At 43.8% G+C, this 72,089-nt stretch overlaps 1 protein-coding gene across 1 annotated transcript; it reads left to right on the top strand.

Moving 5' to 3' along the window:
* Window positions 1–24,015: 24,015 nt before the first annotated feature.
* LOC146801931 (matrix metalloproteinase-18-like) lies at window positions 24,016–49,792 on the top strand. Its single transcript, XM_085621453.1, has 10 exons — window positions 24,016–24,223; window positions 25,348–25,592; window positions 33,263–33,411; window positions 33,502–33,627; window positions 38,506–38,667; window positions 39,710–39,830; window positions 44,166–44,299; window positions 45,276–45,435; window positions 46,691–46,794; window positions 49,585–49,792. The coding sequence occupies exons 1-10, from the start codon at window positions 24,119–24,121 to the stop codon at window positions 49,695–49,697; spliced, it is 1,419 nt and encodes a 472-aa protein (XP_085477579.1). The 5' UTR covers window positions 24,016–24,118; the 3' UTR covers window positions 49,698–49,792.
* The last annotated feature ends 22,297 nt before the right edge of the window (window positions 49,793–72,089 follow it).

Genomic DNA, 72,089 nt, shown 5'->3' with positions numbered 1-72,089 from the left:
AATTGAAGTGCCGTCTGATTCACAAAGTGTACTGTATACTTCTAATTATTTATTGGGGATACTGTATTTATTAAGTTCTTATCTATTTATTGCTGCACTGAATTTATAGGTCCACAGGACTTGTTGGTGTACAGTATTTATTGGGACAGTATTTATTAGTACAGTATTTATTACCTCAAAGTATTTAATTGACTGTATATATTGCACTTGTATTTATGCCCTGTTATTTATGATCACCCCTATTTATTTCAGCAAACAGCCAGTATTTATTTGACCTGCTCTATTTAAAATGTATATACTGTGATTGTTATTTATTTTCCCAATCAGCAACTAAGAGAAGAAAGATAAAGAAAGCATATTTTCATAATTTTTACGGTGTAGAGTCGTTTTTGGAACGGATGCACGCATGGTTATTGTATGGGTATATTGTATGCTTAGCACTGCGCCTGTTTCCTGACCACTCGAGCCAAGCTACCACAGTGTGTTCGGGGAGTCCACCACCACCCTGCGGAGTGGGAGTGGGCTGTTTCCAACATAAATTGGTGTTCAGTGGTGGGATAGAGCTGTGCCTACATATACTCAACAATAACTGTGGGTAGTCCATAGGCCTACACCGGGAGTTTTCTCACAGCGGCCTTCCTAATTGTGGGTTTTTGTTTTTTCCAAATTTACTCTGGTGGTGGGAGGAGGTATTACTAAAGGTACCCCCCTGCATTGTTACTGCACAAAACCTGTCCTCTAACCTGAGTGGGCAAGATGGAGTTTGTTCTTGAAAATCTAGACACGTACACTGTGGCCCAACTCAGGGAGTTTTGCCAGCGAGAGGGGGTGTACTGTCCCCCAGGAGCAAAGAAGGGTGCACTTCAAACCAGCTTAAGGGCTTGGGGGGAGGCACGCAGGGAAAGCAAGGCTGAGGAAGAAGACAGGGATGGAGAGCCTGACCCCGAGGGGGCTGAGATGTACCAACCTGAGGTGGGGAACCTGTCCGCAGGGCCCAGGACACTTTCTAGGGGGGGCAGCCGTGCCTCTAGCGGGGGCTTGTCTGAAGTGGAGTTAGCAGACCGGAGGGAGAAAAGACAGCTCACATGGGACTTAGCAAAGCTGGAGAAGGAAAAGGAGGAGCAGAGGATGGCCCATGAATTGCGCCTGAAAGAAATAGATCTTCAGATTTTGCGAATCGGGGCACAACCTGTTCCCAATGGTGGCAGCCAAAACCAAGAGTCCACCAGGGAATCCAAACCTTACCTGCCAAAGGACATTGTAGCGAGCTATGGGGCAGGTGACGACATCGCCAAGTGGCTAGCAGCCTATGAGGTCTCATTGAGGGCCCATGGGGTTCCAGCGAAGTATTGGGGAGGGGGACTGTATAAATACATGCCTCCAGCTGGTAGGGATGCTTTATTGGCCCTCGAAGAGGATGAGCAAACCCACTACCCCACCATGAAACTAGCGCTCATCAGGAAGTTTGGACTTACTCCGGAAAAGTACAGACAGAAGTTCAGGGGTAGTCACAAACTGGGCACACAGAATTGGGTGGACTTCCTGGACTATGCAAAGAAGGCACTGGAAGGTTGGATTCAGGGCAGTGAAGTAAGGAACTACGAGGAGCTGTTTGACCTAGTGTTGAAGGAACACCTACTCGAGAAATGTTTCCCTGAACTGCGGCAACACCTGGTGGATAGCAAGCTGACCAGTCCCCGGAAGCTTGCTGAGGAGGCGGACATTTGGGCTAGTACCCGGGTGTCCACAAGGGGGACTGGAGGGGATACTCAAAAGACCGGACAGGGCGCCCCCCAGAAGAAAGAAGGAGGGGAAAAGAAAAAGGAGTTCTCCAAAGGCCCCCAAAATAACTTCCAAGGGAAGGGAACAGGATTCACCTCTAAGGCTAACCCTCCCAGAAACCCTAATCCTGGCCAGAGTCAGCAGCCAAGGGTTGTCCATTGCTACGAGTGCGGTGGCGTTGGACACTATAAAGGAGATCCGAAGTGTCAGAAACGCTCACCCCCTCCCACTGGAGGAAAGCCCCCCGGAGTAGCTAGTGTAGTGCTCGGGGAGGAGATGCCCTTAACTAAGGGAAGGGAGTGGGCGGGTGTCACTTTAGTGTCCCTGGGAGAACGGGAGATGGTTCCTAAGATCCAGGTGCCCGCAAATACTGCAAAGTATGGGCAGTGGATCACCATCAATGGCCAAAGAGGGGAGGCTCTGAGAGACACAGGAGCCAGTATGACTATGGTACGTAGCCAACTGGTGTCTCCAGAGCAAGTCATTCCCGATGTACTCCACCCAGCCGCGATGGCTGACGGCAGAACCGGCCACTATCCCGTGGCTGAGGTTCCCTTTGAATGGGGGGGGGTTGCAGGTTCACTTCGAGTTGCCGTAAGCCCTGCCGTGCCAGTCGATTGTCTGCTGGGCAATGACATGGAGCACAACGCTTGGAAGGAGGTGGAATACCGGACTCACACCGAGATGCTGGGTACACCTGACTGGGCCTGTGTTAGCACAAGGTCCGGGACTACCCGAAGAGGGAGTTCATTCCGGCTGGAGCCTGGAACAAAGGCCCAGCCAGCTGCCAGTCAAGGGAAGAACCGAGGACAGGAGGAGCCTGCCTCGGCGTCTCCACCCCGTAGGACGGATAGGCCACCGGAGGTGGTGGACCAGGAGTCTGCGGAGGGGGACGTTACCAACCTGGAGGACCTACCCATCCCGGCCGAGTGGCACGTGGAGGGAGGCCCGTCCAGGGAGGAATTCTGCCAGGGCCAGAGGGAGTGCCCTACCCTTGAGGGGCTGAGGCGACAGGCCGAAGCCCAGGCAGCAGGGAACGTTGAAGGGAACTACAGTGTTTACTGGGAGGATGGCCTCCTCTACAGTGAACCCAAGGCACCCCTACATGGATCGTCACGAGCCTTGGTAGTCCCTCAACGTTATCGAGCCTTCCTTTTAGAGTTGGCTCACGAGATACCCTTGGCAGGACACCTGGGGCAAGACAAGACCTTCGCCCGTCTTGTCCCACACTTTTATTGGCCTCAGATGAAAGTGTCGTCCGATACCTACTGCCGGACATGTGTGTCTTGCCAAGCCAGTGGGAAAACAGGGGTGAAGCTGAAAGCTCCCCTGGAACCACTTCCTGTCGTTAGCACCCCCTTTGAAAGGGTGGGCATCGACATTGTGGGTCCATTAGATCCACCAACTACGGCTGGTCACAGGTTTATCCTGGTTCTGGTGGATCATGCCACACGGTACCCAGAGGCAATACCTCTGAGGACCATAACAGCACCTGTTGTGGCTAGGGCCCTGATGGGAATCTTTACCCGAGTGGGTTTTCCCAAGGAAGTTGTGTCCGACAGGGGGACCAACTTCATGTCAGCATATATGCGGGCAATGTGGAAGGAGTGTGGAGTGACCTACCGGTTCACAACTCCTTACCACCCCCAGACCAATGGTCTGGTGGAGAGGTTTAACAAAACCTTGAAGGGCATGATCAGAAGTCTGCCTGAAAGCCTGCGGAGGAAATGGGACGTCCTCCTACCCTGTTTACTCTTTTCTTACAGGGAAGTGCCACAGAAGGGAGTGGGCTTCAGCCCCTTCGAGCTTCTGTATGGGCACCCTGTACGCGGACCTCTTAACCTGGTGAGAGACGGATGGGAAAGAACTCCCAGAAAGCTCCCCCAGGATGTGGTGAGCTACATGCTGGCCTTCCGGAGCCAAATGGCTAAGTTGTGGAAGCAAGCTTCTGACAACTTGGAAGCCAGCCAAGCAGTAATGAAGGCGTGGTATGACCACAACGCTCACCCGGTGGAGTTGGAGCCTGGCCAGAAGGTGTGGGTGATCGAACCAGGAGAGCTTAGTGCCCTCCAGGATCGCTGGTCAGGACCCTTTGAGGTGTTGGAGAAGAAGGGTAAGGCTACCTACTTGGTGGACCTGAAGACCCCTCGTCAGCCCCTGCGGGTGCTGCATGCCAACCGCCTCAAACCCCACCACGAGAGGCCCGAAGTCATCTTGATGATGGTGACTGACGGAGGAGAGGACGTGGAAAGCGAGCCTCTCCCTGATCTGTTTGCGTCTCAAGAAAAGGATGGGTCGGTGGAGGGAGTGATTCTCTCCCCATCTCTAACTCCTGAACAACAGGAGGACTGTCGCCAGGTCCTGGGGCAGTACTCCTCGTTGTTCTCCCTTGTCCCGGGTAGGACTCACCTGTGCGTCCATGACGTGGACACAGGAGACAGCCCACCTGTGAAGTCCAAGATCTACCGGATGTCAGACAAGGTGAAGGCCAGCATTCATAGTGAAGTCACTAAGATGCTGGAGCTAGGAGTGGTTGAACCTTCTAGCAGCCCCTGGTCTAGTCCGGTGGTGTTAGTACCAAAAGCTGCACCACCGGGTGCCCAACCAGAACTGAGGTTCTGTGTGGACTATCGGGGACTGAATTCAGTGACAAAGACTGATGCTCATCCGATCCCTAGGGCGGATGAATTGATTGACCGGCTGGGAGCTGCCCAATATCTAAGTACCTTTGACCTTACTTCAGGGTACTGGCAGATCTCGTTGACTGATGGAGCAAGGGAAAGGTCAGCCTTCTCCACGCCCAATGGCCACTACCAGTTCTGTGTGATGCCCTTTGGGCTCAAGAACGCACCTGCCACGTTTCAGCGCCTGGTAAACCAGATCCTCACCGGGATGGAGAGTTTCTCTGCTGCTTATCTGGATGACATAGCCGTCTTCAGTAACAGCTGGGAGGATCACTTGCGTCACCTGCAAGCTGTTCTCCAGGCCCTGAGACAAGCTGGATTGACGATCAAGGCCAGCAAGTGCCAGATCGGGCAGGGGTCGGTAGTGTACCTTGGACACTTGGTGGGTAGGGGAACGGTGCAACCCCTCCAGGCGAAGATCGAGGCCATCATGGCCTGGGAACCCCCCAAGACACAGACTGAGGTCCGAGCATTTTTGGGCCTCACGGGATACTATCGCCGCTTCGTGAAGGGGTACGGTACCATCGTAGCCCCTCTCACGGAGCTCACGTCCAAGAAACAACCTCGACGGGTAGTCTGGACGGAGGCTTGTCAGCAAGCCTTTGAGAGATTGAAGAAAGCCATGTGCGAGGCCCCGGTCTTAAGGGCCCCAGACTTTTCCAAGAAGTTCATTGTCCAGACAGATGCATCAGAACATGGCATTGGGGCAGTGTTATCGCAACTCAACGAAGAGGGTCTGGATCAACCCGTGGTCTTCCTATCCAGGAGACTACTTCCCAGGGAACAGAAGTGGAGTGCAATAGAGCGTGAAGCCTTTGCAGTGGTATGGGCTCTGAAGAAGTTGCGGCCATACCTGTTTGGCTCGCACTTCCTGGTTCAGACCGACCACCGACCCCTTCGTTGGCTGATGCAAATGAAGGGGGAGAATCCCAAGTTGTTGAGGTGGTCTATTTCCCTACAGGGGATGGACTTTCAGGTGGAACATCGGCCTGGAGTGGACCACGCCAATGCAGACGGTCTCTCAAGGTATTTCCGCCTTAGTGATGAGAACTCCCAAGGGGTTGGGTAGCTCTCCCCACTTTCAGCTGGGGGGGACGCGTGTTAGACCTGTCAGCCCTTTGGGTGGTCCCTCCTCATCATTATTTATTTTGTCCCACTTTTGCCTCAAACCCTGGTTGACTTTTTCCTTTTTATTGGGAACCACCAGACTTTTTCGTGTTGCTACAGATTCAGGGAGCCATTTTAGCTACCCCTGAAACTTCTGTCTGAGGGCCTGGAGCACAAAATGGTGGCCTCCCATGACATCACCAGCATCCACTGGAACCTACCAGCACCTTCCAGAACCTTCCAGGAGATTCCAGAACTGTGTGACAGTTGGAAACCGTTTAGAATGTTGGGAGGATAAGAGAGGCAGTTGGCAGTTGGAGCTGGCAGTGGGCACCTGACTGGTGAAGAGAGAGGAGCACAACAGTGAAGGAGGAAGGAGTGAAGCAGCAGGGGTGGAAACTTGTGCCTGGAGTGGGGTCCATAAACCCACCCTTGATACTTGTCCCTACTGATGGATCCCAGCCTATAGCCCTGTGTGGGAAGAAGTCAGAAGAAAACCATCCTAAGGACCTGGACAGCAGGAACAGGCCTTAGAAACAAGAAGACAGCAAGATTCTGACCTGAGAACTGGTTTCCCTGGAGCCTGGCGTCGAGTAGCCGAAGACCCGGAGCCCGAGGTGGAGAAGCGGCGCTGACTGAGGTAGCAGACGTCGTACCCGGAGCCGCCTGAGGTCGTAAGAGGGCGCCGGCGGAGGTCGAGAGGAATACCAAGGGTCGAGAAGGAGGTGAACCGAGGTCGAGTGAGCGGCGTCATCGGAAGGGTGAAGTCCGCCCTCCCGAGTCGTCGGAGACCGAGGTAGAGGAGCACCGGAGGTCGGGAGTGAGGATCGCACTCCGGAGTCGCCCGGAACCTGTAAGGAGGAACACCGGAGGTCGGGGGTGAGGATCGCACCCCGGAGTCGCCGGAAGTCGACAGCGAGGCCAGGCCGGCCGACGTCATCGGAGCCGAGAGCGCCATCGGACCGGAGCCGCCCGAAGTCGACATCGTGTGAAGAGACTGCCCGACGCCGTCGAATCGGAGGTCGAGTTCGAACCGAGGCCACCGACATCGGACCGGAACCGCCTACCGGCGTCGTCAAAGAACTGACACTGTGCCGAGGCCGCCGAGACCGAACCGGAACCGCCTCACGGCGTCGACACGACTCCAGCGGCGTCGGACATCAGAAAAGGGCAGTAAGTGGAGTAGAGGGCGCCTAAGGCCCTGTGGAGACCTGAGAGACTACTCTAAGGGGCTAGGGAGGTGCTGAAACCCACCTGACTGTGCCTGGGGTGAACTGGGACTAACCTAGAGAGGTTGTGTGGAGAGGGAAGCCAGGGCATTGGAATTTCCCCCCTTTTGATCTACCTCAGTTTAGGCCTCAGCCTTTGCCTCAGCCAGGGAGTAGCCCCCCCCTCAAGCCTTCCACACCCTACAAGCTGTACCTGGGCCAAATCAGCCCTTAAGAATTGAAGTGCCGTCTGATTCACAAAGTGTACTGTATACTTCTAATTATTTATTGGGGATACTGTATTTATTAAGTTCTTATCTATTTATTGCTGCACTGAATTTATAGGTCCACAGGACTTGTTGGTGTACAGTATTTATTGGGACAGTATTTATTAGTACAGTATTTATTACCTCAAAGTATTTAATTGACTGTATATATTGCACTTGTATTTATGCCCTGTTATTTATGATCACCCCTATTTATTTCAGCAAACAGCCAGTATTTATTTGACCTGCTCTATTTAAAATGTATATACTGTGATTGTTATTTATTTTCCCAATCAGCAACTAAGAGAAGAAAGATAAAGAAAGCATATTTTCATAATTTTTACGGTGTAGAGTCGTTTTTGGAACGGATGCACGCATGGTTATTGTATGGGTATATTGTATGCTTAGCACTGCGCCTGTTTCCTGACCACTCGAGCCAAGCTACCACAGTGTGTTCGGGGAGTCCACCACCACCCTGCGGAGTGGGAGTGGGCTGTTTCCAACATGTAGAATGTGATTTTACTTAATCAATACAAAGTTTATGTAATGTATACAATTATATTTCATATATTTGATTTAAATGTAGCTCCTATCCATACTTATACATGATTATTTTGAGACTTACTAAATGTTACATGTAATGTAAATCTTATGCGCTAAAAATTTATATTCATTTGTGTCTAAATGTGCACACGCATATTAAATGTGCGTCATTGAGTTAATGTATCCACTTGTCATCAGGAGGCCTGTATTTCACCATGCTGCATAATTACTCTTTTCCATTTTCTGCAAATGTGACATTTCTTTCAGATATTCACATTCATTGTTAGTTGCAGAATAGATACATTATTGTACTAGAGATAGAGAAAGAGCCTAAGAAAACTTTGACGAAGGAACATGGGGAACCAAAGCGTTAACTGAAAGGCCTAATGAGCAAATGTTGCGAACCAACATGTGAGTGAGAAGGAGATGTCATTCTTTTGTACAGTCTGAGACTTTCCCCCAATGTTGCAGTCTACATGAAAAATAGATGAGAACTATGGACCCCTGATGATGCATACAAAGGGGTTGTTACCTAGAGGACTTTGTGTGTGCACCACCCGTCTGGGATTCAGATTCTCTCTTGGAGCATTCCAGACCCCTCTTTGCCGATCCCTTCTGAACCCCTTTTTCCAGAGACGCTATAGAAGGTCTCTTTCGTATCTTCTCTGCCCCTTTAGGGACAGCCTTGCCTTTGGACTTTGAGAGGTTTAGACCTCAATGCTTAATTTGACCCTTTCCTAAGTGTGGCTTGGGCTAACACTCACTCTCTGACCCTTTTTCAAAGTCATTCTATGTCCCCTGTGCACCCTCATTTTTTGCTGACTGGTACTGTTGGTAACAGTCTGTCCCTGGGCTCTGCCTAATCAGGCCCAGGGCCAGTGCTATGTTGAAAATACAGTTGAAAATACACACATGCATTAGCGTACACTATGTATTAAGGTAGACTTACACTTGGCATGACCTACCCTATATGTCCTTTGTAGATAATAGGGTAGGGTGATTAAAACTACCTATAAGTCCCTAGTATTCAATAGGGCATGGCAGTTTAGAGGCCAGTAGCCTTTGTTGCACCTGCATGTGTACACTGCTGAGTGCCTGAGGTCATTTTAAAAGCAACGCTGCATTGCAGCACTGTTTGTAAAGGTATATTAACTACAAACTCAACTTTGGTGGTAGAGGCACTTAAAAAGTGATAATCTACTTTATTTTTGCATATTAGGTACCCCCCAAGATCTCCCCCAGGTGTCCCAGTGGTGGGGCGGGTCATGTAATTAGAAGCAGGATCTTTATCAAAGATGCTTGATCAATGCCCTGGGGAAAGAGAAATTGCACATTTCACTTCCCCCATTGTAGTAAAGTGCCTCTCAAAATCGACTTTAGTGCTATGAGCACTGTGCAGTGAGGATCCACACCATTCTTGAATATTTAGGACCCCCAAGGTTTCCCCTAGGTGTCTCAGGAGTTGCGGGTCATGTAACTATAAGCAAGGCCCTTCTAAAAGTTGTTTAATATGCCCTGGTGACGGAGAAATAGCACATTTCATTTTACCCATTGTTAGATGCCTGACCACATACGATAACATTGCAATAGTCTATGAATGCATAGATATTTCTGGGAATTGAATACATATCATTCAAAGACTTAGGAGAATGGTATTGATAAATCCAACAATATACCATTGCTGAATTTATCTAAATTTTACAGAAAAGAAGTTAGAAGACTTTCTTGTCTGTAAGCCAAAATTCAGCCTTCCTGCATTCTTCCTTGATTGGTCAGAGTTAACAGGATTAGCCAGGCTGCTTTGACGAAGTGATAAGTGGCTCACCAGTAGAGAGGCTATATGCTGGAGAGGGCTCTTCTACACAGGAATGCCGGAGCAGGGTGGAGGGGTCGTAAAGCATGAGACTTCAAAGGAGGAACAGGAGAAGCAGGGAATGGTAGGTCTGCCTACCCTCATCCCCTTTGACCTAGCCAGATGGGAGGCTTAAGGAAGGAATCTGCAGATGTTAGGGAATGGAGAGCTGTTGGAATGAGCCACGCAAAGAGTTGGTTTAGTTAGCTCTTTATGCTCTACTGAGATTTCAGCCATCATGAATTTTAGAAGTGCAGTGCTTTCAGGGACAAGATTATTCAACACTTTGGAGGAAGTGGTCAGGCTTTATAGTGTTGTCTGGTGCAGAGCCTCCCAGATCTGCTGCTTGAAACTAAGAGAAGAAGAAGGACTGCCATGCTGGAAACTTTATTTGCACTACCATGCCCTGCATTCTGACTGACTGCGCCTGTTGCAATATCTGAAACTACAGCCCTGTGAATGTACATTGCTTCAAAAGGATTAAAGAGTGGACTCTCTGTAAGCTGCAGGCCAACAGAGCTCACCTGCATCAACTCCACCAAGAGTCCCCTGCCTGGAGTGCATCCAGTGAACTTTTAAGGATTTTGGCCCGGTGCATTTTGGCAACTGTGGTCCCTAACTGTCATGGACCATCTTAGAGCTTCCATACCCTTGGGTTGTGATTTAGACCCTCAAAAGGAACTTCTGGAAGAAGTTCCAGAAGTTTTGAGCAACTTTGGGAAAAAGCTCTATAAGGTGACTGACTCAATCACAAGCACCAAGTAGGCCAACTTCATCCGTGACCTGGCCCGGAGTCCAGGGTTCGTCCCACGGAAGAGCTCCAGAGGTCCGACTTCCAGAGTTTGACCAGGAGCTCCCTGAAAATCAAGCCAGCGAACCCTCACTGAATCATGACAGGTAAAGAGCAGCGAGGAACCTCAGCTGAAAAAGCTCCAGAAAAGTTTCTACGTCCAAAGATAACATTTTGACCGGGGCCTCTCGCTCAGTGTTATCGGACATGGCTCCATTGCGGTGGGCCTAAAACTTTTACTTTATCCCGGTCAAGTGTCCCCAGATGTTCCAGAGTGGAGCTATAGATTCCTATGTGCTATAAAATGTTTAGTCTTCAAAAATTCACATCTCTGATTCCCTCCATTGGATTTTTGTCATTTTGGTGTCAGTTTAACCCCTTCAGCGCGGCGCGGATTACCGCGCCGTGCTGAAGGTTCGTTGCGCGGGCGGGGCCGTGACGGAGCGGTTCTGTCATCCGCACAGCGCGACCGATGCGCATGACGGAACCGCTCCGTCATGCGCATCGAAAGGGTTAAAGATAAAAATATTTCCTATTTTATAAATTGATGTGGGATAGTTATTGTGTGTTTTGACTTACTTATTTAAGGAATTGGTGTTTTAAATGCTTTACATACCTGTATCCTAAGTTAAGCCTGCCTGCTCACAGCCAAGCTACCAAAGGTTGAGGATGGGAATATTTTGTTGAGACCTATACTGGACCCTAGACTGGGTTGGTAGCCAATTTTGCCAGTAATTGGTGCCTACTCACCACTACTAACAACCCACCTTTCAACACGCGAGAAGGAGATGCCGTTCCTGTGTCCAGTGTGAGAGTTTTCCCCAATGTTGCAATCTGCAAAATGAAAAATGGACGAGAACAATGGACCCCTGATGATCCAGACAAAGTGGGTATTACCTAGAGGACTTTGTATGTAATTTATTGTTTACCTCGTCTGAGATTTAGATTCTCTCTTGGAGCCTTCCAGACCCCTCTTTGTCCATCCCTTTTTTTCCAGAGACGCTTTAGGAGGTGTCTTTCGAACCTTCTCTGACCCTTTAGGGACGATCTTTCCTTTGGACTTTGAGAGGTTAAAACCTCAATTCTTTCTTTGATTCTTTCCTAAGTGTGGCTTAGGCTAACACTTACTCTCTTACCCCTAAAAGACTCTTGACTGAGCTTCTGATATGTTGAAACCTACCCTACTTATTTATTCTTGCTTTGTTTTAATTTTCATTGTGAAAATTCTTGATTTGAGACTCATCAATGCATACACAACAAAACTTGCTACTCTTTCCTGCGTATCAAATATTACCTCTAAGCTTTTGTATTGCAGTGACTGATTGCTTGTTTCCTTATATTATTTTGCCTTCATTTCTTCCGCAGGCTTGGACTGCCTGTTGCCATTTTGTATTTCTATAGCATGGTTTTAAGAGTTGTGTATCTTAACTTGAATTTGAATTTGTAATAAGTTTTCTTAACCCATAGCTACCAACTCCTAATCCTCATTGTGTAGCCAAATGGGTTGCACTGTAAATTGATTTTGATTGATGTAAATGTTAACTCCCATCTCCTCTCAGTAGGATAGAAAGATCTGTCAGAGAACCAATGGTAAGCAAGTAGGCCCAGAAAACACTGTATCGGCGATACTCTAAAGAACTCATGAAGTTGCACCTGAAAAAAGTTACCTAGGTTACTTAGAAATTTAGATAATACCATTATTATTTATGCCACATTTTATGTACACCATTATTTTTTTAATGGATGCAGTTTATTGTGTTCTGTCCAACTTCTTCTATGCAATCCCCTAGCCAATCAGTGTTCTGCCGCAAACCCATCTCTCCCCTTGCTACCATGGAGCATCAAGTGAATTACGTCAATGAATTTGAGATTTTCAACATTATTAGAATGCATGTATTGTGAATGAGGCTTTCATGATGTACCCAGTCTTCTTTACAAGGGCTTCCACTGGAAGCTCCGTTGAAGATGTGCTGATGCTAAGTTCTATGAACCATTGTTTAAGAAATGTTTATTTGTATTATACAACTCTGGAGTACAGCTTCTAAGGAAGCAGTGGAAGATTTCTCTTACCTTAAGAAATGGGTTAGTGCAAAATAATTGCATAGTTTAAAATTATGCTGTTGATTCTGATTTGACAAATGCAACCTTTCCCTTTTAAAACCTTTAGGATTCTGTGTTCCCCAGGAATTTTTTAGTTGTTGATTTGTGGGGGATTACTGTTGCCATTTTTCCTTGTAAGCAACCTGATATGCTGTTGGTGCTCTTTATGAGTTTGGCACTTGGAATTCTTGCTTATAGTATGCATAACTAGGTTTTTTGATTTTGCATTTATCCGTACTTCTGTATTTGGACCTTCATTGCAAGTTATAAATTTTCCCTCTGTAACGCATTTAAGACATTTAGTAATAAACATCCCCTTTCCTCTATATTTGCGTCTAATATTTTATTAATTTTATCTCAGCTAAATTGTGTTTTTCATGATGAGGAGTGTAGTCTCTAGCCGCTCAAGGGAAATCGGAGCCAAATTATTTTGGTAAGAATTTTGAGGGGACCAAATATTGGGGTTCAGGTGATTATCGGGGTTTGGCTCCCACAACGTTGGCAGCAGAGTATGGTTTGCATTAGAGCACCTCCTCTATATGGAGCCCCAAAAACATAGTTCGAGAACTTTTGGCCAAAAATGCCTAGATCAAAGTAGAAAGATGTTTTGGACTCTTGCCAATGTCATGCTCCTCGATCCTCCTGTGTGGTGACAAGCTGTACTGCTGTGCAGTCCTGACTGAACTTTTGCAAGTATGAATAGGGAGAACTTGAATGCATGAGACTCTGTTTGTGAAAGTTGGATTTTCATTTTTGTGGTGAGCTGTTTGGTTATGTGATGATTGTGGCTTCAATTAGTATGTTGGTTACTGTATTGACGTATTATTTGTATTTTAAACCTATTTGATGTTGTTTTGTCTATAGGAGATAAAGTTGGTTATCAGATTTCATAGAAAATCCAAGATCTTTAGATATTAGCAGTGGCAGCTTCTCCACTAAGGCGGAGGAGCTTCGCCTCACTGCTTTTTGAACTGTTTATAAAGGATTAATATAATGATAGTAATTCAATGTTATTATCATTTTATTTTTTCCTGCTGTGGCAGCTTTGCAGGGTGGGGGGGGGGGTGATCTGTTAACAGAGCAGGGGGAGGAGGGGAGGAGTGGTGGGCACTCTGTAAGTGTGTATGAATTTGGCCGGCCATCTTGGGCCAGTCAAACAGTCATATACACTTTGCATGTTCTGCACCCAGGCTGTACTGCAGAGTATAGGCAAGGCAAGGAGGTAAGGTTATTTTTCTTTTTCTTTACCCCCTCCACCCTGCCACCCTTAATCTGTGAAGCTGCCACGGGATATAAGTACCTTGTCTGCATTGTGGTGCGTAGAGCGAGGCCATGCTTACATATTAATAGGGACCAGTATTAAACAATTTTCCTTTTTCACATTTGAGAGGCTAATTTTGGTCACTGTGCTTACCCTGAGTGCATGGGATGTAGTACAATAACTCAGGAGGTAAAATTCTCTTGGTGAGAAGTTTGTCTAATGTAAGAAATTGGGTTGCTGTTTTAAGAGGGTTAAAGCCCTACTCAAGTAGAAACCACAATCCTTGTCAGGGTGAAGTCACAAGCAAACCCTCTGCAGGAGCAAGTCAGGAGGACACTCCTTTTCCTACCTCGCCGCCAAATTCTGGTTCGACCTTCCACCCCACATCAGGACCTTCCCATCCATTCTCGAATTCCACAAGAAACTGAAGATCTGGTTATTGAACTAGGTGCCCAATCGGCCCATTCACCATTGGGTGATTAGCACACTTTACAAATCCTCATAACATAACCCTAAATCAACCTGTGCTCAACCTCCAGGTAGCTTGGCAAAGAACAGTCAGGCTTAACTCAGAGGCAATGTAAAAAATATTTGTGCAACACTTTGAACAGTAACATAGTAAAAACACACCACAAAAGGAATTCCACACTAGATTTAGAAAACTAGATGGTTCTTTAATAAATAAAGCAAGAACACAACGGCAAAAATACAATCAGTAGAACTGGAGATATGTAGGTTTGAAGATGTCAGTGAAAATACGTGAAAAAAAGCACAAAGTACCAACTGTGGATATTTAGTCGCATCAACCGCGATGTAGTGCAGGCTGACTACAGGTACCCAGTCAGGCCTGCTGTACACAGTGCCTTAGGTCCTGGTTGAGGAGTGTTGTGAGATTTTGCGCAACGGATGCATCACGCAGCCGAGGTGATGGGTCAGTTCTGAGAGGCAGCAGAACTGCGATGCGAAGTCCTGCGTCGAGGATCCTGTGATGGGGCTTAGGGATGCAAAGCTTGGTGTCAAGAATACATCGCACATTCGAGGTAATGCATTGGTTCTGAGGAGCTGTGAGACTGTGATGCAAGAACCAGCATCACCAGCAAGGCTGCCGTAGACGAGAGATGCACGGACCTGTGTCAGGAAAGCTTCACACAGGCAGTGGTTTCACTGTGGGCTGCAAGGTCGGTGTGGAGCCATTTGCCTTGAGAGAACTCTCTCAGCAGAGGCGATGCATCAGTTCTGCTCTGGCTTGCACCACGCAGCAGAGGGGATGCAGTGGTTCTACTGGATCCACAGATGGGATGGAAGGGCACCTTCAAGCCCACTTTCAAGGGCCCAAGACTGGGGTAGCATCACTTGGCAAGGTAGGACTTGAAGATGGCAGAATCCAGATGCTGGGTTCAAGGTTGTTGGAAACCTTTGTCCCTGAGGCTCTAGTCGCCAGCCAGTTAGCCCTTGGAGTCCCTTTGGAGTCTTGGGTTCAATAGGTGCAGGTCCAGTCCATTTCACCCAGGAAGAGGGCAACAGATTAGCGCAGCAGGGCAGCAGTTCCTTCAGAGCAGCTGTCCAGCAAAGTGTAAGTCCTTTCAGCGACATTGAAGTCCTTCTAACTGGCAGTGTATCCACAGGTCCAGAAGTGTACTGAAGAGGTTATGTCTGAGGTCCAATATTGATACCTGGTGCCCTTCCTCTGGAAGGTGGGAGAAGCTTTGAGAAAATCTCTTTGAAGTGCACAGGCTTCCTTCCTTCCTTCCCTGCCCTGACCCCAGACTAACTACAGAGGGTATGCAGCCGTTTGTGTGGGGGGCAGGACACAGCCTATTCAAACGTAAGTAGAGCTGGGCTCAGCCCTTTCCTCTCATCCTGCCACTAATTACCCATCCAGGAACCCCTAAGCTCTTTATTGTGTGGGGCAGTCTAGGAGGAGTGGACAAAGCCCAACTGTCAGCTTCACCCAGTCATGTGACCCAGAGGCAGGTTTCAAAATTATAATTTAAAATCTGACTTTACCATGAGAGTGGATATTTCATTACAATTCCAAAGTTACCAAATACAAACTGGGTACCTACTCCCATTTGGAAATTACAGCTTATTAAGGGTATTAAAGTAACTCCAATTTTAGCATATGGGCAGGGTAGGCCTTCCCATTCAAGGGGTTTTCACTATCAGGACATGGAAAACTTAAAAGTACATTTCCTACTTTTTGAATACAATGTTCACTGTCCTCTGAGCAGTTCAGGGCCTACCTTAAGGTTGTCCTATTTGTATTAAAAAGGTAAGGTTGGGACTTGTAAAAGGTTCATTTTGCCAGGTCGAAAGAGCAGTTTGAAACTTCATACACATGTTTAAAGGGCTACTTAAGTGGGTGGTATAATCAGTATTGCAAGCCCACTAGTAGCATTGCATTTACAGGCCCTGGGAACATGGAGTACCACTGTAGTAGGGAAGTAGAAGTAAATTAAATAGCCAATGTTAGCATGTTTTTAAGGAATAAGCACATGCACTTTAGCACTGGTTAGCAGTGGTAAAGAGTGCGGAGTCCTAAGGCCAGCAAAAATGAGATTAGCAAAACTAAGGGAGGACAGCAAAATGTTTGAGGGAAGACCACTCTAAGACTGACTGGTCTAACAATATGGAGCATACACTGTATGCTACGCCTACTTAAGATGTGTATTTGAGACCAGAAATGTGTACACCAATCTCTGAAACCCATAGAGTTAAATGTGCTGTGAACAAATACATATGTTCTGCATTTAGTAACAGACTATGCTCCTTGTTATTACAAGTAGGTTTAAAATGATATTCACATGCTACTGTGTATGTTGGCTTACCTTAATGTCCATGGATTCCACTTATCTTCATGCTCCAATTGTTGAAGAGGAAGTCGCTGTTTTATGATGATACATTTTCTGGATTTCTAATAACTGAGCTGCAGTTTTTTTTGAAGTGGCATTTACTGTGTCCTGTTTCTATGGTGGATGTGCCTGGGCAATGCACATAAGCATGTTATGTTTCAATCTTTTTTATCGTGACACACAAACTCAAACTACTACAGTCTGGTTTTGTAGCTGACCACAGTAGAGAAAGGGGTTATTGCCTCATTTTGCCTCAATTCACTTCTCAAACTGTTGGCACTGTAAGTACAAATACTTGAGCTTGCTCGCCAGCAGTCACTTTTTTTGTGTCTAAGCTTTTTCACTGTGGTCAGTGTGGGTACAAGGAACTCCTAAATTCTTACAACTGAATAGATACCTAGATAGCACACCCAAGGGGGATGGGACAGAGAAGGAGTTAAACATTAATTTCACCAGGCAATGTGTCCTCAGATCAGGCGCAACTCATTGTATCAAATATAGAGTCAGTTCAAGTAAGAATAGACTCATTAAGTGAGCTTTAGGGCAGATTAGAATTTAAAAATATGTATTACAAAAAATCAAGTAGTTCAATAGAGAAATTGTAAATGCAGATGCATAAAGTCATTGCCATGAAGACTCTCAGTAATAGAGTAGTACAGAATAATAAGTAAAATCACGAAATATTAGATGTCCCATTGATCAGCAAAATCAATATGGAATCAGACAGCATCCCTAGTAGCACCAGAGAGTTATCAGGAAAGTTCTGGCTCATCCCCAAAACCGACCATTTATATAGGATATCTTCTCATAGAACACAACTGTGGGCTCGATTAGGATGGCCGGCGGAAGAAACCCTGTCACAGGCGGGACCTCCCGACAGGCTTTCGGTGGTACCGCAGTAGGCATTAGGATGCAACTGCCACCACGGCGGTTGCAATGCCTATATTTTGCATTGCAGCAGGTGCTGCTGGATGTAGCACCCGGTAATGAAAAAAGGGACACCGTACATATCCCTGCATTAAGTGGCAGGCACCATGCTGTGTCTGCCGCATGGTGCAGGGATGCCCCCCAGTGCCCACAGCTTAGGGTCAGGGAATAAGGGGGGCCCGTTACGGGCCCCCAAAGTCCCTTTTCACCTGCCTGTTCATGGCAGGTTAACCACTATGAACAGGCGGGTGGAAAGGGACATCGCAGTCGCTACGGCAGTGCCTGGTAGGCACTGCCAAAATTGTAGGGAATGCGAGGCCTTCCACCGCACGGCAGGCTCAAGGAGCCCGTAGGATGTGTGATGCTCGGGCTTTCCGACCGCCATCCTTCCACCCGCCATTATAATATGGTGGGCAAAAAAACATGCAAATGATGACGGTGAGACCGCCACTGACAGGCTGTTGGTGGCGGTCTCACCGTCATCGTAATCGGTTCCTAAATCTCTAAATCTGAACATTCATCATGGTGTGAGTAAAAGAGCAATAATTTCAACATAACAGAGCACAGTTTATTAAACCTCATATTGCTTTACCATTTAAGCACTATCCCACAACTTGAATATTGATTCAACCCTTCTATGCTAATGTTATCCGGAGATGACAGGACAAACTAGCTACAAAACAATGATGAACTATTTTGAATGAATAGAGTACAGTGAGCTAGCGGAAGAGACCTTGAATGATCGCAACATTACTGAGCTCATGCTTTAAAGTTTTCTTTGAGAACAGCAAGAACCACATCAATGGAAATGAACAAACATGACTTTGCTTGACTGTATGCTGCAGAAGTAAGAACTTGTAGGGTGAAACATCCATTTTGAACCAGATTGTGTCAAGGTCTAAGTCCTTGTAAGCATAAACCATGAGTCACTGTAACATGTCATAGTGAATTTTTTTCAAAGGCAATAGCATCAAATAAGTCTACACATGTAATCTGAGTGTAAATCTGCATTTTACACATTGTTAATAATGCACAGTTTTATAAATGCATAAAAACGCCCTAATCATTAACACACTTCCAGAGAATGTTATGAACGGGCTTGGCAGGATATCGTCTGTGCATCTCAAAGTTCATATTTGAGGATTCAATTATAACTGAGAAGCGGTGATTTCCGGTAGTAGTCATCGGATGTTGTGCTATGCCTTGCCAGTTGATCTTGGTGCCAACTGATAATTTCACTGTGCAGTAAAGATATGAACAGGGCCGGACTGGCCGTAGCGGGTACCGGGCAATTCCCCGGTGCGCCGCAAGGGTGAGGGCCGGTTTTGGGCCCCTGGGGGCCGTTTTTGTTACAGGTCCGTTTTTGCAGCATAGCTGCAAAATCGGCCCTGTAACAAACTCGGCTGAAAACCGGCCCTGGCACAGAGCTCGGTGGCACCCCCAATCCCCCGCGAGGGGGGTAGGGGAGCGACCGAGCACTTTGCCAGGGCCGGTTTTGGTTCCCAGTCCGGCCCTGGATATGAAGCCAACTGGGCATGTTACACATTATGCAATCTCTACGCAGTGCTATATTTGTCATGAGTATAAACAGGAAAAGCATATTTTATTACAGTTTGTATACACTAAATGTGGTGGATTATGTAAATGCCCCTGACTGGCTTACTTTTAACCTCATGTTGAATATTTGGAGAGCCTGCTATTTTACTCCCTGTATTTGTGTAGTGGTCAGTGTTGTTTTGAAGCAGCCAAATGTAACCTGCATGTATTTTCTAAGTTGGTAAAATATCAAATAAAATTTTTACCCCCACAATAGAGTACTCCAAATACTATAGTAACGAAATAGCACACACCTACAATATGCAATATGGGGCGTGATAGAACCTTGGTGCTAATTAGCGATAGCTGAACAGTATATGTAACCAGCCCTATTGACATCCACGAATTGTTGAAGATATGTGTGCAAGGGCATATTGCGAATTTCAGAGCCCCCCTCGAAGTCTTTTCAAGCGGTATTTTTAACACACACAATCACAGGGCCCATATATTAGCAGGGTCGCTTAGGATCTGGTGAACATGTTACATTTTCCAAGAGTGGTATTTGTGCCAGGTTTAGCACTGGTGCTAATGTCAGCCTCAGCACACATTGCACTCCCACGTGGATTGCAGTTGCACGTGGCCATGGTAGATCGTGCAATACGCACAAGTGCAAATCTAGTTGCCTGCCCTGTCCACCAGTTTCAAAATCTAATTTAAAACATAGCAAACGTGTCAGCAGAAATATTATTTGTGGTAGATTTTCAGCATGCAGTGTGTGCACGAAAGATTATACCAGTATGAAGAGGAAATTATCATCTCATGTTTATATGTCTAAGGGCCTGATTTAGATGTTGGTGGACGGGCTACTTGTCATAGCGGTGATGGAAATCCCGTCCGCGGAAAAATAAATCCCATAGGGTATAATGGGATTAGTACTCCGGCAGATGGGCTATCTGTCACTGTTGTGATGGAATAACCCATCCGCCATGATCTAAATCAGGCCCTAAATTCTTTACCTGAGTCCTACCCCCTTGTATACAGACATAGACATGAATTCGTCCAGGGCCAAGATCCAATACACTGTTGCTTACATGTAGTATACCCGTATAATGAAGCTGAATATAAAGCGGTAGGAAATGATCAAAATGGGACCTTAGAAACTGATTTAAAGTAGGGTGATAATGGAATATTGAGAATAATAAAACACAAAAACACAAAATGCACAAATGAGACAAGAGGTTCAAAAGTTATGCAAAAACCAAGAAAAATTGCCCCTCAGAAACAAAAGTCAGAAGGAATTCCGCTGTAAATCAATGGAAAGTGGTAAAATGATGGAAAATGTTCAAGTGTCTTCAGGAGGTCAAATGGCCAGCCCGTGGTAGCATCATTCAAACTGAAACTGCTGGTTGAACCCAGCAAAACCTCTTATCTTTGCAAATTGTAGATCAAGATCAACCTGAAGGGTATAGCTGAGAAGGGATCCAGGGAGGCCAGTTGTGTTACATGAGAGCTATTGGCTAAAGTTGGTCATAAATCGGAAAAAGTTTAAATCAACATAATGGAACTAAGTGATTATAGCCAGGAACTATTGGTTGTAGAAGTCAGTCGCGAGTTAGATTCAACAATCGGACCTGGTCCCTTTTTTGTAGCACTAAGATACCCAACGGGATAAAGTTAAAGCTCTGGGAGGTTGACATGTTTATTTAGCCCACTTTACTCAGCAATGTTTGTGGCAAAGGAGGATGAGCCAGAAAAAGTAATGAGGCTCATCAATAGGGGGGGGGGGGGGGGTGCCTTGGCCCAGTGGTTGCTTCTACTTTACCATAGTCTGCTGAAACTCACAAAAGCAGGGATTTTATCTCAAAACTCTCGACATAGTCCTGTAAAGAAATGTTGAGGAAAAGGTATTTCTTTTAGGAGTTTTCCAATTTGCTGCCTCTGGACTTCTTGAGAGGAGTCACATGAGCCCAAGGGCGGCTCCTCCACTATGGCAATGGAGCGTCGCCCACTGCTTTTAAGCAATGAGAAACATAAAATGCCAATAACTTACAGTTATTGCCATTTTATGTTTTGTGTCCTGCTGCTTTGTGGCGGGCTTGTGGGCAGGGCTGCTCTGCTCACCGAGCAGGGCAGGGGAGGGGTGGTTTTTCCACCCCTAAGTGCACAATGACTGTTTGGTTGGCCCTCTCGGGCCGTCAAAACCCGTCATGCGCACTTCCCTGTTCTCCATGCAGGCTGTATTACAGCCTGCATGGAGAACATGTCCACTCCCCAAGCCCCAGGCTGAGTGCCGTGTCACGGCGCTCAGACCAATCACAACGCTGCATTGCAGCATTGTGATTGGCTTAGGGGAGGGAGCATGGCTGCTTGCTTCCTGTTCCTGTCGGAGGCAGGAGAGCAGGAGCAGCAAAGACGCGGGACCCGGCCTCACCACACCACTCGTGAGCCATGCCGACTGCGACTGCATGATCCCCTCCATAATTGGTGCAAATATTTTTCGTCATGCCCAGTAGCACTGCAAAGAAGTGGAATCTGCCTCTGCTCAGTGTCATAAAAGAAGAAAATGGAAAACCCATCTATCATAGAGTACCAGGTTCTAATAGCAATCATACATATATATTTTTTATCTTCCATACACAGCCTTTGATAGTTTCATTTCCTTGAAAATGGTGCCTGTCCTGAGGGAAGGTGTTAATCACATAAAGATAGCTTACAAGCTACTTGCAAATGCAAGAAGCCAAATGCAGAGGTACCAAACCACAGTTACCTTGATAGTTGTGTTACAGGCAGCGGTGGCTCCTCCGCTAGGGTGGAGGAACATCGCCCCACTGCTCTGTGAGCAATTCAAAAAGGAAAAATAAAATGATAATAACACAATTTTATTACCATTTTATGTTTCCGTACTGGCTCCGTTCAAGGTGCGAGGTGGGGTGGGCTGGACTGTCCAGAGCAGGAGGATGAGTGGTGGGCACTCTCTTAAGTTCAAAAGACAGTTTGGCTGGCCATCTTGGGCCAGTCAAACGGTCAAGCGCGCTTAGCATGTTGTCCTTCCAGCTGTATTGCACAGCCTTGGTGGGTAACATGCACTGGCTCCCAGTCCCTGTCTGAGTGCCGAACCACGGCGCTCAGACCAATCACGACGCTGCTCTCATTCTTGTGACAGCAGCGTTGGGATTGGATAGGGGAGTCTGGGAGCTTGTGTGCTTCCTGCTTTCTGCTTCTGGAGTCAGTCGACCAAAGACGACCGAGAGGCGGCAGCCGACTACAGGCAAGCAATATATATATTTTTTTTCACCCCCGCCACCTCCGTTAAGTAGCAGCCGCCATTAATGATGGAGGGAAATTCTAAAGCTTAGGCTCTGTGCAGCAACAACCAGTGAATACCAGGGCAACATGCCTGTTCAGCAATGATTTTGGTCTATCTGCAGCACTAGTGCTAACTCTCTAAAACAGTGTGTGGGCACATGTGCTGCAGATGGAGCTGCATCGAAACGCACAGAGGAACCTCTGCTGCAAGGGCCGAATCATGAATACCGTACACATGTGACGTCAGTGAATGAGCTCTGAACATCAGGTCTCGAAAAGCTCCAAGGTTCTGCATTTTGATTGCTGCAGCTCATATACTAACTTCAGTGCTTTAAATAGAAATAAAGAAGTGCAGGTAGTCCCTACTCAGAGTACCTGTCTGCTCCTGTGAAGTGCTGGTACGCTCCCATTAAGTGCATTGCAGCAGTGATGATAAGTTCAGGTACTCTCCCTGTGCAGGTACTCAGTACCGGACAGTACCTGTCCATTTAAAGCACTGCTTGTAGTGTTACCAACAGAGATGGCTTTAGTGCTGGTGGCGTCTGGTGCAACAGTCTTTTTTGCCCCTCCCTCCTTGACCTTCTTCTGCATGGATTCCCTTACTATCACGGCCCCACAGTGCCCCTCAACCAAGGCCAGACTGGGAACTAAAGCAGCTCTGTCAATTTTTTTGGACCAGCCCCTGGGGAAGCACTGCCTGGCCCCGGGAGGTTGGAAACACATGCGTGCTGTTTTTGTTACTAGGTGCAAATATTGCAGCACTGCTGCAAAACTGGCCCCAGTAACAAAACCAGCCCCACTGCAGTAATACCGGCCCCTACCCTTCAAGCCTCCGGGAAACGCCTGATGCCCAGAATAGTCAGTCTGGCGCTGCCCTCAACCCTCCATAACCTCCTCTCTGGGATGCATTTCATGTTTTTTATAGTGCTACATAGTTCACTCACACTCATTTGTGTGATCTGCATGGTACATGCTCTTTGCAACAGGCACATTAACCCTCTGCGCTATTGACGGATGAGTCAAAACTGCCATTAGATAAAACCCCGAGCTCTCTCCAGCAGGAATATTAATTACTAGAGTTATCCTCACAGTTTTATTGTTGCCCGAAAACTGCTGGCCACACAAGGATCTCCGCAGGATGTGCTTTGTAGACAGCGCCCCCACCCCCTCCCCATGTCTGGCCAGGTGCGGCTGCACCTATGATGCCGGCCTAAAGCCAGCCTTGCTTACCAAGGTAGAATGTGTGATTTAGACAGCACAATTGTTTCGAAAACAGTGAGGGTTTATTGAGTTATCACGGGCGCTGTAGATGATTTCCTTGGCGACGGTCTCACTTCCACGCTCGCTGCCTGCTGCACAGAGAGAGGCTGGTCGCCCAGCACGTGACACATACTCTCCCTCTCATATCGCCATAATACACCTAGAAGCTGTGATCCCAGCTCTGCCACAGATTTAACATTTAGCCCTTTGACAACAGGGCCATGGCCCCAGCTGGCCTGGAAAAGATCCAAACACTTCCGAAAAGATACAGAGAGAATGCCCCGAAGCCGACGCTTACACCAGCTTTGACCACAAATCAAGCCGCACTTTGTTGACAGCATTTACGGAGACATTGTTTGGGAAACCCACACATTGTTCCCTTCCAAGAACTTACTCCACCTTAACATTTACGTTAATTGATTGCAAAATCGTGTTTGCCAAAGAAAATGAGGTAATTCACATGCCCTGGCTTGTCAGCTTCCTGTGGTGAGTGGAAAAGGTGGGATACTGTGTGCCTTTGAAAATCTGTGATGCAGTTCAGATGAGACACACATATACTATATAAGAAACACTTACAACACACATGGTCACTCAGCTGAGCACAGCCATTCCCACGAGTGACTCTGTCAGGAGGGTTGAGAAGAATGAAGGGCGTCTCACTTTTCCTGGTGATGTTCCTCACAGTCTCTGATGCGTTTCCAGCAGCTCGCGAAATAGAAGATGGACAAGATCCTGAGCAAATGGCTAAGGTAAATGTTTACATTGTGAGGAGTTGCTAACAAAAGTGCCTGCTTAACTAATACTTTTCTTTTTGTTACCAATAGTGAAATGTTTATTTGAAGTGATACAAATATAATTCACAGTTTGCAGAGTGAGGATATCCAGAAACATCTACAAACATGTTCACTCATATAACTGAGCATCAAATTGTCAGTTTCAAAAGTAAAAGTTGCTTAAATGTGCATATATACTTATATAAAACGATACACGACAGAATGCTGTACTTTTAATTAATATATCTACCGGAAGTCTTATGTTGTGCTTGTAGAATGTTGTGAAATTGTTGTTGGTGCCCATAATATGGGTACTTTTAATCCAGAAAATGCAATGGTGTCCTCCTTATGTTTAGAAAAGATCTGATTTTTTTCTACCCGCTTCGTTGGTCAACAATACTAAGTGTGATGCCAGGCCTGCTAGTCCTGGTTGAGGTTGCACACTCTCTTGCAGGATGCGGTTACAGCGTGGTTCCCTATATATGATATTCCGGTGTGGTCATCACCGTGGTGTTATGAACAGTGTTGACACATTCTGAGCACACCCGTTTGCAGAAGCTGGTGACCAATCAGGAAATGGCACAATGTCCATTAAACTCATTGTCCTGGTTGCTCCTCTTTGGCCTGTTAAACAACAGCACCATTGCACAAGAGTGACAATGTGTGGCACAAAGATGTCTCTAGGTATGGTGGCGTATATGTCATGAACGTTGATAGAAAACTACAGAGCACTCTACAAAGGAGTTGTCAAAGTGTACAGAAGAAGAGGATGTGTGAGTGGATGCAGGCAGGATTGGGGGGTTTACCGACTGCTGCCCTGTTCCTGTATGGTCTGATATGGTTAAGGTGGTCTTCAAGAGACGGGTCTTTAATTCCTTCCTGAACATCGCTTAGTAAGGGATCATGGCGGCTTTGCCTTCAGAGAAATCTCCAGATGTTTGCAATCTAGCAAGCTTGCTGTATTGATACTATATTTTGGTCTAAATATTACTTTTAATCTATATTTATATCCAGTACCATTTAAAAGAAAGACAGTAAATTAACACGTGTACCTCAAACAATCTCACAAATCATGCTATTCCACCTGTTCTTCATTCTAGGGATATTTGGAAAAATATTACAACCTTACTGCGGATGGAGGGAAGCATTTTCGAAATGGAAACAGCGGCGCATACTCTGGAAAACTGCGCCAAATGCAGGAGTTTTTTGGGCTGGAAGTGACAGGAAAGCTGGATAAGGACACATTGGAGGTGATGGGTCAACCCCGGTGTGGGGTTACTGATGTGGGGGAGTACAGCACCTTCCCTCGACGCCCTGTATGGAAGAAGACAGAGCTGACCTACAGGTAATGCCCCGGAAGTTGTGAAGTAATTGAGCAGAGCAGGATACCCGGTATATTCCATCCCCAAGGGGAGAGTCCAGGGCTGAGCCCACACCTTTTGCAGGATACCCGGTATATTCCATCACCAAGGGGAGAGTCCAGGGCTGAGCCCACACCTTTTGCAGGATACCCGGTATATTCCATCACCAAGGGGGGAGTCCAGGGCTGAGCCCACACCTTTTTTGTCATCCTTATATCAATGTGCTTTTCCTTGCATAGCACTGACTACTCAGAAGAAAAACAACGAGCATTGACAAAGCCAATGGGTTTCGTCTGTGTAGAGTGCATGCACACAAAAAAATACAAGATAAACCTGCACACATATCATACATCCAAGCAAGTGCAGTCTACCATACAGACAGTCGTTTTAGGTCTCGCTGAGCCCAGCGCATGCGCTGGCTCGGAGAGACATTTTGTATGTGGGATTTTCAAAGTGCTGCTGGCTGGCCTAACGCTTGCGTTCACGCGATCGTGCACGCGCGCAGCCGGCCGCCAGCAGCACTTTGAAAACTTGTGCGTCATCGCGATCATTTTCGCTTTCAGAACGATCGCGATCACGATGACGCACGCGCACACACAGCTCCCTCTTCTCCCCCTCCCCCACCACATATTGTGTCTCCGGCCGCTCGCGTGCGGCCAACGCTTGTTTTATTTATGTTGCACATTTCTCCCCTTTGACCACACACTGCCAGGCAACGAGGAAAAGCACCATGAACACCATAATACCATTCATACCAGGGCTTGGCCTTTTCAGCGTGCCTTCCGGGGTCCACTTCTCATCCCTGCCCTGATAATGAATCATATTAGCATTTCAAAAAGCCCATAAGAGGGGAACGCTCTTCCTGTGGCGGCTTTGTTACTGTGCAAATAAAGGATTGACCGCAGATTCGATAAATGCTCTTTCTTATTCAAGAAGAACAATAAATGCCGGGTTTGCCCGCTGGACATTTGGTGTGTGGTATTTCTTGCAAGCGCACACAACCTTCAATCGAAGAGGGAATCATACGTGTGATGCGGAAGCAAAGGCTGATGCGATGCTTTCGCTTTTAAATGACTTTTTATTTTTTAATCTCTGTGGTGTTTTGACATCCTCACACTGCAGTCACCTCATGCTAACGTGCAGGTCTGTTAAATTTTAATCCATATGTTTCAGAAACTTTTTTTGTCCCCCATAGTTGAAAACAGCTCTTGTTTCAAGAGCATTGCCATTTAAATAAAAAAAAACATCTTTGTGAAATAAAAGTATTTATTTCCATTTGTATTAATGTATTCGAAGATGATTAAATTGTATATTGCATTCCTTTCGAGCTGAGTTATTTTGGCGGTGTTCTTGATCATTCTGGAATAACTTAGTACATGCCTGGCTGTTAGAAACACACGTATAGAGTTGAAAATCGAATAATGAACCTACTTATCTTTTGAATTTAGCATCTTTCCTTGTTTTCCTTGAACCTCTCCATTCCATTAGTTCTATTTACTCTTCTGGTTTCCATTATACATCTTCATCTCTTGGCTACTCAGATTACTGCCTCATTCTATTATTCCGCGTGAGAGGGTCAACAAGAGCATTCATTGCTTATTTGCTTATTTACATTGGCACTACAGGTATCCTGCCATTTGTCCCTAATCCCATCCGATTATTTCTTTGTATTTTTGGGGGTTTCCAGGGTCACTAGCTGTGCTGTGGAGCTTTGTCACAGTGAGTTGGAAACAGAATTTTAGATTAAATAAAGGTATCCTACAGGGTTTTACAAGGCCCATTCTAAGGCAGCCTTCCAACTCTGTGCCAAGTAAACTATCTCTACCTCAATCATGGCGTGCCTTATCTCTTATTAAATTACCACTCTGAATATTTTCAGATCTCGTTTAATCTTTTTCTCCCATCCATAGTACTTTGTTTTATTCTAAATGTTTTCTTTGCTTATCTGAGGCGGGCAGTGGTCAGCTTACAATTTTGAGTTAGCTGTGACGTAGAAGAATCCTCGAATTTCTCAAAAGCCCTGTTGAATAAGGAACTTTTACAAATTAAGATACAATTTGAAGACTTCGATTAATAGACAAAGTTATTAGAGGATACAAATTCACCCCAGTATTGTAAAATGTTTATCCCAAATGGGCGTTGCTTCTCTGGTATCTGTATGCTGGGCTTTAACACCTAAAGAAGCATCTGGCTGTGTCCTGGGGTTATACATGTGAATAAAAGATTGGGTGATTCTGTTTGGTTTCTAACTCACATTTTAGACCATGGAAGGAAAAATAGCCCTTAACAATGAGATTGTCAGCAGATTTGGGCAACCTGCATGCGTGTGGCTATTTGACTAGCAGTAGGCAATATAGGGCTCAAGATTGTATGAAGGTTATTTGTAATTGCGAGCGGTCTGCCATCAAACCAAAATAGCTTTTAAACTAAGTTTTTGACTAAAACGTGTACTTCTGATGTTACTGCTCAGTGCTTGAACAAGGATGCAGCTGGAGACCCTGCAGTGACGTTTTATTAACAGTAGGTAGGGAAGTGGGTTGACTTTATCACCCTGTGATGCTTGTTTGCCTTTGTTCTTGAGTCATTAGTAAACAAACGCAGTCTGTTGGACTTTGCCTCAGCAGTAGTGCTACCTTTCAGCACTCAAGATTGTCTTAGAGTCTTGTTCTCACTTTGCCCTAGTTTGATCATGAATTAAGTGTGAGCACCTGCTCATTTTTCACTGAGTTTATCCTGATATCCTGCACCACCAGCCATGTATATTTCTGTGTGCTTTCAGATTGTAGACCAGAAGAGAGATGGATTTGTGGCCCTTTTGTTACATGTGGTCTTTTCATTTTTCTTGACGCTGCCCAACTGATGACAAAGTTACAAGGGGGAGTAGGGAGGCATTGTCCGTGGTCAACTGTTTAGTTCAAGAAGCTCTCTCACACGAATTAGATGTTAAATAAATAAACCTTTGTCATTTTTAGCCAAGGATGGAGTAATCTCATATGCCCGTTGTAGCAAAAAGTATGTTCTAAAAAGCGGGTAACGTCAAGACGGAGTTTGATGCCTAGGCTTTCGCTGCGTGCTTCTGCGTTGGATACATTATCCACGCTGAGGCTCATTCAGGCTGTGTAGGCATGGTTTGCTGAACAAACCAATGATGATGCAGCACCTATCAATTTCAGTGACCACTGAGGATGAAGTTCATCCACTGAACTGCCCTGAGACAGGAAGGAATTTCTTCTACCACCTGTTTTGACCCTCCCATTCAAACTCTTAATGTAAATGGAAAGAATCTGTTGATTGGTAATGAGACGTAGTAACTGAAAGACCTAGAACAAAAATAGATTCCCTTTTGTGCAAACTTTCAACATAGAAACTCCAAATATATTTCCCTGGGCTGAATGGAAATGCACTAACAATTTAAATACAGAGAGCAACACACTTTAAAAACTGTTTGACTCAATCACGTTATTCAAGTCCTGTTGTGTATTCTATTATGTTGTCCTATTGAACTGAAAATATTTTGTGTTTGATAATGATGTCTTGTGAATTATCGATTTAAAAGGGACAGACAAATTGAAAATAGTCTGTTTTTAATAATTTTACCAGGTTCATGTTTTTAATCTTTGTATGTTATTTGGCATATGAATGATACATTGTATTGTATATTTTTATATAAATAAATAGGAATGCATTTTTCATAACAACGTGAGAGTCCAACAGCTTTTAAAATGTGTTACTCACTGTATTTTCATTTTTATTGCATTACCTTCATGGTTCCCTGCTCTTGAGTGAATACCTCTCTTCAGGAAGAACTCTAGACTTGTATAACCAAGCTGTAAAGACCCTTTCCAGCATTGGGAGAACTCAAACACTTTGTACATTTAGATTTTCATTCAGTTTTCACACCATTCCACAAAGAACCATGTTGATCTTCTTCCATTGCATGTTGATCCATTTGAGGTTTTTTCCTAAGGTCTTGTAACACTACTTGAGAATCCTTCACTATCACCACATTTTTAGGTCTCGCCTGACCCAGCGCATGCGCTGGTCTGGCGAGACATTTTGTGAGGGCTCCAAAAAGTGCTACCAGGCCAGCCTAGAGCTACAGTGCATATGCGCGGGCGCGCGCGCCGCGCTTTACCGCAATTACTTTCACTTTCGCGGCCGCTTCGATGTTTGATCGTGATCCCGATCACTTTATCTTTCGTGTCCGCACGGCCGCTTTGCATAGCCAATAGGTCTCGCTTTTGGGACCTTATAAGTATTTAGTTATGCAACTGTTGCATGGCTAAACACTTATAAGGTCCCAAAGGCGAGACCTATTGGCTATGCCAATGCTTGTTTTCTTTATTTTCTTTATTCGGCCATGTGTGCCCATAAAAGACAAAAACAATACAGAGCAGTTAAATGATTTTGAAACAAATAACTCCATCAACCTCAACATAATTAATAAGATGAATGATCCAATAGCCATAAGGCATAATAACTAATGCTCAGCAACAAAATAAAACCACAACACATGAATTCTTTAAAATAATTCTTATAACCGCATATTAATTGCTTAGTGCATTTATAACATATGAAATAATCAAGTACAGTAAATATCTAAAATCAAAATAGGATCATACTACAACGAGCAGGACTATCAACAGAGTGAAACGGAGGTAAGCGCAGAGACATCACAAATATACATGCACCTTTGCACATGAACAGCAAACATACAGACGCGCATGAAGCCTGATTACACACACATACAGGCTCCTATGTAAAGTAGCACACATACAGGTACATTAGTCACATTGAATCAGAGCTATATGCCTGCATTGCTTAAAGGTGCCCCATTACATAAGTAACACCGCCTCACAATCCTGGCCTGTTTGGGCAAAACATTGTCCTTCTAGGGTATGTATGAACAATGTTGTAATGGCAAAAGACCAACTACAATTTCCAGGATGCAAAGATCAGTTGACTGAAAAGCCAGGCACAGCTATCTTAAGCTTGACATTTGGAAACAATCCTTATGAGTAAATGCACAGATGGACTGACAAATTGAATCAAGCATATTTGTGGGCTTCATAGCGATAATTTCATTTGTTTTTGTTTAGTTGCTTTTTAAGTATCACATATTTCTCGGAAACAAATTAGAGGTAACGTTTTAATCACCTTGACTCTTCTGGGCTGTGAAAAGATTTTATTGCACTTTGGGGCATACCAGCAAGAACCAGAGAGAATTATCTCTCAGCACGCTTAGCGCAAGGATAATTATCGCCGGCTAACGCTGATTTTTATCGCTGAGATAGCGTGCTATCAGCAACGCTCATCTCAACAGTGATAAAAATCAAGGCGCAAACTGCCAAATGTGCAATTATCGCTGGTATTCGCACAACGTTTGGCGAATGCTTGCTGATAGGGCAGGGACAGACTTAGCCATGATATCCACCTTCCATAGGATATCATGGCTAAATCAGATGAAAAGCAGGCGTAAGGAAAGTGGCCATACCCGAAGTCAGCGCTACTTTCCTTATCGCTCTGCAGGTTAGCGTGAGGCTTGATAATAGGAGATTCTCCCATTATTCTGGGGAGGCACGCCCACTTTGCATCTCATTAGAGATGCAAAGCTGGGCGTTAAGGGAAAGGGCGCTGAGGCAAGGATTCACGCCATAGCGTGACCTTGCTAATAGGGCGATACAATTATCGCCGCTTTCCGGCCGAAAACAGCCGCTAAAGCGGCGATCATTGTCTTGCTGATATGCCCCCTTGTTTGTTAACAACAGATTCGATGGAGTATGTCTTTGTACAGAAATGAGGGACCCATGTTTCAACTCTGGTACTGCCCTGGAGGGGATTGTTACTGAAAACGCACAGAGGCTGGTACTGCCTCCCATGTTATTTTTTGAAGACAGGGTGTCTTCTAACAGCCCAATCCATGAAAACACCAGACGCAGTATTATCACGAACCAATAAAACTCTTGCATTTGGCTCTGCTCAGCCATTCACAAAGATGGCAATTCCGGGTGAGCTGCTTGAGTGCATCAAGGGAGCTGATGAGGAAGAATGCAACTTTACGCAGGACAGTAGAAATCTCTGCACCAGGCCTTTAAAAGGGAAGACCCTTCTTTACAACAATCTCGTATATACAACATGTAGGACGTATGATGTTTGAATGAAATAAACAAAAATCCAGCCTTTGTGAAAAAGAGCAAAGAGCATATGCTGAGAGTTATGCCAAACTGCAAACTAATCCTAAATTTACTATGAGAACTCTCCCCATGGCTCTTCATCCTTTTGGGAAGTGGAAAATGATTATTGGAGAAAAACACAAGAAATGTGTGTCAGGCCTTGACATCTTAGGAATTATCACTAATCAAAACCCCTGCAACACTTTCAAAGCCAGGAAAATAGTGTAGTATCCTGCTGTTCAATGTCATCCTCCTTAGCACACAGGTGACATGGCAGGATGTTATCTTACAAGGCAGAATGAGCTCTGATGGGCTCAGACCTTCAGCCTGCCTCTGACCTCCAAATGAAAATGAAACAAGTAATCTCTGTAATCACCACTGATCATCTCTGGTGGCTTCAGCCAATTTAGACTTCACTCCATACATAAGTGAGTAAAGCAGGACAGTGTAGTGTAGCCCACTATGTTCACAGCAGCGGTCATTTAAAATAAATGCTTAGTTAGCTTTTCGTCCTCTCATGCGGTACATGTTGCTTTTTCATGAATCACTTGTAACATGCTCCCAAAGTGAGAGAGAACTGCGTTAAGGTGCATAGGCATAGGGAAGGAGGGATTGAAGAGGAAAGCAAAGGGCTGCACGGTAAAGAAAGCAAACAGATTGTTAAACAGATTGGAATTTAGCTTTTTTCTTGAAGGTTGAAAAAGATCATGTTGATCAAATTAGAGGTAGACAGTTCTGTAGTCTAAGGGGCCAATAACAACATTATTGTACTGTCCTGTCTTTTACTGCCCCATTCTCGTTTGCAATGCATGCTACTGCTAGCAAAGCCATGTGTTTGGAATATGGTTGAATATGAAAAATCTATGAGACTGAATCATAAAGTTATCTTGCTACATAGACAAGACATGTATCAAACACTTCACTGATGCACACAGTGAAACAAATAATTGGGGGTACTGCTGTAGGAAAAGGTTTAGTGTGCATATGGATACTTGAGGGATCAGAGTAGGTAAATGATACAAAAGATTACGATAGACATGGTGAGTTACATTTTTTTATATTGGTTCTATGTGTATGGCACTAGATGGCTGTTGAAATATAGAGCTATAAAATATTACGCATTTCCTACCACTACATCATCAAGGTAAGTAAAATGTTCTATTCTTAACTCTAATTCCACTTACCTAGACGTCCCCTGCGATGTAGTGGTAAGGCCAGTACAGTGAATACAACATTTTTGTGGGTTGATAGTTTGTCCACGCTATAGTGGTGTAATACCTTTTGTATAATATTCTATTTATTGTTATTGAAATGTATATTAATTCTTAGTTTATGTACATAATTCAACATTGCACAGGGTTCAGTGGTATAATTATTTACCCCTATAAAAAAAGTGAAGAAGAAATTGTGTTGGATTTAACTAGCAACTTTCATTTACTTTCTAGCTGATACATGGGCCTCACTCTTTTGTATTTTTTTAGAATTTTGAATTACACACCAGACATGGAACAAACTGATGTGGATTCAGCGATTGAGAAGGCATTCCTAGTCTGGAGTCAAGTCACGCCTTTGATCTTCACCAAAGTACATGGAGGCATAGCTGATATTTACATTTCTTTTGTTGCTGGATGTAAGTAGTGTATTAGAATTAATTTTGTACATTAATTCAAATTATGCTGTGGGTCAAATTTTGAGGAATAATGCTCGAATCTTCTTTTAGATCATGGGGACTACGAGCCCTTTGATGGGCCTTCTGGAACCTTGGCCCACGCCTATCCACCTGGAGAAGGTCTGCTAGGGGATGCCCACTTTGATGAAGATGAAAACTGGACCAAAGGCTCAGATGGTATTTATTTAGTTTTTATTGAGAGTGCTTTATAAAGTATGCACATGACCCAGGGGTATCTGAGCGCTGTACGTGAGGTTGAATAAAACAATATGAAAGGTATAGACACAGATACCTCTAGAGTAAAGAGATGCATTGGTCTGTTCAACAAATTTCATAATTATAAAACAGTCAGTTTATCAAAATTCCGTTAGTCTTCATAGTTCTAGCGACTTCGTGGTGGGTATTTGCTGCTGCTCTGAAACAATTCAGAACCACGTATCCAGAGGATCAGAGTGTTCAAGGGTTCTCCAGTGAATGACGTGCCTCTTACCAATCTAGAGGTTGCTGACATTGAGACGTCCCTTGTACCCTCTCTCTCCGAAAGACTATGCCAGGAATCTATTCATTAGGATCTCTTTTACCTCTTTTTGGAAGGAGTGGATCAATGGATTTGAGCGTACCTGGTAAGGAATTCCAGATCCTTGGCTCTGCTCCAGAGAAGGATCGTGTGTAAGTTTTTGCCGCATTAAGAGTCGTTTTGAGTGGAGCTGTTCTCGTTTTGGGTAGTCCTGACAGTGTCGCCGCACCTTATTCTAGTCTGGAGACAACAAGTGCTTGTACTGCTTGTTTGAAATCTGTAGGTGGTAGAATGGTTTCAGTTTTTTCAGTATTCTAAGTAGGAAAGTTGCACTGCATGTGGTAGCACTGATGTGAGTTCTCATATTTAGACTTTTGTCCAGTGTTATTCCCAGGGATTTCGTGGAATTAATGATGGTAGGTGTGCAATTGAGTACGTCTAGGTGCTTGAGCCAATCATGGACGAGTGAGGAGCTGTTTGGTGGGGAGAAAAGAAGAAATTTGTTTTTCAGAGAGTTCAAGTTGAGGTTGTTTTGAGAGAGCCAGGACTGGGTTTTGACTAAAATGTTATTTAGTTGAATGACATTGTCTAGGGAGGATATCTTTAAGTATAGTTGTGTATCATCTGCGTTCATGTGGTATGCAAAGTTTGATTGGTTGAGAATTTCAGTTATTGGGTCCATATATAGGTTACAGAGTGTGGGTGAAATGGTCGACCCTTGGGGGACTCCACATCTCACTGGTGAGGAGTCAGAGAATGAGTTGCCAAGTTTGATGCACTGTGAGCGATTCTGTTGGAAGGAAGCAAACCAAGAAAGCACTTTCCCAGACAACCCCCTTCTGTGTTCTAGTACTTTAGTAGGATGTTGTGATTGACCGTGTCAAACACTGATGAGAGATCTAGGAGGATGAGTAGGCACGAGTCGTTGTTGTATAGTATCTTAAGTGTGTCATCCATTATATGCACGATGGATGTTTCAGTGCTGTGTCCTGTTCTAAACCCTGATTGAAATTTGTTAAGTAGGTCGAATTGGTCAATGTGCTGGCTAAGTTGGCTGTGCACACATTTTTCCAGCAATTTTGCTAGAAAGGGGATTTTTGACACCAGACGAAAGTTGTTCAGGATTGTAGGGTCAGCACCCGCTTTTTTCAAGAGGGGCTCACTTGACCGATCTTCAGGCATTCTGGGATCCTGCCTTGTTTTATAGATGAGTTTACAGTCTCCGTTAGAATAGGTGAGAATGGATGACTTAGTTCCTTTAATGTTGTGGAGGGGATGTGGTCATTAAAATGTGAAGTTGATTTCATAGATATTAAGACCTTGTGGACCTCGTTCTCTGTTAGTGTTTTGAACTCGCTCCATGTAGCTTGATTTTTGGTCTTGGAAGGGTGGTTCAACAATGGCTCACTCCCCTGGCCTGTATGGTTATAGATGGGATGGCGATCATTTACTATTTTGTGCACTGTGACTGTTGGTTGCAATTTCCTTTTCGATTTCTAACATTTTTTCATCGAAAAATGTAGCAAACGCTTCAGATTCTTCCACTGTGTTAATACAGAGCTTAGTTATACTGTTCGCCCCGGTTGTTGGTTGACAATTTCAAACAGTCATTTTGGACTTTTTTTGCATTGTCTAGTTGGATTCTGAAGTATGATGCTTTGGCTTCCCAGAGGCTTTTTTTGTATCTGTTTGGTCGTTCCCAAAGTCTGTTTAGAAGTAATGTTGAGGGTTCCTGTCTCCATCTTCGCTCCGCCTGTCTGAAACCTCTCTTTTCCTCATTTAGGCTTTGAGTGTACCACGTTGGGAAGATTTGTTTCTTTGTTTTTTGAGTGTCAGAGGGGTTACTGCCTCCATTATATTTGATACTGTTCGGTTGTAGTGTTCAGTTAGTTCCGACACATTCTGTTTTGATGCTGGAGGGGTGAGGTTTTTTTTTTGCACAATTCTGTCAGTTTCACTTTATCTATGTTTTTAGTGTCTCTGACCCATTATTTTTGTTTGGTTATTTGCTCTTTGGTGGTTTGTGTGTGCGTTATTAGTTGGAATAATATTGAGTAGTGATCCAACCAGTCAATGAGTGTTATTGAGTTTATTGTCAATGCCCCTTCTCTGGATATGATTAGGTCGAGCGTCAAGCCTTTATTGTGTGTTGAGCTTGTGAAGGATTGGGTCAGATTGTGGTCCTCTAGGAATTGTTTAAGGGTGGAGACCTGTGAATCGTCCTCGTCGTTCCAGTGAGGGTTAAAGTCTCCAAGAAAAATCACATTGGGGTGTAGCATGGAATGTATTGTGATTGTTTCCATTATCTCTTCAATGAACAGCTGGTTGTATCCTGGAGGGTGATAAAACAGGTGTACTTTGGCTAGTGATTTCTCTGCTGTGTTGATTTCTGTACCCATGTATTCACAGGATGTGAGATTGTTCACAGGGCATGTTCGTCTATGTGTTTGTGACATGATCATGTCACTTGTGACATGTTCCCTTGAAACTAGAAAATATCTGCTTCATTGTCAGATATCAGCTTGCAAATGTGAAATAGGGACTGATAGACTGTTCCCATATGAAAACCAGATTGTAGAGTTTGCACATCAACTGGTTTGCGATTCGAAATGCAATTTGCAATGCATCATTTACTAATTGGTCGCATTATAAATTGCCCATTTGCCGGGAGTTGTAACATGACCAGCCAATTTAATATCCATTTCATCTCTATGTTTGCTTTCCCAAACAGGAAAGATTTTTTTAGACTCAGCCAGTCTCCATTAAAGGGACAGGGGTTGCTTTTTTTCCAGATAAGTGTTTCCAGTCAGTGAAAACTTTGTGCAGAGCAAGCAGTGGTCCTGTGGACCACTGCCTACTTCCACCGAGGTTGCGAACATGATTCCCAACGAGCAGCTTCCCTTTTGCAAACAGCGGCCACCCCACCTGGAAGTATCAGTAACTGATCAATTGTTGCAGCCATAATTAAGTTCACAAACCATTGACACATTCCAATGCGAATCCAAATCAGGAGAGGTGATGAAAATACAGGTTCTCATGCACATGTCTAATACAAATATAGGGGAAATAATGCCTGAGCTTTGTGGATATTCACTAATATGGTAAGCATTTCCTACACCAACAGCACATAAGCATAGACCAATGAACAGAAGAATAAGTAGTGCAGTTAGGGTGGTAGAATATGTGAAGTGCACCATATTTTGAGAAAGTGTAGAGGATGGGATTTCTCTTTATGAAAGATTGATTTTCATTTGGAGAAAAATGTAAAAATACAGAATATCAGATGTACGCTAATGAAAGGATTGCATGTTGTCGAATTTGGTGAATGTTTGACATTTTTGTGAGTAGAACTGTTAGTTGTACGTACACCTTGGAAACACATGGCTTTCAGGTTTCTGGATTGCAAAGCAAAAGCCATGCTACTTAAATGATATCCATAAGCTAATTTGACTGTGATAGCCATATTTTTGTGATTTAGCTCCATAGTAATTTGTGAGGCTGTATGTTAAATATAGGCGACAGAAATGTTGTGCTACCTAAATACTGTGACCAAAATTTCGAGGCCTAAAATACTGAGAAGATACGTGCCTATAAGGAAGTATGGATTTACTATTAAATTCACAAATTTGAGCACACAGACAAATCTATAGGTAAGTTAGCTGCTGGCCCAACCTTACACACATACACACACACACACACACACACACACTAATCAGCATGCGTAAAGAGATATTAACTTGCAGTTCTTACCCACATATTTGTTTATTACTGGTCCTTCTATTATTTATCTCTATTCCGGGAAAGGCATGAAACAAAGTTTCCATCTCTAGGTTGGTGAGCATTGACTTTCATGCTTTAAAAATATTCAGCAGTGGAAAGTTAAGAAACTCTTTTTGCCCCAACCAACCTCCTTCAGCCTCTTCAGCCCCAACCACTCTCCTCAGCACAGCTGTATACATTGACTGATCAATAACTTCAGGTGAAATGCCACCTTTCAAGACAGTTGGACATTTTGGGTAGTTACCTGCTTTCCAGTGAATTTCATGGTAATGCCTTTTGTATATAAAGATGCACACCTTGCTGATGCAATGTAACAGAGACAGATGATGCTGTAACCTTTGAAAGTGTAAACTAAGGTCCTGCAGCGATTAATGGGTGAAAATGATACAACAGTCTGCTAACACAATTTGAATGAGAATTGATTTAATACTGACTTTTATTCTAATGCAATTATTGACTAGAGGCTTTAGTTAAGTTAAATTAGAATAAAGTATTGAACATACAAAATATTGCACAGAAAATTAACATCCCAAGACAACCGAGGTTTTATGTGAAATATTGGACAAAATACATAGGTTTAATGTGTAGAACATCGGAAGGCAACTAATGTAAACAATTTTAAATTAATTCAGTATGTGCATGTAGAATATCAAATCTCAGTGGAAGTTTGGGGGTTGTCTTCAACACTCTAGTCATTGTGTGAGATGATGCAATAAAATGCAAACCAACACTTTGTGACAAAAATGCTTGCTTTCTAGGCACTAACCTGTTCTTGGTGGCCGCACACGAATTAGGCCACACTCTTGGTCTCCATCATTCCAATGTATTTGGCGCCTTGATGTACCCAAGTTATATTTACAGCGACCCCGCCCACTTTCAGTTGTCCCAGGACGATATCAATGGCATCCAGGACCTCTATGGTAAATATCTGTTAAAATTGATGCATTTGTCTCAAGAAATACAGGTTTTGGTACATATGAATGGAATGTGCTCTCCCTAATGTGTTTTTTTAACAATGGGGTCCTGACCCACAAACATTGTTTGGCACCTGGTGTTACTCTAATAATACTATTAACTTGCTCATGAATTCAAGGAGTAGGCCAAGTGTCACTGCTAAGTCAGGAGTAGTACAAGAGTAATTCACAATGTTTCCTGATCCTAGGGGAAGGCATGAGTTGGCATGAATTTACATTTCTTTCTTTTATGTCATATACCCAAATCAGAAGAATGATAATTGTATAATGAAAAGCATGGTAAAACATCGTAAACTATGGTGATTTATGCTTGAGCAACCAAATACCATTAATAACCAATAGTTGTCAATAAACATCAAAGCATGCCATCCTTCGTTTTTTTGATCAAATACGGATTTCAGCTCCAGGAAAACATTTTCTTCACCTACAATGCAGTTTCTAACCTTCACTAGGCAACCGCTTCTCCTCCTTTGTACTTTTTTAAGCCGGCAACACCTAAGCTTGGAATAAGACAACTTCTCTAATTTGATGCTTGGTGAATTAAGCCTGGATAGCGCAGGTGGAACTCACATCAAGTCCAGAATTAAGATACAACTACTCACAGAAATACTTTGTGAATCATCCCTTGTCTTTACTTGATGATACTTTTCCATTGGATTCCCGGTTTTATTCTTTTTTTATTATTTCGATTTTTAAAAGTGATCAGTGTTGTTCCTTGCTGTTCTCCCTGGTATCTAGCTTGTTAGCATTATTTCCTACTTCCTGTTTAATTTTCGTGCTTTTGTACCTCTGTATTTGATTTATTGCTGTACTTTAAAAAAATGCTTGTTACTTTCAATGACCTTTTCAGTGCAATCTATGTTTCCACTGCACTCTATTTTATAATAAATTGCAAATCAGGGGACTTGTTTAAATGAAAGCTAACCAGCTAAAATTATTTACCAAAGTATATTGTACTTTTACCTTTTAATTCTTTTATATTTCATAGGTGCACCAACACATCCCATTCCACCAACCAAACCGACGAAACCCACAACAACTTGCAATGGCACTATGACTTTTGGCGCGGTTACAACTTTCCGTGGCGAGATTTTATTTTTCAAAGACAAGTGAGTTGGTTTTCAAGAAAAAAAGTCCTTTCATTTCATTTTCAGGGTACATTAGTTATCCCATGGAAATCTTATTAATGTATTAGAAGGACATATATAAACATGTATAGAATGGACAGACATTAATTGATGTAGAAATAAAAAAACATATTGTATGTACCTAAGAATTGAAAGGGTTTTCTTAAGACGCACTATAGCTTCAGCTCGGTCTAACTTTGGTGCAGATAGCCTTCATCAATCCCATCCAGGATCTAAGAGAATTTAGAGGCTCATCTGAGGTACACAAATGTCCTTAAGACCAACAACCACTGAATATGTAAAGCACCTATGAAGTGACTGAATTTAGCATTCAGAACTTTGCCAATAGAATCAGTGATAACTTACAATGATAACATTAGAGAGCTTTTGCCCAAATACTGTATGCCCATCTTTTCCCCCTACCTCTTATTTTTATCATATCATAATAATACGTTAAAACTAATACCAAAACTCCTATCCAGTGTCTTGACGGAAACAGAACCAAATATTTTAATCTGGCAGAACCAGAACCTCATGGTCTTCTCTTGTTAACAACACGGAATGCACTTCAGGGATTAAAAACCTCCACCCAATGCACAGTGCAAGAAAATCCTGTTTAATATTAGAAAGAGACCCCTAGCACATAATGTTAGATCATTTGCCTTGTATCTTTGTACGTATGCTGATGACAACAATGGAGGACTCATTGCAAGGATACCCCAAGCATTAGATGGGTAGCTTACAGTGGTACTCAACTGGATGGTCCTACATTGACTCAAACTAAATATGGGTAAGACTAAAATTCTCATCATGGGTCCCTTTCTCTCTCTCAAACTTTCCTCCTTATGGTCGCCAATTCTCAGTTCCTGCCCTTGATCAGCCAAAGGCCTTACAAGTCTGAGTGTAAAAATGGATTCCTCCCATCAAGTGGGCTGCCAAAAAGTCTCAGTTGTCTCTACCTGTATTTTTGTAAAAAAACAATATCCCCCTTTCTCCCACTGTTATCTTTTGAAGGCCAACACCTTACTATTGTGGCTGTTATTAGGTTCAGATTGGATCACTCTAGCAGCCTGTCCTTTCATATGAAAGCTTCTCTAACTCAACTCATCACTTGCTGTGTATTCAAAAAGAGAAAGCCCACTTTGAGGTAGGGGGCCCTGCGTTTTAGCCCTACCACTGTATAAGTGCATACTCTAAAGTGCCTCTCAGTTGAAGAACGGGCCATCTTTAAAACTCTTTGTTTAGCCGCTTATGCTATAGAAGGCACAGTGCCTCAAGTTATATTAAAACGCCTGCAAGCATACTTCCATTGCAGGGTGCTCCACTCAGTTTGACACAGTTTGTGAAGTCCCTTAAAAAAGTTCTCTTCTGTTAACATTGTGCTTTTGCAGATTACCATTCCCATGCCGCAAGCTGCAAGCACTATGGTGACAGAGTACTCTACTACAATCTAAAACTGGTATTTGCTTTTGCAATTCGAGATCTAATACCAATTATTTTCTAAACAGATAACTCCAGTCAGGGCTGGACTAGGGAACTAAAAGCACCCATGGCAACAGTGCTCAAATTGGCCCACTCTCTGTGTTTCCTCAAGCTCTCGTTCTCTTTCCATCCATTCATTCTCTCTCTCCTTCTCCCCTCCCTCTAGTTTTCTTCTCTGATCACTTTATCTATACTTTCCCTCTACCCCCTGTACCCCCTCTCTTATTCTCGTTCTTCAAGCTAACCCATGCACCAGGAGGAACCCTGGACTTGCAAACCGGTCTCAAAGGGCGCCAGCCAGTGGGGAAATGCCTGCTGGAATAAAAGGCCTGTCCGGCATTCATTTTTACCTATTAGAAATACATTATAAAGACAGGAGCTTCAACTGGGGGAAAATACTCACCAATGCAGCATGAACGGCTCATTTAGATATTGTCAGATGCATGGCAACTGTCCACTCCTGAAATTCATGAATTGAAGGTCCATTTGCCACTGGGTTTTCAAAGAGTGTTGACGGAAGGACCGCATATTTAGGGTGGTCATTCCATCAGACATTTTTCCTGTTCAGGGCTTTCAGCATGAGCCTGGTGGTTCTGACACCAAAGAAATATATTGCACATACTGGGAGAAAACATCCAGCATGTTAGGGCCATTTCCTTTTTTTGTATTTTAATAACAAACTCCATATTTTCTGAGCAGATGAATTAAATATGGTGCCTCTTTGCAAAGCTTCGCTGGTGGCACAGGGACCCCTAACTGCATGTTGCAGTTCTCTAAGTATGATGGCCATTTTTCCACCAGGGAAGTGGAGGACATCGCTCTGCTGACCTGGCAGATTGGTGCAATTCTCTGAAAAAGCCCCGCAGTCTCTATTAGCATAAGCATCTTGGAGCATTAACGTCTCAATAAACCCCCTCCCTCAGGTGTTATTGACCATACATACCCTTGTGACCTCTACCAATAAACTTTATCTGCATTGGTTCAGATAGTTATTTGAAGCACTTTGCACTAGGACTCAGGATAAAACCTCACTTGAAAATCATGTTCAGTGGACACCCCCTTCAGGAGGGTTTCATGAAACCTGTTCCTGACCAGCTAGCTTCAGGAATGGTGGAGAAGGGAACAAGTTGTTAGAACGGCAGAGAATGCCTCCTGGAGTCCTACTCAAAGCACATTGAAGGATATTGGTGTTGGTGTCTCATGGTTACTCTCAAGGCACTTTGAAAGATACAGGTCTTGGTTGCTCCCAGGTTCTTCATAGGTGACCTCTCAGGTTTTACATGCATGTAAAGGACCCTGTCTCAAAGTAATTAGAACCAGGATAACCAAAAAGACAGCTGTGTGCGTGTCATGTGGATGGGAATCATGACATGATTGTACTAGTATTGAAATTGTATTGGACTTTTCAGATATGACCTTGCATTCTGGTTTTTACCATCAAATTATGAGGTATAAAAACAAAGTAAATAAGTTATTTCTGCTCAACATTCTATACCTAACAGAGAGTGTGTGCCATTTGAAAGTAAGAATTAATTGTTTGCCTTTTCCTATTGTAGTGAGGCATTTTATCTCTGTCCTTGTGTTTATGGGACATATCAATGAGGGCATGGTCAGATTGGCCTACAGGGCAATTAGGTAGTGCCTGATGGACTGGCTTGAAAGATTGGTACGTGGGCCGGGGTTTTAGCAGTTTTGGAACGGTTTTATTGCCAGGTGGGACATTTTTTACTGTTGATTTCCCTGATATTGGCAACCTTTTTAACAATATGCTTTAATAATGTAAGACAGTTTTATTTTGGTGCCCAAGTTTAGGTTTTGTCCCAGTCCGACCCATGAATGAAGGAAGCTATCCAGCAACAAATACTCCCTATGCTTAATTGAAACATAGACCATTCATATTCATTGTTGATTGAGGTCAGGTGTGCATTCTAGTGTAAGGGAGGAACATGTCAACATACACATAAATGCCCCTAAGTTGTATTAAAAATAAGCATGCCTGGCAGCAATAAAAAATCAAATACATTGTTAGTTTTTCATTACTTTCACCTTACCCCATATTATTGCTCTAGCCACTTTTCTGTTCCAAAAGAAATCCTAACTTTCAGCTTGGAATTTGCTATCTTCACTTTCTAAGACCATCCAGAAGGCACCATACAGATGCTTTCTTAATTATGGGATATCTATGGAACAGGGCAGTGTCAATCATACAGCAGTGTGGTGATGTAACCTATATTTTTTGTACACGGTGGGATGAACAGTGGAGTATCTCAGCTCTCCTGGGCTGTACTTTTATGTTGAGAAAGTGGAGACCGATAACAGGGGTGAGACAGACCAATTGCCTACAGCGAGTGCTTACTAAAATCCAACTGTTAGTAAAGAAAGTTTACTCATTGTACAGTAACCATATTAGACTGCGTGGACCGCGACGCACTTCAGTGAACCATAAAGACTGCTGTAGCCTGTATGCGATTATAAAGAACAATTTATTATGCGACAAAATGTGCTTTCAGCTCCTTTTATCTGTGCAATTTGCGAAATACCACATAGGCAGTTTCTGTGTCACAAAGAAATAATTTCTCTCGATTTACATACAGCGTGCTTTTTGTAGACATCGTAGTGAAAACATTTATCTAGTGACCTCAATACCTACAAATCATGTATTTTTAACGTATCTGCATATTTCTATTGAACTAGAAAATTGACTTGCTATTTCGCGTTCATAGGTTTCAATATCAATATCTCTCGACCATATGCATAGCCATTCATCTTAATTAAAAGAGGCGCATTTTGGGAGCTATTTTTTATTTTTGATTTTGTGTGTGTGTTTTTTTTTAGAATGTTTTGGCGCAAGATTCCTCACAGCTCAGAAGTCAGATCCTACCTCGTGCACTCCTTTTGGTCATCTCTACCGTCGGGTGTTGAAGCCGCTTATGAAAATCCTGCAACTGATCAAATCTATTTTTTCAAAGGTATCACAACATATCTATGGCTACTCATCTGCAATTCAACTTGCCTGCAATTTGATTAATTTTTTACAGCAGACACATTGAAATTGCATGTAGTATTTGCTTCTGCCACATAAATGTGTATTGCTAGTTCTATTTTGAAGGGTCAAAATCAGAGCCACGGTACCCCTGCGTCACATTTCCTTGCTTCTGCAACAAATACCAGTTGGGGGGAAAGAGTATGACTTTCAGATGACCCCAGGTCCTTGGCTCGTCACCTAAAAATGAAAAGATAATACTCTGGGTGAAAGTTTCCTACATTAAGGGGCCCCATGCAGGACCACACATTTTCAAACACTGTGGCATATCTACATGTATTTTTGAGAGCTCACAAGTGTATGAAACTAGAACAATGTTATTTGAATTGTCACAAGATTATAAACTTTATGGATTTGCAAATTCAATTTGTGGTCAGGTTTTCATGAGCCGTGGTTATGTGAAGTTTGTGACTGACTGTAGTGACTGATAATTCAAGTTCTGAGAAAGTTGTTAGCATGACTTTCAGACTGGCCAAAAAACAGCGAACAAATTAGGAATTCAGGTGTCTGCGCCTTTATTTATAAGACCTGCTAATTGCTGGTTCTCATTTCACAGTGCCATGAAAGGAGGCTGGTTTTCACGATGGTTTTCATATTATTTAATGTGCAGAGAATACACATGAAAGTGTTGTGATCAACAGCTAATGAGGTGTTGGTTTAATGAAAGCCCTTAAAGCAACGAGATGGCTTTTCCTTCACTACATTTTATTAATTCCTTCTTTGATAGGAGCTTGCTTTTCACGATGCTTTTCATATTTTGAAGTATGCATGTGTTTAATGTGCAGAGAATACACATGAAAGTGTGATGATCAACATCTAATGAAGTGCTGGTTTAATGAAAACACCTTAAAGCAACGAGAAGGCTTTTCCTTCACTACATTCTATTCACTCCTTCTTTGTAGGATCTAAATACTGGGCTTTCAGTGGAACTGACATGTTACAGGATTACCCCAGGAGCATCCATCGGTTGGGCTTTCCAGGTTCTGTGAAGAAAATTGATGCAGCTGTCTATGATGAGGCTACAGAGAAGACCTATTTCTTTGTAGGGAACAAGTATTGGAGGTAAGCATTGAAAATCGTCCATTTCCTATTGGATTCTTCAGGCCCAATTCACAAAAACAATGCGTATATAGATCTACTTCTACATATATGTCTAGCCCACCACCTTTCTGCTACTCATCAGAATTATACTTAGGTGTAGATTTATATGTCTCCACACCCATCAGTCAGGGATTAAGCCTACTATGATTGATTTTACAAGTGTAAAATTACTACAAGTAACCAAGCACCTATTGGTGGAGATCTCCCTAAGGGAGAGTATAGGGACATTTAGTAAAGTTTAGTAACGTTTATTTACTTACAAAATATATTTATTGAAAATATATATGAAAATAGTTTAAAACAAACATTAGTAACTTGAACTTACAAAATAAAATAGAAAGCTACAGCACTTTAATCATGCAAATTTCATGTGTTTTAAAAATACAAATAATGTAGATTTATTAATTTAATTAAATGAATAATTCTTAATTTTTTAACAATATTTAAAAAAATACCCAAACCCACTAACATTTTTATTTTTATTAAATCTGCAGAAAAAATGGTCAACAATTATGTATTTAAATGATCTTTGTTATTTTTTAAAATAAGTCAAAAAGTTGATTTACATTTTTTTGGGTGAAATTAAATGATCACATGTATTATTAAAAAAATACTATTAATTAATAGCAGCACACGCGTTTTACACACACAAATACACTCATATAGAGATCAGTACCATTAAATGGAGCACCCGACAACACCACCATCACTCACTTCAAAACTGCTCTCCTCAAATATTTGTTTTTTAAGCAGAGTTTTTAAGGATAGGTATTTTGAGATCTTTGAAAGGAGAGTTAAATAACGAATTTCAATAAGGGCTATAGATTAATAAATTTACATTGTACTGTAATACTGTGGTCGGTGTTAAAAACTTTTGGGTGATATGCATTAAGCAGTTTAATGTCTATTTAGTAAATGTTTGTCCTTAAAGAAATAGCTGTTACATAAAAATCTGTTTGTCTCACTTTTTGACTGCAAGAAATAGATGATTTATTTCTTATTCTTTCTTTCTTTCTTTCTTTCTTTCTTTCTTTCTTTCTTTCTTTCTTTCTTTCTTTCTTTCCCCAAAGGCATCCTAGCACTAGATTATCAGATCAAGACAGGCATGAAATTAACAATTAATTATTCGAGCATGCATTTTGAAGTTAGCTTACTCTATATTATATGTGGTCCTTCGCAATTATTCCATAATTTACACGAATTAACTTTGTTTCAGTTATAATGAAGGGACAAAAACTATGGAGAAAGGTTTTCCTAAGCATATTGCGGGTGACTTTCCAGGACTTGACAGGAATATCCAGGCAGTTTTCCAGTCTGATGGTAAGTGGAATGAATTTCAGAATACAACAATAATCAATCTGATTGTTGTACAGTCTCCAGAAGTTAGATTGCTACACTTAAACCAGCTTGTGGGAATTAATTGAAAAAGTGTCAGAAACAGAAATGATATATCCTAGAATAAAGCAATAGCCATTTCCAAATAAAACAAATGTATTCTTTTGGGAAAAGGAAGAAGGCAACATAAAGAGAGCACTCAGTTATTGGACCAATCATTCCCAGTTAGTGTTGACTGTACTCCCTAAATAAACTAGGGGTGAAACATTATTGTCAATGGAACTGAATGCTTTATGTCTGACTTACAAAAGCTTCTATCCTAGTTTAAGAAAATTATAAATCAATTTTAAGATTAGCCTTCCTTTTTTTAAGATAGTTTTCCAATATTTGGCCCCAAAAATATTTTAAGGTTGTTTTCAGTGAGCGAAAAACCGTATTAAATCAGATTGCTTCATGGTATTAGACATTCCTAAGACTATATTAGACTTGGCAAAAAACGTCCCAAATAAAGCCAATTATGCGAAAACAGAGGTTAATTCATTGGTCAATCCCATAAATGTGAATGTAATCAATAGATTCAAAGTTGATTACTGCAACACTCTTTGTTATAATACTTCAGAAAATTGTCTTCATTGTTTGAAGGTACTTTAATGAGCAACTGGTCTTGAACAGCATCAGAGAACTGAACTCTCAGTTGCAATCTCATACTTTCATAAACATAGATCCATGAAAAACAGAGAGTGCACTTCCAAGACATCTGGCAACAACTATTTTAATCTAGAGCACTGCTTTTAAAAGAACTTGCCTCTACAGAACTGGGTGTAAAACAATGGTATTTAACAATTTTCTAAGAGCAAACTAATGGACATGCCAGTTGTGAGAGTACCATACCTCCAGGTCATTACACCCAGTGTCTTGCTCTAAAGTAATCTAGATTCTAACTAGAATATAGTGTGAATGTCATGGAGTGTGAAATGTATTTGAAAATGCTAACTCGCCAGTTATTTTCAATCTCACTGTACAGAATATCATCATTTGTCTGTGTGCTCTCAATCCACCATTGGTGTAGTCTCTTTCTCATCGTTTTCCTTTCCTCATATTAATATCCCAGCTCTTCATTCTCATAAGTATGACCATTATCTAGTTCATGTTAACATCTGCCTTCAATTTCTTGCCATGCCTTTGCCATGAGATTCTTAAATGACCAACCTCCACCCATCAATGAACACCAACACTCCTACGTCTTTCCTCTGACTGGTGGCACGTGTTGCAATCTAAAAGGAAGTTGACTTGATAATTAAATTGTAACTGAGGAAAATAGGTGTTTGTTGAGGATGATAAATATGGATGGTTAGGTCTTGATGATCTAGTGTCCCACAAATAGAGGCCTATTAGCGCACATCTAGATTTGTGCACCCTGATTTTAGAGTACATTTCAATTATTGCTTTACTGTGTACACTTTAACAGCGATGATATTTGGCAGTTGTGTAGTTAGATGTATGTAAAGTAAAGGCCACTTGCACTTTAATTCATCACCACTTTAAAATAGATGTATTTCAGTTGCTGCCTCTCATGAGGGTGAAACATGAGATGTTTGACACTCAGGTCTGCACCAACATTTGTAACATGATGTTTGTCTCCTGTGCATAAATGTATTTTGATTGTGAAATTTGAAAATGCTACTTGGCTAATGTCAAACTGTGAGTGTATGATCTTAAGTGATAAAACATCTTTTGATGAGGTGGACGATCTGAAATTATGAACCTTTATGATACTGGGTGTCATTTGGAATCTTACAAGAAATATACTTGCATATTTGGTGGGCACTATTTGTGCTAGAGGATGTTTTTTAGCAAAAGCTAGCTAAGAGAAAATGTACTCTTGTCAAGATATTTCCCATTGAAACCTTGAACAAAGATGTGCAATCCCATGAGAGTGGATAGGGCTCTATAATTTTTGGGAAGTGACATTTTCACATAACCTAAATGATAAAATGTAGAAAGAGTTCCTGAAGCATAAGCTGATCCCCTGCCCTTTTCTAGTAAATATTGAAGGTAGCACAGCTATGACAGTAAGGAAGGGGTTGATGACTGATCTAATGCAGATGTAAATCATCTAAAATATATCCCAAGAATAAGCCTTGGTTTATTCTGTGCATGATATCAGCTGAGGCGTCATTCAGGAGGTGAAGACAGCTTCATCATATGGTTGCTGAAAGTGGAGTTCCAACTATTGCTGGGAAAGGTTTGTGCTAATCAGGTTGCTGTAACTGAGGAACAGGTTTCACTAAAACAAAATTGGAAATGTTACAACTAACTCCAATCTGTTTCAGTGATGTAGCCACTGGTTATCATGCTTTCTGTTCTGAAACTATTGGCAATCTGGTAGAGGGTTTCTTTGGCAAGAGAGTAGGTGGGCCCTTGTTTTGTTCATAATGAACAAAAGCTGGATATTGAAGATATTACAGATAATAGAGATGCTAATGACTTAATACAGAACTATAAAAAGATTGGTCTGAGGAACGAAATCCCTAAGGAAGTGAACTGTGATGTTAACTTTGGCTGGTTCAATATGAAAAGTCATGGAACAGGCAACCCGGGAAATACAGTTTTATATGCAGCATAGAGATCTCTTCTATGATTGCAATAAATCAAATTAATTCTTCCTTATGTGCATTTAGGGATGTTTAAAAGTTTACTCAGAATGTATTTATTTGTTTGAAATTGCTGATGTTTATATATTTGCATTCTAACTTCGCTCTAATTTATCAACAGGATTCTTGTATTTCTTCAAAGGACAATGGCAGTATGAGTTCAGTACAACTTTTAAGAGAGTAACGCGCATCTTGAAGACAGACAGCTGGCTTGGCTGCAATGATGAAAGATAAATGAACGCTGCACCCAACTGAATCAAATAAAATATTTTTATACAGATTTTATAAAAGCATTGTTTTTTTCATTATCGGTCAGATTCAAAGTCAATAGCAAACATAAGGTTACACTTTTCTGACACGAGGCAGCTTCTCTGCCACCGAATATCACACAGTGCACTTGTACAACAAGGTTTTCCAAAATTTCACCACAGGGAAAATTATTTTCTAACCCAGGAAACCACTTTCTCATCATACTCCTGAAATCTGGAGGAGATTCTTGAACCATACTGAAAAGGCCATTTGACCTGCAAATATTCAGCAAATATTTTCAAGACATTTGCATGGGCTCCACTGAGCCACTGCCCTCTACCCTGTCCCTTTCCTCAACTCTCTCCGTTTCCTATAGACATCAATTCACGAAAATATCAAGGCTAGCAGAAGTGACATCACACTCCCTTTGACATTATCTGAACTTTGATCCTGTGGTCCAAGAAATGGTGCGCATGGCCTTAATAAGATCACAATTATTGATGTAGCTGAATACTAATGCATACCTCAAAGATAAAATGTAAATCACAGGGTGTTTCACAAAAAAGAGATTAAGAAGAACAATAGGTGCCATGCCCATCACTATCAATCCTTATGAACCATATACTCAATGTGAACTATAATATTGGCTTGATTTACTCTGTATCTTTGTTAACATGTTTTGTTTCTGACCATTTGAAGGCAACTATCACATTGCAAAACATAGAGAAGACTATTTTGTTGAAACACATCTTTAGATTTGGCCTTTTTGATCTTTAGCTGTGTTGCCACCATCATGTAATGAAAACAATGTTAAAAAACCCAGAAATGTACACATAATGGTGTCAGCTCTCTTCATCCATTGGTCTGTTCAACAGTCATTAATTTTATGCTTGAGTCAGCTGGAGCATAACACATGGATCAATGAATCAGCCCACCTTATCCATTGGCTGCATTGTGCTCTGAGTAGCAACATGTTGCCTGATCACCTATGTCCATGCGCCTAGAAAGAAGTGCACTTCAGTGCCAGGGATGGCTGGCTAATACTTTCCTTATACAAAAAAAAGTCTTTCAAATTTGTATCCTTTTTGATTTTTTGGTCATCATTTTGTGTGTAAACTATGTCTTCAGGTTGCTGTAATTCAGAGCCAATAGTACTTTTACTTTGTGTCAATAAGAAACATATCTCCACGTGAAAGGACCCAAACAGTTCTATTATATTTGTATGTGATTGCTATTTTTTAATTTAAAATTATGCCACTTTTAGGTGGCACTTTTTTCATTTTTCTAGAAATAAAGACTAAACATCTCACCAGCTTCCCAAGGCTTAACATATAGGTTTTGCCAGTGCTTATTGTTCATGCAGTCACAATATTGAAGCATGGCAACAGGTTTACACATAAAATGTGTGCGTAGTAATTTTTTAAATTTCATTATATATTCAAAAGAGCACTGCACTAATTAAGGCATTTATTTTACTAAACACAAAGGGGCATATTTACAAGAAAGTGACGCATCTTTAGAGATGCGTCACTTTCCCTGCGCCGACATGCAAAAAAATTGCGTCACCATGGATGCGCCGTATTTACAATACGGCGCACCATGGCGCAAGGATTGACAGATGCGTCAGAAATTCTGACGCATCTGTTGACGGAAAAGTCACGCATTGCTGGAGTCGTGTTGCAAGCACGACGCAACTCCAGCAATGCTCAGGGGCGCCCTATGCCTAACATGCTGAGTCACTCCTTACAGCAGGCGCAGGGTTTTGACGCAGCATGGACGTAAAAGTGACTCAGTGAAATCTTGTACATTTCACTGCGTCACTTTTACGGGGCTTCCTGCGACGGAACGCCCACCCTGTATACATTAAACCTGATACAGGTTTAATGTGGCGCAGGGCTTCACAACGTGACGCATCTCCCTAGATGCGTCACGTTGTAAATGAGCCGCAGCTTTTACGCTGCCGCTGCGTCACAAAAGTGACGCAACGACGGTGCAAAAGTGACGCAAGGGGCTTGTAAATTTGCCCCATAGTGTAATGTCGCAGTAGCAGCCCCCGAAAGTAAACAGTGCTCAACTGTGGCACAAGGATGTGTGCGCTGCTGCATGGCAGTCAAAAGTGCCATAGCGTTGGTGAAAAAAAATGCCCCATATCTTTTTTTTCTCTCACCTTTTGGCGCAAGGCAGCACACCAACTTTGTTTGCTTCTCTGCTTTGTCTCATGGAATGGTAAATCTAGGCCCCAGTTAACAATTGCTTTCCTTAGCTAGGGCAGGTAGGGAACTTGTAAGATGCTGGTCATTTTTGGGGGTCTAGATTTTGCTTTTTAGGAGAGTGATCTCTACTGTTTCTAATCTTGGAATATATCTTGATTTATTGTCGTATTGATTAAGGATCACCATGTTTTTTTTTCAAAGAAAATGAAAGCTTTGTTTTATGATGTAAGCTGCAAGTAAGCCTAAGACGTAATTTGGTGGACTTAAGTATTTTTAGTGTTAATGGAGAACCACGTTTTGTCCTGGTCAAAGTTAACATTTGCCAAATAGTTATTTGAAGGGAGCATTTGGCTCATTGCGATATTTTCAATGAATTGTTGGGGTGGAATTGTAATTTAGCCTGGATGGAGAATGTTGTGCCATATGTTGTCAGAATATTTTTGCAGTTGAGTGATTCTATATAGATATTACCAATGCCACTACCTAGGGACTAGTGTTTCTAAAATGTAATGAGAGTGGGCAGTGAACAAGGATCCACTTGCAAAGAGTATGTTGAGCGTTTATGCATATATGAGATTGACAATGTCTGCATGGTAAACATTTGCACGTCTGCTATTGTGCAGCATCCATTTGGGCTAGTGATTTTAGAGGCGTGAGTTAAGAGTGAGATTGTGAGTGCATTTTAGTTGAATAGGGTTATATAGATTTGTGGGATGATGGATGATAGGATGCTTGGCATCCAAGATCCAGCCCTCGAATAGACAGGCTCCTTCCTCACAGGAAAAAAACAGACAGTCAAATTCCTACCCTCCACATCCGAACCCAAGAACTTGAGCCCCTCAAGGATCATCTCTCAACCCTACCCTGTTCAACATTTACATGATACCACTAGGCAACGTCATCAGAGCTCACAGCATCTCCATCATTTCCTATGCCAATGACACCCAGCTCACCCTTTCAATGTCCGCGAAGTCCACCAAGACCAGATCTATCTTCACCAAATGCTTGATCTGCATAGCAGAATGGTTGAAAAACAACTGCCTCACATTCAACTCGGACAAGACGGAAGCGTTGATCTTCAGGAAAAAGAACTCCCCCTGGAATACCATCTGGTGGATGTCAGAGCTCTGCGCAAGACCTATATCCCCTCACCAAAAAAGAGACCGGGGATTTATCTTAGATGACAAACTTACCATGGCCTCACAGGTGAGCACACTCATATCCTCCTGCTTCTACATACTTCACAACTTCAGAAAAATCTTCACATGGATCCCCAAGAGCACTAGGTATACTCTCACTCAAGGTATAGTTACTAGAGGACTAGATGAAGGCGATGCACTCTATGCTGGAATCTCCAACCCCCAGCTCCACTGACTTCAGACCATCAAGGACACCTCAGCTAGACTCATCCTCAACCTTGCACACCATACGCACATCATGCCACACCTCAGAGAACTCCACTGGATGCCGACTCTCAAACGCTGTCAATTTAACCTCCACATGCATGCATACAGAGCACTACACAGCCATGGACCAGCATTCCTCAATAGCCTCCTTCACTTCCACCAACCCTCCAGACACCTATGCTCTGCCTCTCTTTATCTTGCATATATCCCCTGTATCTGCAAAAGCAGAACGAGTGGCCTAGCCTTCTTCAGAGGTAGGTACCTTTGGCCAAATAGGGACCCTGGCTTCTAGTCAGGGTAAGGGGGATTGTGCGAAGAGGGCCTGGTATATGCTGTCCACTAATTAAAGTGGGCACCTTGCACCAGTCCAAACAACCCTTAAGGTGATTTAAGAGGTCAAAGATATTCGTAGAAAGCTATCAAAGTGGTAGCTGTGGAGAGCAGCCTTCAGGCTTAGTCTTGAAAGAATGTTAAGCAGCTTGTTTTACCAGAATGCAACCTTACAGTATTAGTTAAATGAAAGGAGAACCCCACAGCAGTTATAAAAATATTTATTTATTAATATAACACTCTCTAGTATGACACAGTATCCTACACGGAGATAATTACAAAGCATACAATACTTAAGCACAGAAATCACAGTAAATAGCACTAATACACAATGGGCCCCAGGGGGACCAAACCACATACTAAATAAGTGGTATAAGAACCACAAGTCGAGTCAAGACAGTGTCGAGAGGGACCCCAAGAAACCACCCAAGGTGAGTAGATAGGGATCCCACGGAGGATGGGTGCAGTGTGGGAACATGACCGCGTGCTCCGTACAATTCTATGGGAAAGTCACGTTTGAAGTTTTTGAGTTTAAGGACCCTTCCCAGTGGACTTCGAAGAGAGGAGAGGGGAGAGGAGTTGGCCTAACGGCTAGGGCGCTCGACCTCGGACCTGGGGAACTGGGTTAGAGTCTCGGTAATGATGCTGACCATTCTGTGATTCTCGGCAAATCACTTAATCTCCCCGTGCCTAAAAAAAAAATTATGTGTGTCCTCATGTAACGTAACTGGTGCTCTGTAAAGCGCTCTGATACCTGATTGGATTCTGGTCAAGTTCGCGCTATATAAAACTCTGTAAAAAAAAAAAGACAGAAGGTTGGAGAGCCACCACACTTGTGGATACCGAGGTACCCAAGTTACCTAGCCCAGGGAAGCCGGCTGCATAGGTCTGAAGTGCCATCGGAAACCGCCTTCGAACCCAATGGAGGACTTGGAAGAAGAGCCGCTGCTGAAAGGAAGAAAAGTGTCAGTTGGAATCCAAAGGTGGATTCTGATCAAGAAGAACCTGAAAGCAGAGGGGACAGAGTCTGGGTCACTCAGGAGTGGCCAGGGGCTAGATAGGCTAATGCTCACCGATATCGGGTGCTTCAGGTGCGTTGATGGAGTTCTTGACTCTGCAGCTATAGGGTCCAGGAGATGTCGAGGACAACCAGGAGTCTGGCGGGAGCACCAACAAGCCTTGGCAATGGCAACTCACACAGAAGATTGTAGTGAAGGTGTCCACATACATTGCTATGTTAGCATAAGCGCGTTAGCTTTTAGAAAGCCATCTTGCCACTTTTGTTGCTTTTGCACGCGTCACTGCAGATACATGTTATTATTTGAGAAACTGCTTGCTTGCCTTCACATGAGAACTGTCTGTTGTTCACCTCCCTAGACGTGCACTCTGAACATTGTGTGAAAAACACTTTGAGCAGCCAGATAATGAATGTTTTTGAATCCAGGTTGATCGGCCCACTGTCTAGCCATAATATGCACACAGCTGCAAATACCTGAATGTCGAGAGCCTTTAATATTACAGTTTGCATGCGTTTGAAGCACATTCTGGAGAAGAACATTTCCAGGCGCAGAGCAAAGCTGATCCTGTGATGTGATCCACCTAAAGCTGATCTTTACGGTATGGGGTTCCCCATTCAAGCCTAAGAGACCTTATGCTAGTCTAATAATATTAGTTTACTAGCGAAAGGAAGGTGGCTGCATGCCACTGTCATTTAGACTATGATTTCTCCTTTCATTTTCTATGGTATTGTAACAATGCTGATGGTTTTGATTATAATCATTTGTCTGATTATGATGGCCAAAGTACTGCATCTTAGGACACGTAGTTTATAAAATAAACCTTTTAAACTTCACCGTGTCTCTGATTCCTTTGTTGTGGATTGATATATGTATAATAGCGAAAAGGTATTTCCGATTCCCACCATTCCTGAGAATACTCTTAGTCGCTTGTTCTGGGTTGTCTATACATTGGGACCTCCGTGATAATACGGATAACGAATGGGACACTGACGCTAGTTGGATAGGGGTTCTGGGTGCTGAGGTGAGTTTTTGGTACACCACAATTCACTGAGGTCCTGGTTTCCTGCGCATAGTTCTGTGCATAAGCAGAATCCCTGCAACATGGGGCACCTAACGTTTGGTCTTTTGATTTGAAACGCCTTAGTAGCGCTTATAATATTCCACAACACCCTCACTCTTGTTTCCGGATAACGGGAGTGACGGATATTCACCTACCTGTTAGTAACATAATAGGTTCATACAAGCTTGTAAATTAAAAAGGTGTTTTTATATATCTGATCCCGTGTGCTACATTGTTGTTCTTCTCTGTGTCCTTATGGCGGTCGAGATTGCAGTGCATAGTCGTACGCCTTTGCGGCATCATTTGACGCAGTATGGGGTACCGGACGATGGGATGGCCGTTATTTTTGTGGTGAGTGCTGACGGCTCTCTCCCTTATGAGTTGTTTTACTCTTGGGTGACGCTCCCGGCGGTAAATGCGGATAATAAAACGTTTCACTCGTATACTCACACATGGGTCCCAGCCAATTATACGCCATATAGGACACTAGAGATTCCACTTTCTGCCTGGCAGCATAGCATTTGGTTTAATGGCGCCCTTCCCCATGCGGTTGCACTAGCTAGACTCGGCCCTTTGTCAATTCCAGGGGCCACGTGGCCGGTGCTGGCCGGCTTTACGCCTCACCCCTGCTATTTGACTATTGCAGTGGATGAATTGCGTACACTCCATACAACCCTTATTACAATATATAGGGCTTTGGGGCAATACATTTCGCGCAACGTGCAGGTAGGGGCAACTGCTGTTGCGGGGCTACCGGCTGGTCATCCTGCGGTTGTTATCAGCCCAGTCATAGTTAATTCGGTGATGGGCAAGCGCCCCCAGAATAAGGATGATTTGCCTTATTGGCTTGCCGAGAAATTTGACCAACTGGAAGCAGTGTTTCCACACTCTACGACAGTGGAGAAACACAGAATACTCACCATAAGTTTGCCCAAGGACTTGGTCCCAGAAGTGTCCGATTGTGACACCTGGGGTAAGGTTTTTGCAGCGGTCTACTCGAAGTGCTTTGGCACTCCGTCTATGGCCGTGCTCCCCTCCGTTATTAAACGTGTTCAGGATAATCACGGTCCGGAGGTGGCAGTTGAGTTGGGAATGCGACTTGTCGGGGTGTTCGATGTAGTTGCCTCTCTCGTCCTTGGTAATCTCAAGGGAGATGCGGTACAGTTCCAAGTGGCTAATGGCTTAGCCCGCGTTGATGAACTCGATAAGCTGAAAGAGTTGCCTAAGATTATTGCGGAAGCATATCGAACAATTGGCCTCAGTAGTTTAGGGGTTAAACCAACTATTGTCATTCCTGACCTGATACAACAAACTAAGGTGAGCTCGTCTGTTAAAGACGATCGTCCTAATTTTCCAAAGCAAAATTGGAGACAAAAGAAACAGGGAAAGCAGCAACAGAAGCAGGGGCCTCGTCCTGCGTCTCCCACTCAGCCACCTAGTGAGCGCACATACGATTGGTGTGATCGCACTAGTATTAAGTCACCTGATAGATTTCAGGTTACTGAATGTTCTCCTCGTTCTTCACAGGATACATTGGCCACAGTCCGGTGGAGGAGAACGTGGCAGAGGTCTGGGTGCCCAGCAAGGTCATGAGCAACCCCGTCAGGCTGAAGGTAGAGGCAAGCAAGACGAGTTTGCACGTCAACGTCCCCCGTTTCAAAAGAAGAAGGTTGCTGCATTAACAGCGAGGTATGCCACAGATAGTACGGACGCAACTTCTGAACCTGACATGGGCGATAACGCTGCTCGACAGCGCGACGGAGGTTACAGTAGTGCGGTAAGCACTACGTCCATATCTGGATGCGACAGCAACTGACACGTTCAGTACTGTAGAAACTGCGGATACTAGAGTGGCTTCCCCTGACAGACTATATGCCATAGTGCTCTTAATAGAAGGTGACATACAACGCACAATTCAAGGGATTTTTTGGGAAAATCTGCCCACTTCCTATGACATTCTCTTGGCGGAGGCGGACTGACCCCCGACTTTCATTTTAGATGCTCCTAGAGGGGAGGAGGTTATCCTCCCGTCCTTTGCGCATACTGTGCCAAGGGAGCATGCTGAAAGGTTTGCCGCGGAGTGGGCTCAGGTGCTTGCACCGGCTTTGTATCGTACTCAGGTAGGCTGGGATAAATTGTCCCCCAGCCATGAGATTCCCTTACGGTCTATGCCCCAGCCACAACCCCAATATCCCATGCGCCACGAAGCGAGATCTCACGTCGCGGAAATCCTTGATCAATTGAAATATCAGGGTGTTATTGAAACATGTGTGTCACCAATGAATAATCCTTTATTCACTGTAACAAAGCCTGATGGGTCGTACCGCCTAGTTTTGGATTACCGGCACCTGAACTCTCATTGCCGGACATGCGCGGTACAGAATACCCACAGTTCTGCCCTGGTGGAAAGTCTTGTGCGTAAACGGTTTAAAACCACACTTGACATATCCAATGGCTTTTATAGCCATAACCTGTCCTCACTTAGTAGTCAGTGGACAGCATTTACATCTGGCGGCAAGCAAAAACAATTTAAAAGATTAGCAATGCGCTATAAGAACAGCCCTGGCGTCTTTGCTGCACGTGTAGTCTCTCTATTGGAGAGCATAGACCCTGATGCGTACCCGTATGTTGATGATATCTATCTCACAGACGACGAGTTGTGGCCGCATCTGTGTCGCGTTGATCGCATTATTGTAATGTTTGCAGACTTCGGTTACAAATTCAACTTTGCGAAGTCTCACATTGCAGAGTATACAGTGTTGTTTTTGGGCTACGAGCTCAACAATGAAGGTCGAGGACTGGCTCCTCACTTTCTGGAAAAGTGCGCATGTTTGCGTGCTCCGACAACATTAAAAAAATTGCAGTCTTAGCTGGGCTTTCAGAATTTCGGTCGTACGTATATTCCTGATTATGCCCAGCGTATCAAGCCGCTTTATGCCTTGGTACAACCTACTTTTTCCAAATCGAGCTGGCTGCCAGAGCATTCAGACATTTTTCAATCATTACAGGCTGATCTTCTAGCTTCAAAGTACTTACTGACGTGTGATAACCACACAAACCTGGTAATAAGAATTGTGCCGGGAGCAGTGGGTTTCACATACTTAACGTTCAATGAGGGCGACACCGCCCCCATTGCATACAAATCACACCTGTACACTTCGGCTGCACTGCGTTTTTCCTCCGTCGAGAAAGTTTTGACGGCGGTACAGATGGCGATTCTGAAAGAACGAGCGCTGTCGCAAAGAAAGCGCATGTTGGTGGTAACACCATATCCTGCCCTGGAGGCAGTGACGAAAACAAGTGTACCTAATTCTAAAGCTTTGCATCCACGTTGGATACAATGGGCCACTTCCTTGACATCGCCAGATGTCACCTATATCTTTGATGCCTCATTACAGACTCAGGAGTATTTACAGTATGAGTTTGTTCATCCTGTTCCTCTGTCTTTGCGCCCGCTCGAAGCTTACCATTGTGTCATTTATACCGACGGTTCGGCGCAACCGGCGACTGGATCGAAGCATGCCTATTCGGCGGCCTGCGCAATTGTGGCAGGTACTTTCGTAAATGGCGAATTCCTATCCGATGTTGTGCATACGCAGACGTTGGGTGACTGTACGGCACATTTAGCAGAGCTACGTGCTCTGGTGCTTGCACTGGAGTTTGCTGATCCTCGAGTCACTACTCTTATAGTAAGTGACTCATTCTACTGTGTTCAGTCATTCAACGACAATCTTTTCTTTTGGTCCCAAAATGAATATCGTGATTCCAAAGGTAGCACAATTAAGCATAAAAGGCTTTGGGTTCGAGTCGCAGAACTTAAAGAACATCTGCCTCTCGTGAATGTAATTCACACTCTTGGGCACCAACGAGTTGGTGCCCACGCTGTCGGAAACAGCTTAGCTGACGAAGCAGCGAAATCAGTAGTGGTGACATATTTAGTAGCGGCAGTTATAAGATCCAAAAGTAAGATTGATGATGACATCTTGGCAGCTATTGCTGCTACAGAGAAGGGAGGTAATTACCCGAGAGGGTTCCCTTCTCGTTACCATTATCACTTAAGTCCTGATAAAGTCCCATTAGTGAGAATTAATGACGTTGGTGACAGTTTGATTCCCAACGTGGACTGCAGACCATCTTTGATATCAGCGGCTCACGAGGGCATGGTGTCTGCCCATGCCGGCGTTGCAGCAACTGTTTCTATGTTACAACAACGTTACTGGTGGCGTGGGTTATATAAACAAGCTCGCACTTATGTTCTTGATTGTGACATTTGCCAGCAGATTAAACCTTCAACTGCTGCGCGTCCACCACAAACTCAGTTGTACGTATCCAATAAACCACTTGGGTGTGTTCATCTGGATCACTGCGGTCCTTTCTCCTCTGATACTGCGTACAAGTATATCTTAGTTGCAGTGGATTCGTGCACACGTTTTCTGTGGGTATGGCCACAAAGGAGTGCTGATGCTCGTACTGTCATCAGGGATTTGCGTGTCTTTGTGGGAAGTTTTGCATGTGGTACCTTTCATTCTGATCAGGGCCCTGCGTTCGCCTCTAAGGCGTACAAAGAAGCCATGAAAAATGTGGGGGTCCAAGTCAAATTTTTGTCTCCATACCGGCCTGAGGGTAGTAGTGTAGTGGAGCGGATGAACCGTGACTTAAAGCAATCCTTGACAGCTAGGGTTCTAGGCACTGGTCCAACGTGCACTTAATAATCTCCCTAGAAGGTCTCTGGGTGGGCGGACCCCATACATGATGCTCTTTGGCATAAATATGTTTCTCCCGGACCTTGATGGTCTAGACATGGCAGCGTCTGCCGCACCCTTTGACGTAGATGATCACTGTACTGTATTACAGACTCTACAAGAGACCAGAGACAGTCTTGCGAAGGAACACGTGCCCTCCACATCTGATGCTGCGCTTCAGATTCCAGTAGTCGGCTGGCTACCTTGAGTTGGTGACCTGGTCGATGAGAAGGTGGAGAACAAGAAGGAGTTCGGCCCCTCTTATCATGCCCTTGTTCCAGTGCTCGGCATGAATGGTACAAGAACAGTCATTTTACCTCCACTTCCTGGTCGCAAGGATAACAGGTACATCTCCATTGACAATGTCAAACTACAGCGAGTGGCCGATTCTTCTTAGTATGACTCCAGCGGTTTCTTGCCCTGTGATACTGAGAAACTCTGTGTTGGCTCTAGCTCCTAACACCATGCCTGATGTTACCAACGAGATGCATACAGTTACTGCTCCTTTATTGCTACCACCGGCTGGTGGTCAACCTGAAGATACTGAGTATGCTTATCCTGCAGATGTAACATTACCTGTTTTACAATCTACCGCAATTACACAGTCACGTTACTCCTTTGACACTAACTCTATGACTTCCAGGACCCCGTCAAAAGTTTCTATTTTTGCTGTTTGGTTTAAAAAACATTTTTTGATTCCTCCTTGGACTTACATTTGGCTGATGCTCATATGTGTTTTTATATTTATGTCCATCGGATTTGTGGTGGTATTTTTTCGTCTAGTGAACGGACACTACCTAAAAGAAAGATCTACAATTAGACTAATTGATGGAACTTTGTCCCCTCACTCCTCGTCACACATCATGAAAAGGGACCAGACATTTGTGAATATTACTGCCTGGCCTGTGTTAGATGGGATTGTGTGGAATGCTGTTAAATTTCAAATTCATGGTCCGACTGAGGTTATCAATGTACCAAATGTATTTCGTGTTTCTATGGGGGATGTCGTTAAACAAAACATCCGTTCTGATGATTGGGACGTTCAGGCCATTGAAGCACTGTTTTCTGATTTGAAATATTATGCCGCATTTGATACTAAGGATTTGTATTTAGATACTGCTAATTATGGAGAGCAGTTTTGCTATCAACATTATGGCAATCATTTCCTACATAAAGCCAATACATTTCGTAATTTTGTAAATTATACACAATGGGAACATTGTCCAACGCCAATGTAAGGCAGCTCAAGCACATTGGTGAACAAATTTGCCTATTTTACTGATTTCAGTATTTCTGAACCGGCCGCCTTTTATTTTAAAATGGCAGCAGAGTCTGCCTCAAAGGTCAGGCTGACACACACTAAAATATTATATTCCAAATTCTTTTTGGATGATTTAGCGGTCAGGGGTTATGATCTGTGGAAAGATACTATTGATCTGAAGTCTGTCTGGGGTTCTAAACCTTGGCAGGTACAAGGAACAGAAGCTTTGCATCGTGCCTGCCTTATCCCAAACCACATGTTGTTTTTTAATTCGATTATTTTTCAGACCACCTGCTTTGGATTGGCTACTTCTAAAAAACTGAATTCCCCGTCTATTCCCGATCTGGGTGCTTACCCAAATTGGGATAATCATACAGATCTGTCCCTTGATGCGTTGCAGTCGTACGCTACTAATTCATCCGTCAATATTTCTAAGTTCGACTCTGAAGGATGGATGACTTGGCAAACGAGTTCAGACTCCTGTCAACATCGTTTTTTGGGTCTGAAGCCTGGGTATACGCAAGATCAGGTAGACCCCCGCTTTGAATCTTCTCATTCTGTTACATCCTACTCTGTTGGGAAGTTATGCCAGTCTTGGCTGCAACACTCTACCTTAGCATCTGTTAAAGTTCATTTATCTAAATTACATGACAAAATAGATTTGAATGATTTTGTTAAAGGCCCTGTGGGTGGCAGGTCCAAGAGATGGGTGTATGCTATTTATAACGAGGTTTGGAAATTGTCGCAAATTGAAGCTGCTTCCAGATTGAGAGCTATTGATCAAGCCAATATGGAAAAACTGCTAGCTGTTATAGATAATAGCATTAACACCCTTTCTTCCAGAATTTACACATTAGATAATATTGTTTCATCTGTTGTTGATATTGTGCAGGATGAAGTGTCTGTTTTATATCATGGTCAGAATCAATTGCGTTCTAGAATGCAGTTTGCATGGACATTGCAAACGTTAAAAGCTGGGAAAGTCCCCTGGGACTATATGAATACTTCATCGTTATTCCTTCTTTTTAATTTACCTGCGAAACAACAATTCATGTCCATGAAAGATGCAACATATTCATTACTGCATATTGAAAAGTTAGAATCTTTACCTTTCTCAGTGGCCGAATTGAACTCAGCTGTGTGGCTTATCCACGGGTTAATCACATTGCTATTTCCTTTGTTCAAGTTCAGTTCGTGCATGAAAGATTATGCCCTAGGCAGATATGAACCATTGGGTACTGCTTTCCTGCATGAAATCTGGTGACTTCCATTTACATACAGGTGCATGAGAGACGGTAAAGAGGTCTACTTGAAAGGTGAGGAATGTACTTCCGCACCTGATCACTCTGTAGTCTGTAGGCACATCCAATTGCATGGCGCGTGCAATGTGCACGCACCTAATTTAGCTTGCGTCCTGAAAGGGATTCCAGTGCCAGCTATTACACCTTCTTTCACGTTGCTAGCTAACGGTAGTTATTTGCTTTTGAATAATAAGGCTTGCTGCGGAATGCTAGTGGGAATTCCCTACATTGTGACTGTATCACAGAGAGTAGTTTGCTGTAAAAATGTCCTTTTCCCACCCCCGCATGGGCGGCTGGATGTATCCATCTGGCCTTCCATTTCAACCTTGAAAGCAGAGTTCAACAAGATGAGCAGAATAAGGGCTCTATTGTCTCAAAAAGAGGTCGCTCTGACTTCGTCCCGTGAAACATTCGTCCTTCACGTAGCCAACACCCGTACCGAGGTGTAGGCTCTTTTAAATACTGATCTCCCACTTCATTTTGGTGCCCTGTTTCAGACTATATTCAATGCCTCGTCAACAACTGGCTTGGTGCATTTTTTCAAAATTGTGGGCTCCGGCCTCCTGACCTCCTTCCAAACTATTTTTGGTGTGATACTGGCCTTTTTTATTCTATTTTTTTCAGCGTCATTGGAGAGCTCCCATTGATTCTCGCTCTCGTGGCTAGTGTACTGCTGTTGGTCTGCGTACTGTGCAATGGCTGCACACTCTGTGTCACGCGACAGCCTGGCTCGGCTCCTCCATCTTCGTAACTGGATACTTGAATACTATTGAACTTTACCTCTGGCAACCCTGAGCATTGCCTATGGATTATCTTTCCGGTTTGCCTACTTTACATGCGTACAACCTGTTTTTCATTGCCTAGATTGTCCTTTCGAATGGGCTCTGGATTTGTGCTTGTCAAACTCGGTGTCTCCTGCCCCGGATTATGATCGACTAATGAGTCCATTAGTGGCTCATGAGTTGGACTGCTCTGGTGTCAGGATTATGGCCTGTGGAGCGGCACATGGAGTCCTTGGGAACTGGGACATCGGAACGGCAGCGCATGACTTCTTGGCACGAAGTTATTTAGAAGAACATGTCAGTTGTCCTCTGAACGTACTAGAGGCTCCAGTGGTTGAAGAACATCTATGTTCGTTTACCTTGCTGAACTGGATGGCGGAATTTTTTGCATCTCGTTCCAATGACTTCCTTTTGGAAGCTGTTGCTACGTACTGTGCTTACACGTTTATGGATTAACTTGGTTATCGTCCAGCTTCTCTGGCACGAACCCAAATTTTTTTTCCCTTCAATTTGTTTTTTTTAAACGTTTTTTCGAACTTTCACTGCTCCTTTTGGATATACAATACATGCACTTGGTTCTGCTCTGTCGATCTTGAACTCTGCGTTCCTTATTGTATCCCTAGTTGCTCGTAGTCCGATCAAGGGGGGGTGTAGTGAAGGTGTCCACATACATTGCTATGTTAGCATAAGCGCATTAGCTTTTAGAAAGCCATCTTGCCACTTTTGCTGCTTTTGCACGCGACACTGCAGATACATGTTATTATTTGAGAAACTGCTTGCTTGCCTTTGCTTCACATGAGAACCGTCTGTTGTTCACCTCCCTAGACGTGCACTGCGACCTTGGTCTGAACATTGTGTGCAAAACACTTTGAGCAGCCAGACAATGTATATTTTTGAATCCAGGTTGATCGGCCCACTCTCTAGCCATAATATGCACACACCTGAATGTCGAGAGCCTTTAATATTACAGTTTGCATGCGTTTGAAACACATTCTGGAGAAGAACATTTCCAGGTGCAGAGCAAAGCTGATCCTGTGATGTGATCCACCTAAAGCTGATCTTTACGGTATGGGGTTCCCCATTCAAGCCTAGGAGGCCTTCTGCTAGTCTAATAATATTAGTTTACTAGCGAAAGGAAGGTGGCTGTCTGCCACTGTCATTTAGACTATGATTTCTTCTTTCATTTTCTATGGTATTGTAACAATGCTGATGGTTTTGATTATAATCATGTGTCTGCTTATGTTGGCCAAAGTACTGCATCTTAGGACACGTAGTTTATAAAATAAACCTTTTAAACTTCACCGTGTCTCTGATTCCTTTGTTGTGGATTGATATATGTATAATAGTGAAAAGGTATTTCCGATTCCCACCGTTCCTGAGAATACACTTAGTCGCTAGTTCTGGGTTGTCTATACATTGGGACCTCCGTGATGATACGGATAACGAATGGGACACTGATGCTGGTCGGATAGGGGTTCTGGGTGCTGAGGTGAGTTTTTGGTACACCACAATTCACTGAGGTCCTGGTTTCCTGCGCATAGTTCTGTGCATAAGCAGAATCCCTGCAACCAGATCACGGATGTCTACGGTTCGGACCAGCAAGATCCAGGAGACTCACTAAACACAGGAGAGTCAGGGCGAGCCTGGAGCAACCAAGGGAGCCCAAGAAAAGCAAAGTTGACCCTCAAATGGACTCACAGGCCTGAGGCACAGGAGTTGCAAGAGGACCTCAAGCGATTTCACCAAACACCATCCCACGGAGCACTCGTTGTGAGGAGGCCGTAGTTCTTGGTAGGAAATGGTGCCAGAGGTTGGGGCTACTCGGTGCCCAATGCACTAGTTTGGGAAATGCCACAAGCATATGCACTTGCAAATCTACACCGTGCACAGGGGGTTCAGGTCTTGCATCCCCCACAACGGATTCTGACCTCAGATTTGGTGAGAGGGCAGCTACAACGTTGAGGGACATAGATTCCCACCTCCTGTGTTGCTGAAGCCTTTGCAGTCTGTAGGAGCTCAGGATGAGCAGACCATACAGAAGTGTTGTGGTGCCTGCAGATGCAGGGGAGTGACTCCTTCACTCCAAGGGACATATCTTCTGTTGTCCCTGATGCTCCACAGGTCTTGCACAGATCCTGTATGGTGCACGGGCACAGACGATGCTTCAGACTGAGAGGGAGATGAAGTCGGGACCAACGAAGTCCAGCGACGTCCAGAGTGTCCAGACGGTCGAAGTTCAGTGGTTTCTGGCTCAGAATCTTGTCCACCTCGAATCTAGGGTCCTACAGCCAGGTAAGCCCTTATGTACATTCGGAAGAAGGTTGACAATATTCAGGGGACCCTCCTAGGGGAGGATCTGGACAGTGGGGAGGTTACTCCCATGTCCTTTGACCAGTTTCATGCCAAAGCGGGAGCCAATAGCTCCCAGGACTGGTTTGAACTGGACTATGCACAGGGACACCAAATGTGCCCCTCATGCAGACTTTCAGCCACTGGCAAGCGCACCCACCCAGCTCTAATACAGTAAATCCTGTCTGGGAGGTGGTCACACCTCCCTGTGACAGGATGTCTATTGTTCTGCCTTCCCCTGCTCGAGCTTGGCCCAGCAGCAGGAGGGTAGAAATGTGTCTCTGGTCAGCAGCAACCAGGGACCCCATGAAACCTGCTTCTGAGGGGTGGAATCATACCTCCCACACCGGTTATCAGTGTGGGGGTATGATTCCAACATGTTTGATACCAAACACGATAGGGTTAGTTTCAGCTATTTCAGAGTTGGTCATCACACTGTCACATACTGCCACTCTATATGTCGGAAATGGCTTCCTCACTGACAACCCGGGAGAATGGACTCCGTAGGCTGCAGGGGTGTTCTGCTCATGCAGCCTCTCACTTAGAACCAAGCACCCTGCCCTCAGGATTGTAATGGCCTGATAGAGGGGTGACTTATAGGTTTTAAGTGCAATGACCCTTAGATATAGTAAACCTATATCTTAAGTAAGTGGTACATGCACCAGCTTACACAGGCTGCAATGGCAGGCCTATAGGTTCCATTTTCCATGGCATCTCATAGGTGGCATGATACATGCTTCAGCCCATAGGAGGTCTCTGGGTTACCTATGCCCTGGGTACATAGGTACCATATACTAGGGACTGACAAGTGTACCCCAGTATCCAATCTGGAGTGTACCAAAGTATATAGCAAAAGTTTAAGGAGAAAGCAGATAAACTGGGGTCCTGATTAGCAGGATCCCAGTCAGACTAGTTAAAAACAGAATTACATTTAGCAAAAAGTGGGGGTAACCATAAGAAGCAGAGCCTACTTTGCTACAGGGATACACACTTTAGATAACTCCTGCTTCGCAAGAACAGACAGACCTATCCCAAAGGCAATGTGTAAAGTATTTGTACTCAAAACACACAGTAATACAGTGATAACACTACAACTGGACACCACACCAGTTTAGAAAAATAAAGGGGCAGATTTATAACGGACTTGCGACACTTTTACGCCGCCGCTGCGTCACAAAAGTGACGCAACGGCGGCGTAAACCCTGTGCCATGTTGTGCCCCATTAACAACGTGACGCATCTAGGGAGATGCGTCATGTTGTAAAGTTTGTGCCACATGTGGGTGGACCTGCACAGGGGGGGGCGTTCCGGCGCAGGAACGCCTCCGAAAAGTGGCTGAGTGAAATCTACAAGATTTCACTCAGTCACTTTTCCGGCCATGCTGCGTCAAAACCCTGCGCCTGCTTGAAGCAGGCGTAAGGATTGACGCAGCATTGTAACAATAGGGCACCCCCGAGCCTTGCTGGAGCTGCGTCGCGCTTGCGACGCAACTCCAGCAATGCGCCAACCTTCCGCCATAAGATGCGTCACGCATCTGTTTATCCTTGCGCCATGATGCGCTGCATTGTAAATGCGGCGCATCTATTGTGGCGCAAGGGTAAACTTTCGTGACGCATCTTTCCTGGCGCATCCCTGCTGATTTGCAGGGATGTGCCAGGAAACATAAATCTGCCCCAAAGTATCTTTATCTAAACTCAACCAGACCAAAATGACAAAAATCCGACTTACATGTAAAAAGAATATGACTTTAAAAAGACTTGGCCCATAGAAAACTATAAATGTGTGATTTCTCTCAAAGTACCTGTAGTTGCGACAAAATTCACAAGATCAAACATACGCAGAGATGGGAAGCGTCGAAAAATAAAGACATGTGTCAGCTCCTGAGACCATGGGGAGGTAATGCAACAGTTCTGCTGCACGCAGGAGAAGTGATGCGCTGAATCCCGTCTGTAGGGGGAAATGATGCATCGATTCCGAGATGGTTCTGGTCCTCGGGTGATGCATTGGGAAATTCTGCTGCACAGCTATGATGAGTAGAAATCCAGAATGCGTTGGCAATCGATGCGGCAGCGTCAAGCGGCCCTGCATTGGTTTCTTCAACCGCGATCCCTTGATGCGTCGGTTCACAAAAATCCAAACAACACACATTTTTTTACATAAGGTGTGGTGCACAGGAAAGTGATCTCAAATTGTTTGGATGCACATACTGGCAGTATTTGATTAAGGTCTGTTAGAAATGGGGTCTCTAATTGGCAGTGGTAACCACCCTGAACAAGTAGGAACCACCGCTTCCAGGCAGGATAAAGTCCTCCAACCCACAAGACCACCCTCTGGTAGCTTGGTGCAGAGCAGACAGACTTAACTTCAAGAGGCAAGGCGTAAATTAATTGTGTAACACACTCACATAGCAACCCCCTGAAAAGCCATAAAGAGACTCCACTCAGCGGAAGGAAAATAAAGGCTCTTTATATAAGAATCTAATAAACTAAAGAATTACAAGGATCTACTCAGTAGGGTTCTGAATATCCACGTTGCAGAGATCACTGGCCAAGCAATAGTTACAAGATTGGAGCTCCTTGTAGGAGCATTACGGTAAAGGCTTGAGTCACTGTCAATTATCCTCGAGCAGCCCTCGCCAGGGAAGCCTAATGCAGTGTTGCGTTAGCGCTAGCAGCCCATGCAGTTTTGAGAGAGCGGTAGAAGTCATGCAGCCCAGCGCATCAGGGGATTGTGGAGCAGAAGATGAAGTGACCGCCCACCCCGCAGAAGAGAAATCCAAGAAGTGCCTGCTGCAGAGTGGCCAAGTACCTGTTCTCTTGTGTTGCGAGTGAGAGGGGGGCGTGCACTTAGTCTGCCGGCTTCGGTGTTGCGAGTCGGGAGCGGAGCGCCAGTTCCCCGAAGCACCTGCTCCTTCCAGGTGATGTTGGTGTCCGTCTCGGAGCGCGGGGCAGAAGCACAAGCCCTTTGAGTGCGTTCTCCTTGGTGGCACCATTTAGGCTGCCAGAGCTGAGACCAGGGGCAGGAGAGTGACACCTGATAGTCCTGAGGCCTCGTAGGCGAACAAGGGAACAAGCCGACAAGTCCTGGGGGTCACGCAGGAGACTCCTTAGTTTCTTCCTTGCAGGGCCAAGGTCAGCAGGTAACAGGACAACCCAGCTGGTTCCTGGGAACAGTCAGTCACAGCAGAGTGGCAATCCTCCTAGTGCAGCAGCCTTGACGCTAGCAGAGTTTCTTGCACATCCAGCAGTGTACCAAAGATGTGGGGACAAGGCCCTATTTTTATACCCTGTCGCCTAGCTACTAAAAGGGGGCAGAAGCTCCTGGAGAGGTCTTTGAAGTCCTGGGGGGTTCCCAGCCTCACCTGACCTTGCTCCTGGCTAACTGTGCTGACAAAGCAGGATTGTTAAGCCTATTTTTTGATGGCAGAGCCCAGCCTATTCAGATGTACGTCCGAATCACCACTCCCTCCTCTCAGACAAGGAAGGCCATCAGTATGTAGATGTGGGCAGCCCTTCTTGTGTTTAGGGGAGTCCAGGGAGTATGCAAGTGTGGGGATGCTACCCTGGGCCATATGTGGATTGGGGCAGGCTGCAGGTACACAGAGCTGGGTGAAGGACAGTGCAATGTCCACTTTCTAAAAGTGGTATTTCCGAAACAGTAACAGAAAAACCCATTACGCCACTAGAGAGGGTTCCTCACTACCATTACAATAATACCAAACATGACTTGTCTACTTGTCTTACAATTCAGGAGTTATCACTTAAAGGGGTATGAGGGAATTCCCAATACTGGCCTATGGAAGGGATAGGCCACACTGCAATGGCAGATGACTGAGGCAGGTATGCCAATGTCACCATGTTTTTAGGGGAGAGCACCCGCATCTTAGCACTGGTTAGCAGTGGTAAAGGGCCCGGAGTCCTAAATCCAACAATATGATATAATCCAAAGTGGGAGGCGAGAGGGCAAAAAGTTAGGTGGACACCACCCTAACTCTGATAGCTTTAACAAGGACCTTAAATTTATGCAGCTGCCATCTGGATGGATTGGTCCAGGGTGGAGAATATAGCAATAGAAGATCACAGTAGCAAATACCAGCTCCAGAAATGATTGGAATTCTGCAATGAGATGCAATAATATTGCATTATGATAGTTCGGAAGAATTACAGTATGGACATGATCATGAAATGTAAACTTTGCTGTGGTCACCCAGCATGTTGGGTTTATGTCCTTGATGCTAATTAGAGCATTTGACTGCCCACTTTCATCTAGTTTGTGATACGTAAATATCACAAACTGCAGTATGCTTTGAATCCTCATCCTTTACTTTTCTTTGTTTCTATTTGGCCTTGTATTTCTGATGTGTCTGAGCAGTGAACGATCATTTGTAATTTGGTAAGCTTTAGAGGTTTAATGTATTTTTTATATGCACACTACAAAATAAACGATTATTTTGCGGTGTTCTCTCAGTTTGCACATGCTAGGTCTGGTGTCTCAGTGGACTAATGCACCCACTCCAGGGATCCGTGTGTGCCCCCGTGGTCACAGGTTTCAATCCCCGCAAGTCTGTTCAGTCTTTCATCCTTCTGAGTCTGCTAAAAGGTACAACTGAGTTGGGTAACAAAACTCAACTGCAATTTGTTCTTAGTGCCAAGAGACTTCCTCAGAAGTGATCATGTGCTCACTTATGTGGGTCTGTATTGCTGCTCGAGTGAGTGTGTGTTCCTGTGTTAGATCTGGCACCATTGGCGTGGGTCTCCCCTGAATTTTTGCTTTTGCCGCCTGTGTTTTTGATGTGTGTTGGACTCTGTTTTGCTGGTCTAGATGCTTTGGGCACTTTGCCACTGCTGTTGAGTGCCAAAGGGCAAGTGCTCCCTTTGTAAATTATTGTTATGGATTAGTGAGTCCATGATTGGCATATTTGATTTACTTGTCAGACCCTAGTATAGTGCACTGTGTGTGCCCAGGGCCTGTAAATCAAATTCTGCTAGTGGGCTGCAGTTCTGATTGTGCCACTTACAGAAACAGCCTGTAAAATGTACCTCTGGCCCGCCATTTCAGAGCCTGTGTGTAGTCTGGTACTGCCATGTCGACTGGCAAGTGCACACACTTGCAACACAAGATCCTCGGTCACTTCCAGGGGAGGGAAATAAAGGCACAGGGTATTCAGGGGGAGCTGGCCTCCATACTGATATGTGTACACAAAAGAAGCTACCCTGAGTGAAAAACGACCAAAGTTTATAAAGTGTTATGTGGAATGCCTGGCATCTCACAAAAAGTGAAGGACTGTCCTCACACACCACCAGGTGTCATGCTTCATCATCGGCAGTCCTCGTTCTCTAAAAACTTGGTTTGATATAGAGCGGGCCTACACCTAGAGACAGGGAGGCACTTCTATATCTAAGTGGGGGCCTGTGATTGTGAGTGATAGTTTAAAAATCAATGTAATTACCATAAATACATTTATTCAGATGGTAACTACTAGATATTAAAATAGAAGTGGTGAAGAAGGGGAATTAGTACGCCATCACCATAATGTTGGAGGTCGTCGACATTTTTCTGCCTATATGACATAAAAGGTCCGTGGCATTCTTCTGGCCAAAAGAAAAATTGGGCTCCTATCTTACCAAAACCTTTGGTGTGAAATGACCACTGGGTAGGTGGACCTGTGTCACACTCTACCATAGAAAGTTTCTTGAAACCTGTAAAAAAGAAACTGAGATTGCCATCAGGATGGGGAATCCTTGAAAGTTATTCGGCCAAAGTGGAATTAAAGACTGCAGTGTAAATTGCCCCACATGCAACGATATACATATAATGGCTATTGTGTGAAATAAGTGCCACTGCAAACATGAGACACACATGGTATGTCGATTACACAGTTGTGAGACCAGCTCAAAATCTTACCCCGTTGGTGG

This window comes from Triturus cristatus, chromosome 8 (assembly GCF_964204655.1).
Source record: "Triturus cristatus chromosome 8, aTriCri1.1, whole genome shotgun sequence".
NCBI classification, from domain to species: domain Eukaryota; kingdom Metazoa; phylum Chordata; class Amphibia; order Caudata; family Salamandridae; genus Triturus; species Triturus cristatus.
This window is presented reverse-complemented; position numbering and strand designations above follow the sequence as displayed.

Coding starts and splice junctions, on each gene's coding strand:
- LOC146801931 (XM_085621453.1), top strand. CDS start 24,119: ATGAAGGGCGTCTCACTTTTCCTGGTGATGTTCCTCACAGTCTCTGAT. Junction 33,412..33,501: donor CATTTCTTTTGTTGCTGGAT/GTAAGTAGTGTA, acceptor ATCTTCTTTTAG/ATCATGGGGACTACGAGCCC. Junction 46,795..49,584: donor GGCAGTTTTCCAGTCTGATG/GTAAGTGGAATG, acceptor ATTTATCAACAG/GATTCTTGTATTTCTTCAAA.